Genomic DNA, 72,089 nt, shown 5'->3' with positions numbered 1-72,089 from the left:
GAGAGACTGTGACAGTGTCCATAAACATCTCCTCCTCGCGGGGAAAGAGAGAGTAGTTATAGAGTAGGATCATTTACTGTCACTGCAGAGGATTTACGGTCTCTCTCTGAACTCACTTCGTACATTGTGGTCGAGTTCACGGTTGTATAACGGTGGAAGAAGTACTTTTCACTTCACACCTTTTTTGTTCTACTTAAATACTCGTAAGTAAAAGGCCTGCATTCAAAAGTTCACTTGAGTAAAAGTACCATAGCACTGGCATCAAATTATAGGCTACTTCAGCACCAAAGTAAAAGTACTTAGTAACTTGTAACGAAAGCTTTTGTAAGTAAAAAGTACAATATTTGCTTCTGAGATGTAGTGGAGTCGAAGTATTGACAAATGAAAACAATCAAGTAAAGTAAAAGTACCTCAAAATCGTACTTATGTACAGTACTTGAGTGAATGTACTTAGTTAATTTCCTCCAGTGCCATTGTGTGTTTGTTAAACCGGTCCTGTGTGGGTCAGTGGGTATAAAGTTAGGTGTCAGGTCTAATTCCCACTGTGGGAAATACTTGTGTTATAAGTATTAAGTACACAACCATTACTGTGTGTACATCACAACTAGAAGGCACCACAGTGGCTCACCCTAAAGAGCGTCGCAGTCCCGCCCCCTACCAGGGCCCAGGAAATGATTTTTTTTTCATTTTCCTCATAGACATTTCAAAAAGTATTTATTTAAAGACGATTACACTGCGGACAAAGCCAACTCTTGTCGTGACAAATCATGACAACAAACACAATTCTTTGTGCCGAACAAATAATTAGAAAGATGAAAAAAACACATTTTTTGTTTGGTCCAAAATATTGTGTTTGTTGTCATGAGTTGTCACGACTCGAGTTGGCTTTGTACACGGTGTAACCGTCTTTAAATAAATACCTTTTGAAATGTCTATGGGAAAAATGCATTGGGAATCATTTCCTGGGCCTGGCGTCGTCATGAAAGGGGGTTGGACTGCGACGCTCTATAGCACTCACACTACAGAAATAAGGCTAATGTATTAGTCCAAGGGTTTCTCACACAGTTTTTATGCCAAGGACCCACAAATTGATGTATATTTGTCCACAGGTCCCGTTTAGAAAAAAACTATAGATCTGTGAATTTTTGAATAGCCGAAAAATTCAATAGGGCATAAGTGTTAAAACTGTTCCTCATGTTGCTGGAGACGCCATGGAATACCCCAGAAGGTCCATGTTGCTGGAGACCCCATGGAATACCCCAGAAGGTCCATGTTGCTGGAGACCCCATGGAATACCCCAGAAGGTCCCCGGACCCCACTTTGAGAACCAGTCCTTCTCGAAACAGGCCCGGGTATCTGACCCCAATGTTCTTTGCTGCAGGTCATGATCGTCCCCTATCTCCCTGCAGCCTTCTCTGACTCTCTCTCTGTGTGTCACAACCAGAAATAAAGCAGAAATGCTATAAAGAAAGAACAACAAGAAAATAACTGAGACATTAAAAAGAAAAATCGAGACATTGGACAGATTTGTGATTGCTTAATTTAACATGGCCAGTATGTCTATAGTTTATAACCAATTGGACCCAAGGCGATCAAACACTCTGGTTTTATTTTACGGCATATTGACTACTATGTGACAAGCCCAAGTGTTTCTGGAACTAAACAGATCCGCCGCTGTGGAAAGGAAAATATGCTACAGCTGCTGCACTATACTGGGAACTTTACAAACAAAAGGGTCATGATATAATCTTGTGCAACTTTCTCTGTTGTAACGTTTGTCCACAGAGGGCCGCCCTTTCTGTTTAACCGAGAGTAGCCTCCTGTCCATGAAGCCTTCGCAAATAAAAAAAAAAGCCTGGGAAAAAAGCAGTGTGTGTGTCTGTGTGAATGACGTTAGGAGTGGACCTTGATCCCCCCCCCCCCCCCCCCCCCCAAGCCCGTCAACAGAGGCAGGGACCATCTCTAGCTAAAGTTGCGCCACACTTCCATGCATGCCTGTCGTAATCAGCAACAGATGTTAGGAGTGTTTCTGACTTGTGTGCTCCGCCGTACGATGGCACCGCACGGCAAAAAGAGCAGATCTGCAAGCTCACGGCGTGTCTCGTCTGCCACATGCCTTGAGCTTGCAGATCTGTAGTTTTTGGCAGATGCTTAGTACGACGAAGTCTATGCGGCACAGTCTTAAGGCCCCACCGTGGGTAATGATGACTAAAAGGGTTAGAGTTCATCAGTCACAGCTATTCCAAACCCCGGGCTGGCACATTGCAACTAAACCAATAGGAGGAGAGGGAGAGTGAGTGAGTGAGTGAGTGAGTGAGTGAGTGAGTGAGTGAGTGAGTGAGTGAGTGAGTGAGTGAGTGAGTGAGTGAGTGAGTGAGTGAGTGAGTGAGTGAGTGAGTGAGTGAGTGAGTGAGTGAGTGAGTGAGTGAGTGAGAGAGAGACAGAGACAGAGACAGACAGACAGACAGACAGACAGACAGACAGACAGACAGACAGACAGACAGACAGACAGACAGACAGACAGACAGACAGACAGACAGACAGACAGACAGACAGACAGACAGACAGATTGATAGAGGGAAAGCAGGAGGGAGAGAGGAGAGAGAAAGAACGGGACTACTGTAAAAGAAACACTGAAAGAAAGAGCGAGAAAGAGAGGAGGGAGTGGAGAGAGAAAGAGAGAGGAAGAGAGAAACAATGAGGGAGAGACAGAGGGAATGAGGGAGAGAGCAGAGAGAGAGAGAGGCCATTGGGAGTGACTATATTACCCAAGATGAATGGCCAATCTGTGTTGTGTTAGTTTTACTGGGAGTCTGCGCTACAAGGCTGCTACACTGAAATATGTGATTCATAATGCCTGGCTATGATGTGTACCATAATAACATGGTTATGAACACGCTTGTGTTGCCGCCGCCATGAAATATGTGCGAGTTCACTGTAATAAAAAACATATCCCCAACCTTCCATCGTGACGAATGATGATGCACAATCTGTAAACAAACACTCTTAACTGCTGGAGAGAAGATGCCTGTATTTAGAAATACCCCTCATGACAGGATCCAATCTGATAAGATTCGACATTTTCTACATGTTTACACTTGTTTTACGTTTCCTACTTTGGCTGTGTTTGTACAAACTGTGATGCAACGTGCATGGCTAATGAGTAATAATAATAATGACCGATTATCCATAGCCTTTAAAAACATAACCATGCAGCTTTTCAGTGATGACTATTATGCAGAGGTAGCATTCAATACCAACCCTACACTTAACATGCACTGCCTTACTTACAGGGTGTGACTGTCTCTAATAACCTATTCTAGGCATGTCATAATAGGTGAACATTCTGTGAATAGGTGAACATTTGCCAAAAGTATAGTCCATCTACAGACACACATAACATCAAGTTTGTAGATTTTTGGCGACGCAAAAAAGGAGGGGACCAAGTATACACCATGATGAGACCCTGTTAAATAAAGTATAATGGTTTAAGACAGGGGTCTTTCACACCAAGGAGCCCTTAGCTGAGAGAGAGAGAGATGAAGCAGGGACCCCCCCCCCCCCCCCACTACATATTGTACACAATTGTGTTGCATATTAAACCTTTTCATCGATTTTATTCACAGACTTGTTTGACAGTACTACTACCATCAGTGTTGTGTAAATTAATGTTTTTTGTTTGTTTGTTTGCTTGTTTGTTCCATTCCACATGATCTACAAGCTGTATTTTCCTGCGAAGGTTCCCTCCAGAGTCCAGAATAGGGATACTAGGTGTCCCGGACCCCCTGTTGAAGACCCATGGTTTAGTTCACTGTCTCTCTGTCTTATCTTAGCCTGCACTGCATTAAGGGAATGAGGGATGTGTAACTGTGTCAGTGTCTAGGCTTACGTTGCAGCATCGCCACTCAAACTCTCACAACTCCCACTAAAAGCAGGACGGATTATATTCACCTCTGTGTCTGAGCACAAAGCTCTCGGAGAGAGCTAAAACTGTCCAAAGATTTGATTTCCAAAAAACAAAAACAAAGTCTTTGTGTCAGTAAATATGAGCAGTAGACTGGAATGCACCGGAATGTAAAGAGACAAAAGAATACGGTACTCACATTCAATTATAATTCTATCTGTTTGGAGTCCACTGTCGTTCCTCCTGTAAAAAATAAACATACAAATGGGACTATAAACAGTCTGAAGAATATGCACATGAACCTAAGCAGGGATGTTTTAAGAACATATCATCGCTGTTGGGCAGAAACCAGCTAACTCAATTATTATTATTATCATTCATAAATTCATGCTATTGAACACCCTTTACGTCTGTGTCTTGGTTTAAAAAATATCGAACCAATATAGTGACACTTTAGTCAGTTTAGTGTCATAAAAAGTGTGACATAAAAAAAGTTTTTGTAACTTTTTGCACCCAAAAAACCTGAACTTTTAACATTCAGTAGATTTTCTGTGGTCTGGGGTTTTCTGGCTCAAACAAGTGCTCTGATTTCCCTGTGGACTGTGATGTAAGAGCCAGCAAATCCCATATATGATATAACAATTTGCCAGCAGATGTCACTGTTTTCACTGTTTTGCCCGTTTTCATTGCAGCTCAAAAGGCTTCCCAGACCACAGAAAATCCACTGAATGTTCAAAGTTCAGGTTGTTTGGGTGTAATTGGGGTCACAAAACCTAAAAAAAAAAAAAAAAAAAAAAAAATTAATGTCATGAAACGTTTAAATTAATTATTATTATTATTTAATTAGTAATTCAGTTTCAACCAAAACAATTCTTACCCAACCGTTAACTAGCTTTACAACTATCTGATAAAAGAGACAATAGGCCATATTCTAGGTCCCAATAGGGCCAGTTGAAGCACCATCAATATGTCTAACACTCACAGTATACAGTACTTGACATTAGTGCTAATCATCATGGTTTGTTTGATTTTCAAGCCATTTTATCCAGTTCATTTCAGTATGAAAATCTAAGTTCAGAGACCTGAAACTTGCCCAATATATAGGTAATCTAACCTAACACACTTAATAATGTTGTGGTTTAAAGATGTTATTGTTTTGTTTTAATGCTCTTGTAAAAGCGCAAATTGATTTGAAAAGTAAAGTTCCCGGAAGAAAGATTGATTTCCAAACTAAATTCAAACATGATGCAGGATGTAATAACCGTATCCAATACTGATTGGATTATTCCGGTAGGTCTGTCAGTGTTTGAATGCCAGCAATACAAATGCAAAAAGAAAAAGAAAAATCTGAAAGTAAAGCCATGAATGGGAACATAATCTACGTAGTATAGGCCTATGTCTAAGGCTGTGAATGAACGTTGGTGAAGGCTGGTATGGACCTCACTACAATATCCTATAGCATGTATTAATCTGGCTGGCCTCACATGGGCCTCAGACACTCACTTTGCTCATATAGACTGCCTGCAGCAAATAGTGCAACAGTGACATCTGCTGGATGAACAGTGAACACAAAGCCTTACTTTCACTGCTAATATAAAAGAAGTTGCATTTGAGAGGCAGCTTTCCTTGCCTGTTTTCAGTGGTGTGTTCCACGTTATACACTATATATGTAGTATTTGTTAAGTGTATAGTGTGTAGTGTGACGTATAGGTACACCATCTGGTATCATTTCATTCATTGACCACACTATAGCAAAAGGCTGATGCACACCTCAAAAGGCTGGTGACAGGTGCGTATGGGCAATAGAGCATATAATGAACAGGGTATCTTTGAAAGACAAAGAAGAGACTTTGTCAGACACTTGCCAAAAAAAGTTTGCTCTTCATTAGGTTGACGTTTGGGTCGCTTAGACCTTCATCGGGACAGACAATGATTGATTGTCTGTCCTGATGAAGGTCTCTAAGGGACAGAAACGTCGACCTAATAAAGAGCAATTTGTTTTTGGCAAGTGTCTGACAGTGTGCTGGACCTCGTCTTTGTCTTTCAAAGATACCCTTTTCATCCATTGGCCACGTGCCTTGCGAGTGTATAGCCTATACGTGCGCATGTTGCACAGGGAATAATTACGGTATACAGTCTGAAAAAAAAAAAACCTAGGCTGCTTTTCACACATCTGAATTATGTCCTCAATAGTCTGATAGTTGGACACCTACCATCTTTGTTCATCCACTGGTCCAATTCTTCCATCTCCAACTCCAACACGGAGGGAACGTCCTCTTCAAACATGGGCCTGGAGGACATGACCTTAATGTTAGTGTGAGGGTCAACAAATGCTACATGACTCATTGTCACACATTATCTGTTGCTTCTTTGTAAACGTAGCAGTAGTCCCAAAATAACAGAGATGGTAGTGATGATGATGATGATGATGATGATGATGATGATTATTGATGCTGAGATGATGGTGTGATTTTTACACATTTAGCCACTTTTTTGTGTTAAACAGCTGTATATGGTATTCCGATTCTTGTAATCATTGCTATAATCATTGCTATTGTTTATTCAGAAGATATCTGTGAAATTTCCAGGGTGAAAAATTGCTATTTTAGCATTGTGTATCGTTTGAAACATGCATGTCAGTTTTGCGTGATTGCGTGATTGCACGCACGCACACACACACACACACACACACACACACACACACACACACACACACACACACACACACACACACGCCACCCGACCACCCCCACTCACACGTTTTAAACAAGAAAGATCACTAGCATCACTTTAGTCAACCTGCTACTGCATATTGATAAGAGGCATAGGAGTGCATTGAAAGGCAGATGTTTAAGAATCAATGACCGTAGAAGAATCAATGAGCTCACATTCTCACAACTTACATTGGCACCTTCTCTGTGTTGTTGTCATCCAGATAAGGATCCTCCTTCTCATGATCTAAGAAAAGAACAAATACCTACTTGCTTCATAACATCATTTTGATAGCACAGTTTTTAGTAAAAAAAAAGCCAATAAGTCTAGCCCGGGATTCAATTTGTGAAAAATCCCCTAAACAGCAGGGGCGGTCATGTTCTTAACTAGTTAAGCAAAAACTAGCTGATCTACAAGCTCAATATGAGTTGCATCACGTTGTGAGCTAGCTTGTAGCTCTGCTATTTTTTTGCTATTTCTCAATTAATAAATAATAATATTGGAATAAAGGTACACAGCAGGAACGTTTATTTCGTGCAATTAATTCACATTATCTTAAACAGCTGTTTGTGTGATGAGTATGCACACAGAGCATTATAATGAAGCCTTTGGTTCTCAAAGTGGGGTCAGAGGTCCTCAGCAAAAGTACTTAATATAGCAACACAATCATTGTAAAACACACTAACCCGTCCCTAACCCAAAAACAGATCATTCTGGGGGTCCTTGGCATGAAAAAAATTGAGAACCACTGAAAACGATAATGATTTAGAAGAATCTGGTCTGAGGTCTCAATGGGTTCAACTTAACCCATTCTGGGCGAGAACCCCTTTTGGTGTTTTAAGCATTATGTTATACTTTAGCTATTGAAAAATAGCAGATCTACATGCTCATAGTGCAGCACCGAGTGCCGCGCTATGAGCTTGTAGGTCTGCTATTTTTTGAAAAATCATGTAAATTTGGAATATATATTCTTTCAGAGCAAACATTTTTAACTCAAATCTTAGCTTCTGGGGGGGCTCCCTGGAACAACATATTTTCAGATTGGGGTCGGAGGCCAAATACAACTTTTGGGGTCCTTGACATGAAATAGTTTGAGCACCACTGATATAGAAACATAGGTTTTTCAGATAACTGTGTTTTAGAAGATATTTGTAGAATTGTGTTAGGTGTTAAGTGATGTACCTGTTTTGTAACTCTTGTTGCGGTTCCACCTGCGGTTGATGACGATGCCGGCCACCACCATGCCGATGATGACCACCACCAGCACCACGGGGATCAGGATGATGACCGGGCTGGTGTCCGGAGGGGTCTCCGTCGGGTCACCTTCGAGGAGAGGAGCAGCTGTCAACATTCAACAACGTACATACAAATACAAAGGGAAGACATCATTGCACATAAAGTAACAACCACGCCAAGGGGTCTAATGAAGTTGTCATAAACACATGAAAAACTGGAATAAATACAAAAATCACAGCATTCTGTGCTGTGATTTTAAGTAATGTACTTTTTTTTTTTTTTTAAACATCTGTTTATTATGATTTTTGGCTTAAAAGCATTTCAGTAATGATTTACCAGAAAATTACAGATCGGACAAAAAATTGCAAAAAACATACAAACAAGAGACTTACAATAGAAAGAGACAAAACATAACTCAAAGAAAAAGACAAAAACAATAAAATAACTAGAAAAAGTGCCCTTCCGGGCACAGGTCTCCACCAGGTTATCCACAGATCCGTGCAGTTAGAGGTAAAAACACTTTTCGGCCAGTTATAGCGCCACCTTGAGGCTGAGTTGAAATTGTTCATGTGGCATTTCGTCCTCGGCCTAGTGGGAATGTGCGTGCACAATTTCACGGAAATCACGCGATGTGTTCATGATTTGCAGCATTTTGTTTGAAACTGAGCACTCCTGTGAACTTTGGAAGCCAATCTTAACCAATCAGGATGGAGTCTGATAAATCTGAAAGACCCGTTTCGTTGAATGGCTCTAGAGAGACTGTGTACCAATTTGCGTGATGTTTGGACAAAATCTGTAGGTGTACTGTGCAAAAACTTGTTTTGCACAAAGCGGCCTCCTGGTGGCGCTATAACAGGCCGTTCTGGAAAGTTTGGGGCAGAGGTTCATGGTTGGCATCCAGGGAGTGTGTGTGCAAAATATGGCATCGACCGGGTTAACGGTGGCCGAGATTAGCTGTTCACGGACGGACACACGGACACACGGACACACGGACACACGGACACACGGACGGACGGAGTGCAAAACATACTCTCCCCACATGCCTTCGGCCTGGTGGAGACAATAACTGACAAGGCTGATGACTACACGGCACTCCGAGGACAGAAACAACATCACAATCAAGTCTAAAAAACATTTCTGATATGGAAAATAAGACAAATGCATACTTGTGTACCCTCATAGACAATATAAACATACATACAGTATACACATATCAAACATTCATAGGCACATTAATTAGATGACATTACGGGGCAGAACAACATTGAATTCCAACACACCAACGTAACAAGCATCTCAATAATGGGCGACCAGATTTTTAGATAAAGGTGTTCCCTTTTCGACAAGGTAAATCTAATTTTCTCCAAATTCAGCACTCCTCCCAGCTCCCTTAGCAAATAAATGTACTTAGTTACTTTCCACCACTGATTTCTGGTTACTCTCATTGTAGTAGCAATAAATGTATCATCGTTGTCTGGTTGAAACCATGTCCAAAACTGATACTTTTCAGGAAATGGAAAAATATATAAACTGTGTTCCAAAAGCTTTTAGATGGTCTACTTTCACTAGTGTTTTCATCAGTATGGGCGTCAATTATTTTAGCGGTGCTTAGTACACCTTTATTGACACCTTTCAACAGAACATGGTCTGTTAAGAATTATTTAAATTTACAATCTGCTTTTATGCCCGAATCGAAACCCAGGTTCTGGGAGTCCCCTGTCCTGTACGAGCGCTGAATTATCTACTGCTGAGCTAATACAGAAGCCTGTTTGCGATTCGGATGTTATATTGCACTTTGAGCCTCATGCAAACTCTTTTCAACCAGTAGTGGTCCTACCCGACCACAGGATCTACAACAGAAAAGAAGGTAGACTAAACAACCACCACTACTAAAATTATGTTTTATTCACAAAGTTGGATTATGGATTGCCGCAATAAACGACTAAACAAACAAACAAACAAACAAACAAACAAACAAATAAATAAATAAATACATTCATTCAATGTTGGTAATGATACCTTCCATTCCAGAGCCACTAGAGTCATCTAGAGTCGCTATCCCATCTCCTTCTAAAAACAAACAGCAATACAACATATGGTTAGGTTATGTTGAGAATACTAGATTGTCTATATACTGGTACATACATTCATGAATCCACTTACTTGTTGACCGGCTGTCAGCATTGAGCAATATTTTATAGGGGTTTATATACCATACCATTAACATCCTATATTAGGCAAACATTACAAAATGTCAGCATGCTTTAATTAGCATGTGATGTGTCAAACTAGAGGGTTTTCATGATTCTGAATCCATTTCAAGCATTAGTTTTGCTCAGAAAAGCCAAGCCATCATCACAAATGTGATGAGGTCAGCACATTTTGGGCACATTTGGGCAAGTTTTTTTGTGCAAAACTAATACTTGGAAAAGATTCAGAATCATGAAAACCCCCTAGTTTGACATGTCACACACCACATAAAGCATAAGCATATCTTGCCTTATATAGGTCACATATCCCCCTATAAAATAATTGCTCAATGCTGACAGCCGGTCAGCAAGTGGATTCATGAATGCATGTATATACAATATATACAATATTTTAGGCCAATAAAAAAAAACTATATACCAAAGTTCCCACTTTAAACAAGAAACCTGTTGGCTGCCAGCATAGCAAGGACACATCACTGTATAAAAAACCTTAACATTGAACAAATAAATAGATGGTGACAGCTCTGTAGTTTGACCAGTAGAGTTCAAGAAACAATCAGTCACCAATATGATTGAATAATTGTATCTCTACAGTTAGTTTAGTTACTCTAAGCCACATCATGAGATATACTGTATATTCATTCAAAACAAACTCTCTCATAAAACACTGTCCTGTCAGTGAAACTGTAGCCTCGGAAACCCAGGCGTTTTTATTTAGTGAAACTGAATTGCATACAATCATTTACCCTCCATGAGTGTTATTTTAATGGGAGTGGGGTGTATTTTTTATGTTATCTTATTAGTTTTTTGTAAATAGTGTGTAAACACTGCCAAGATTAAACGTATTTAGCCAATAATGATGATGATTCCAATTTCTTATCTTTGATTCCTGTTTTCTGGCTCTGATACTCTGAGTTCATTGAACACTACAGTGAACTCACCTGGTAACTCATCTGGAGCTGCAGTGGCATCAGGGTCTACGGACCCACAAAAGCAGCATACGGTCATTATGGTAACAAAACAACCACAAGAGTTAGATAGATAGATAGTGAAAAATCACTTGCTAGACTACTTATTTATAATATTCTTCTTCACGTATTAACCATTCTTTAGGGTGTGTTTTTTTATGACAGAGAGAGTGAAGGAGAGAGAGAGATAGAGAGAGAGATATAGGTGTGGGGGGGCGGGGGGGGGGGGTTGACATGTGTGATACAAGAGAAAAGAATCGAGGGGCGAGATGGTTTAGGGGCGACCGTACCTGATACCATACAGGACATAGTAGTAACTTACACTATTAGACTATGTTTTTTTCCCCCAATGGAAATATCCTTTAAAAAAACAGGGTTGTATTATAATCGGGGACTAGATTATTTGACATTCACTGTTCTTTTTCCACAAATGAGTCTTGAATAATGGGGGTCGTCTTATAATCAGTCATCCTAAAACAGATAATCCCAGACACAGGTCGGTTCGGTCTGTGTCTGCGTACGCACACACTGACCTGCGTAGACACTTTCAACCAGTGGCAGCCCCCGAAAATAGCAGATCTGCAGGCTCACAATGCGCCGCAAAGCAACACGTTGTGAGCTTGCGGATCTGCTATTATCGCTTAGCGACACCATCGCACGAGGTAGTATAAAACAAGGCATTAGTAGTCACATCCTTCCCCACCAGGATGGAGGACTAGAGAAGATAAGATCAAGATCTGACCTGGGATGGCATCCTGGTCCTGGTTATCTCCATTATCTTCATCTGCTGGCGGGTCAGTGCCTTCAGCCACCTCCTCTGTCCCCTCGTCAGGTGGAGCCTCTGCATCTACGTCTGCAGCTACGTCTGCATCTACGTCTCCTGCTACATCTTCTGCTACGTCTTCAGTTCCGTCTTCTGCTACGTCTGCAGGTGTTTCTTCAGTTGTGTCTTCCCCGTCTCCATCCAGATCTTCATCCTGGGACACCACTGAAAGTCAGGACTCAGCATTACATTTACATACAGACTGCAGTGGAACCTATAACTTTAAGTACATTTACTCCAATAATGCACTTAAGTTGGCAGAAACCTCTTTTCTCCATATTCTAACTTTTTGTGTTTTTGTTTTTTTTCTTCAAAAATGAATGCCCCACTTGATCATACTACAGCGTCACACAAAAGCCCCAAAAGTAGCAGATCTGCAAGCTCACCACATGGCACGAAGCAACACGTTTCGAGCTTCTAGATCTGCTCATTTCGCTATTTTTTCATTTGAATCTTGAAAATGAACAGTTTTGAACTTCCACCCAACAGAGACTAAGTTTGAGGTGACTTTACATTGCTTGAGCATTTTAAGTTAGTATTTAATTAGCAGATTTAGATTATTTACAGTATAAACAACATACATTAACATGATTCATGATAAATGATGATGTATTATAGGTTAAGCAACTAATGTTGCAGCTCCCAGCTGCAACATTAGTGTGATGAACTCATGAATGCATTAATTACAATCCTATAAGATTATTGTGAAATGGACCTTTCTGCATGAGTACTCTTTCTTTACATAATTTGTAGTTTTACTCTAGTAAAATGTTGAGTGCAGGACCTTTACTTGTAAACAGAGTGGCATAGCCAAAAGTAATAATACTACATTATTTCTAGGTCATCAAAGTTGCTTCACAGAACAAAACATAAAAAATACTTTATTATTCATGAAAATAACTACTAAAAGGGAATGAAGAATGAAGCAAAACAAAAAAGGGGGGTTGAATTAGGAGGGGAAAGTGAGTATGAAGAGTTGGGTTTTGAGGGTGGTTTGAGGGAGCGGGAGGGGGTGTGGCAGGGCCGGAGATCAGAGAGGTGAGCATTATTCTGTGTTTGACTGATGGGAGCCAGTGAAAGTCATGGAGGACTGGTGGGATAGTCTCTGGATTATACTTCGGTAAAGTATATCTTCCACCTATGAATACAGATAAATGTGTGTCACACACACAGTGATGTATGATACAGCATTTTCTCACTGAAGTGGGTGGACATTCCAAACTAATGAGTTTCTGTATTCCCATTAGTTTCATATCAGCTGTCATCCATATGAATACAACTGTAGTTCCACAGTTAATGGCATTTAAGCCTTAAAGCCACTTTATGAGAGATTTACAATTACAGTAAACAAACAGATCTTATCACAGACTGAAACAAGTAGTTATCCATAATGGAATTGGATTACAACTACTGTATGTATATGTAGGAAAGGGAGTTTTATAATTCTGTTTCTAAAATGATAAAAAGTATGCTTTCTTTAGAAGAGGGTAGAACAAGGAAATGTCACACAACACACTTAAAATCACGCAGTCGGCATGATATAAAAAAATGATACCAGTATGTCTATTGACATCTTTTGTGGTTGTTTGACCTAGAAACATGAGGGAAACGTTCCATTCTAAGCTACTTCCACCTTCAATGAACGTAACCAAGACATTCTCCATCACAGAATTGTCAAACCAATGAAACAGGTAAGCATTCCAGAGCAGCCAAATACTACAGTAGAAGACAATGACAGTTAAATTGTTATTGTGACACCATGCAGGGCCTTGTGACTTCCGAAGTTCTGTGTACATTTTAGTGTCGAAACAGTCAAAACAGTTGCAAAAATGAGCTATTACACAGGCAGTACTTAGTTTATACGCCACAGGGACGTTGGAGTGCCTTGTGAAACATCTTTACTGTCAGGTATTTGTCATGATGATGACTAAGATTAAATGTTTTGTTGGGAAAAAAACGTTTTTTGTTTTTTTACCACTTAAACAATACTGACCGGGGTCCCCCAGGGCTCTACACTAGATCTGCTAGTATTTCCCTCTACACCAAATCTCGACAGATCTACAAGCTCACAAGCTCACAACGCCGACTGTTCGCCCCCAGAATAGGGAAGCTAGGGTCCATGTGATTAAGAAAGCTGAGCTAACTTAAACAGAAGAAAGAGAAACATTGCACTCATTTTACGAGTGAAGGGTTTTATGGCTTGGATACTTGTTGTAACAAGAGAAGTGTCCCCATCCAAAAGCTGAGCACCACAGGGCTATGAAGTATAACAGAAGTTACCATTACAGAATCTGTTATTAGAATTAGAAAAGAGGTTCACGAACTTCACGTGGCATTGCAGTGTAGAGAGATTTTCATTCTAAATTATACTACCGGTACACAGTATTTGACAAAACTGAAGGCATGTGTGGCATACAGGAAGCCATGCAGTCCTCAAGTGCCCGTGTAACTCAGACTATCACCACATCAACAGAAATATAATAACCCTGTTCTACACTAGGCTCCCACACTCGCACACAAAGAAATAAGTATTATGTGACTTGTCTCGTAGGGCTCACACAAAGCCAGGTAAAGACAGGTGCTGTAGGAGGAGATAAGGACAGCAGACAGAGAAAGCGGTGCAAATGTTAGTTGTAAGATGGTGAGAATAGAAAATAGCAAAAGAATAGTTATTCTGTCTTACCTGTACCAGTCAGACTGGAGAGCAGCACCAGCAGTAGTACCAGTAGGCTCATATCCCAAGGGCCTCTTCGCCTCACGTTACCAGACTTAAAGGCAGACATTGTGCCATTATGAGCCCAAGTCTTCCTTTAAGACAGCATCATACTTCCTGATAGAAACAGAGAGAGAACTCAGATACACGCCCATATGCACTCAGTCAGATAACTCTCTCTCTCTCTCTCTCTCTCTCTCTCTCTCTCTCTCTCTCTCAGTCTCTATCTCTCTCTCTCGGATGTGATGCAATCGACTGTGTGTACTTGTAGCCACAAGTCTGGCAGCTCCTCAGCTGCTGAAGAATCACATTCCTCCTGCATAGGTATGCAGGAGTCAGTGTACCTACCAGAGGCTATGCAGGAGTCAGTGTACCTACCAGAGGCAAGGGGGAAGCTCAGCAAGACAAAACATTTACCATGGACTCAGAGGAGCAGCTGGTGGGGTATCTCCCCTGAAAATGTGTAGCTATGTTGATCATTGATTTTTCTTTTAGATAAACCATGGCTATAAAGGGGTCGTCTATAGATACAAAACTCGTCACTTTAATGTGATTATTACTCAGTATTTCAACTAGTCAGGCTAGCAAATCAACAATTAGAGGAAAGGGCTACTTTCCCTGCTGTGATGATCACTTTCCACAGACAGATGAGTTGATGGGATGAGTGTTCTGCTTGTAAAAGGCGTTTTATCTGGTCTCACTCTCCTCCAACCACAAGCACAGGCCGGGGTGGTAGCAGGTTTCAACATGATGTCGCCAGTGGTGAAGGCTTTCCTCCTTGAGGTGTGAAGCAAGGAGGCTAAAGTAATCGGAAACAAATTAGCACACAACACATGATTCAATAGTGGAATAGAGGCTTATAGTTCTATGTGTGATCAATCATCATAGGTGAGCCATAGCCTCCTACAGTTTGAGGTTAGGCTGCAACACTAAAGGAAACATAGATGTGTTGCAATGCAACTATTCTGAATTTCTGCTGTTTTAAAATGTGCTTTGATTAAAATGTCTTTCATGTCTCCTTCCAGCTTCTACCTATATCTCAACAACATTTAGTAGACACCCTGATAATTAACAATAATTAATAAGAATTATTAGATAGCATTTCTGTTGGATTATATAGCATTTGATACAGACTTATAGCATGTTATGTAGACAGCACTGTAATTGTATTGTATGTAGTCATAGCACGCCATAGTACACATATATAGCATAGTAGTAAAGATGTATAGTTTATATGTATAGTGTATGTATAGTTTCACTATATAAATATTCCACTGTTACTTTCTTAGCTTACGCATGTTTCATGATAAATGCTTTTTATGTGATGTATTCCCATGCTTTGTTCTTGCTTAAATGTAAGTCGCTCTGGATTAAGAGCGTCTGCTAAATGCCTAAATTGTAAATTGTAAATTGTAAAGAAAGAAAGAAAGAAAGAAAGAAAGAAAGAAAGAAAGAAAGAAAGAAAGAAAGAAAGAAAGAAAGAAAGAAAGAAAGAAAGAAAGAAAGAAAGAAGGTTCTTTACTTTTTCACAGTTCCATCTCGTTTATTGTCTCCACCAGGCCGAAGGCATGTGGGGAGAGTATGTTTTGCACTCCGTCCGTCCGCGTGTCCGTCCGTGTGTCCGTCCGTCCGTCCGTGTGTCCGTGAGCAGCTAATCTCGGCCACCGTTAACCCGGTCGATGCCACATTTTGCACACACACTCCCTGGATGCCAACGATGAACCTCTGCCCCAAACTTTCCAGAACGGCCTGTTATAGCGCCACCAGGAGGCCGCTTTGTGCAAAACAAGTTTTTGCACAGTACACCTACAGATTTTCTCCAAACATCACGCAAATTGGTACACAGTCTCTCTAGAGCCATTCAACGAAACGGCTCTTTCAGATTTCTCACACTCCATCCTGATTGGTTAAGATTGGCTTCCAAAGTTCACAGGAGTGCTCAGTTTCAAACAAAATGCTGCAAATCATGAACACATCGCGTGATTTCCGTGAAATTGTGCACCCACATTCCCACTAGGGGACAAAATGCCACATGAACAATTTCAACTCAGCCTCAAGGTGGCGCTATAACTGGCCGAAAAGTGTTTTTATTTACTTTTGTTGCCCTTTTATCCAACCACCAGATGAAGGCAAGCTGCAATGTCCTACATTCCTATCCTGGTGGAGACCTGTGCCCAGAAGGGCACTTTTTCTAGTTAAAATGTCTTTCATGTCTCCTTCCAGCTTCTACCTATATCTCAACAACATTTACACCCTGATAATTAACAATAATTAATAAGAAAGAAAGAAAGAAAGAAAGAAAGAAAGAAAGAAAGAAAGAAAGAAAGAAAGAAAGAAAGAAAGAAAGAAGGAAAGAAGGAAAGAAAGACGGTTCTTTACTTTTTCACAGTTCCATCTCGTTTATTTAAAACTAAGATCCATCCTCGTGCTGCGCAGAGTCGTGCTAAATAAAAACGGGACGCGCAGATAAATCTGCCCTTGCTACTAACACGGTGTACGGAACATAGACCGTACGGAACCTTAATAATTCGTCTAAAACACACCCGGAACTATTTGAAGGGCGTACCGTTCAACTTCCGCCGCAAGTGTCAACAACAGAAACACGTGTGTTTTTTTTCCTCAACTTGTCTTTCAACTCGATCAGCATCATGGTAACAAATATCATTTGATTTGACATATCTGCTCTTTTAGCTGTAGAATGTTGCTGTCAGACTGTGATGATGACAACAGATTGTGTGTTTCAGCCCAAGGCCCGGAAGGAGAAGAAGAAGGCTCCGGAGAAGGTTATTCATCCATACAGCAGGAAAGCTGCTTATCTGGCCGGAGAGGAGATACGTCTAGAAAAGAAAGAGAGGTGAAGGACAAGCTCTAGAGTTCTATAATTCACTCATTCTTGAGATGAGGGACAAAAGTGGAAAAAACATGTCCCACACATAAGAGTCTTATTATTGTTAAAAATTAATTAATTTAATAAAAATAAAAGCACTTGCAAAGTTAAATGTAATACAGTTGTGTATTATTATGCCATTAATTTCATTATAATTGTTTTCATATGCCATCTGAATTAGTTAAAAGCAGGCACTGTACCCAAAAACGCCTGTATTTAGCCTGTCCCCAGCAAGTGGTCATAATTTCAAACTGCTAAAAAAGTGTCTAATACTGTCACAATCAAATAAATATACATACTAAATTAAAGTAGATTGTCAACAACATAGCAAACAATATACACAATAATTTTAATTTATATTTTCCATTAGATATCTCATATCAAATGTGTGTCCCACGTCTCCCGTCAACTCCGTCAGGTTTTTTAAAAGTCTTAAATTAATCAGAAAATATTGTCGACAGATTTAGCCTGAAGACTCCTTTTCCAAGACCCGTTTGTATTTGTTGCAACAGTGGAGCACCTGGTCTGACAAGCAGTCAATTGTTTGATATTTTAAACAAACAATGTTGATATCAGGGTGGTCACAGCTTTTACATGTCAACTCCGTCAGGACATTATTATGATCTTTGTTAAGAATTCCAAAATAATGTTTATTATAAAAGTTTAGGGTTAGGTTTAGCTAACAAATGAAGCAAAAACAAAATGGCTACATTGTACTACAGAGGGTTAAGATGAAAACAAATGACATTTTGTCAACTCCGTCAGACGTCAACTCCGTCAGGTTTTGTGTCTGACGGAGTTGACATGTATCTGACGGAGTTGACAAAAGTGTTCCTAAAACAATAAAATTATAGTTTTTGAATAATGGGACGTATTCTAATTTGGCACACAGTTAGAGCATGCCTTAAGGAACATTTTTGGCTATAGGGCCATCACAGATTTGTCTCGTGGTGACCATGGCAGCCATTTTCCAAAATTGCAGCCACCTGATGTTATTTTACAATAACTCAAGTTCTAGACCACCTAGGATCTTGATTCTGGTGACTAAGACTACATTTTCAAGGATGAGGGATACAGTGGTACAATTTAGATTTTCCCTGTGACCATGGCAGCCATATTTCAAAATGGCCGCCACCTGCTGTTATTTTACAATAACTCAAGTTCTACACCATCTAGGATCTTGATTCTGGTGACTAATCATACATTTTCAAGGATGTGGGATACATTGGTACTATTTAGATTTGTCCTGTGACTATGGCAGCCATTGTTTTTCAAAATGGCCACCACCTGCTGTTATTTTACAATAACTCAAGTTTTAGACCACCTAGGATGTTGATTCTGGCGACTAATAATACATTTTAAAAGATGAGGAATACAGTGGTACTATTTAGATTTGTCCTGTGACCATGGCAGCAATTGTTTTTCAAAATGACCACCAACCTGCTGTTATTTTACCAATAACTCAAGTTTTAGACCACCAAGGATCTTGATTCTGGTGACTAATCATTACATTTTCAAGGATGAACTTTCTCTGGGAGGGGTCAGGGCTTATTTCAGGTGCAGGTTGAGTTGCTACTGACAGGACATTAAAAGGAGGTGGGCTTTCTGGCCTTTGACTTGTCCCTTTCAGGTACAGATGCACAGTTTGACTTCACTGGCCACTGCAGTGTGGCGTTGATCGTGGTGGCCTCCTGCCAGTGTTTCTCCATCCTTCTCATGACCTCTGTGTTCTGGGGCTCTGTTATAGTCAACTTACATTGTCTTGGCTGGAGATTGCTTTCCTGCAGGGTCCAGCCCAGTCTTGTGCAGATGGCTGCTGGCCCACCTGGAGGCCCCAACCTCACTTGTTCGGTTGGTGTGATTAGGTGGGGTGGTCTTCCCCAATCAGGATGAAGGGTTTAACCCTTTCAAACGGCAGTCTGGCCAAGTGTCTGTATTTAGTTGTGAGGCTAGATACAGGATACGATTTCTCACCCAGCCCCAGATGACTTGAGGTGAAGGCTCCTTTGATTTGGTAACATTGCTTTGGTTGACATGCTGGGGACACAGAACGACACTGATGCCTTCAGTGTCTGCACATCCTGCCTGATAGTCCTGAAGGCAGATCTTCTGTCTTCAGTCTTTCGCTCACTGTTCACTGCTCACTGTTCACCTCAAGCAGGTCTTCAAGGTGTTTGCCTTTGCACAGGCTATATGGCTAGGACTCGTGCTTCAACCACTCAGAGAACTCCAACATGGTGTTGGTTGCTCCTGGGCCGCAGAGCATTGTGCGGCAGAATTCAGCTCTCATCTCTGGTGGCAGCTTGTTGAGGAGTCGTGCAACATGTGAGCTGCATCTAAGTTCTGTGTCTCCCTCTGGGCCTAGGGTAGACACTTGCTATTTTCCGTAACACTAATTGGTGGGGCTGTCCAAACTTGTTGTTTAGTTGTCAATCGGGTCTCTGTTGGTGAAGTCGGGTCTTGGTGGTCTAGAAGATGAGTTAGTCAGGGGATATTAATACAATCTGGTAATACATTCCTTATCAAGAATTTTCTTCACCAATGTGTTTGGAAGGGTGTCTACTAACATATCCCACATTGCTTTATATTCAACCACCCTAGGGGAACTTTTGACAGCTGCTGAAAGTTGGGGTACCATCAACAACCTATATAAGGCAAAATGTTCATTATGCTTTAAGTAGCATGTGACATGTCAAACTAGGGAGTTTTCATGATTCTGAATGCATTCCAAGCATTAGCTATGCACGAAGAACACTCCTTGGGCTGAAAACGGCCATAGCCGTCATCACAAAATGAGGTCAGCACATTTGGGCAAGTGGATATATGGCCGAATTTAGCCCAAGGGATTTGACCCCTAGTTTGGCCATATAGACTCCCTAGTTTGGCCATAGCCACTTGGTATGGTACCCAACTTTCAGCAGCTGTCAAAAATGTTCAATAGAAACCAATGTGGGATATGTTAGTAGACACGTTTACAAACACATTGGTGAAAAAATTCTTGGTAAGAAATGTATTCACAGATTTAACATTATTCTGATCATATTCCCTGACTAAATTGGTAAAATAATAGCAGGTCCACCATTTTTGAAAATGGCTGCCATTGTCACAGGATAAATCTAAATAGTACAACTGTATTCCTCCTCCTTGAAAATGTAGGATTAGTCACCAGAATCAAGATCCTAGGTGGTGTAGAACTTGAGTTATTGGGAAATAACAGAAAGTTGGTGGCCATTTTGAAAAATGTCTACCATGGTCACAGGACAAATCTAAATAGTACCAATGTATCCCACATCCTTGAAAATGTATGATTAGTCACCAGAATCAAGATCCTAGGTGGTGTAGAACTTGAGTTATTGTAAAATAACAGCAGGTGGCGGCCATTTTGAAAATGGCTGCCATGGTCACAGGGCCAATATAAATAGTACCACTGTATTCCTCATCCTTGAAAATGTGGGATTAGTCACCAGAATCAAGATCCTAGGTGGTCTAGAACCTAAATCAGTTAAACTTGTCAACTCCGTCAGATGTTCGTCAACTCCGTCAGACGTTCGTCCCGTGATGTTCTTGTTAATTTCCAAAGAAATAGAAAATTCGATGTTAAATCTTTTGTGCTTATGTATTGAAACACCAACTGAAATGATACGTAATGATGTTTTTTTTTTTTTTTTACATGGTTTTCATGTTATAATATTGAAAATAAAGGTTGAAATGACGGATTTTAGAAATTGGATATTTCATAATAGTGTGATATTGGAACAAAACAATATTAAAAGAATTGTATTACTTAACTTGATTACTGAAAGCCATTATAAGATAACTGAGGACTTTATATTATTGTTGAAATTATCAAATTCAATTAAAAGGGATTTTAGTGTGTCTGACGGAGTTGACAAGAATCAGGTATTAAGTGCATAAATGTCCCATTTTAGAAAGAAATGCTATGCGAAAAACCTGTTCCTTCTCAAGATTGGTAGTTGAGACCTGTGTCTACAAATACATCTATTTGATTTGAATGTATCTTAAAAAAAAAAAAAATCTAGTTTGAAAAAAGTTTTGTCCCTTATCTCAAGAATGGGTGAATTATTAAATTATAGTTAAAGGCAAGCAAAGCAAGGCAAGTTTATTTGTATAGGAATTTCAACAACAAAGCAGTGAGTGTGCTTCACACAAAACATCAGTAGTAAATAATAATAATGATAACAATAGTTTACAGTCTACTGTCTACCACCTCCGCAACTGACAGGATGCCCAGACTTATTTTGTTATAATTTTGGAACACAGTTCAAATACCGGTATGTGATAAAAGTGATAAAAATACGAGACGTTAAAATTACCACCGCTGAAGTGCCCTTGAGCAAGGCATTGAACCCCTAACATGAAATGTTCTATGAGCAGGGCCTGGCTGTAAACAAGTTCTTGAGCTTAGTCAAGTTACCCTGGGTAAACATAGTAACTTTGCTTTGCTTTGCTTACAATGTAATGATTGATAGCTAATGTTTCCTAATCCTAATGCTTCATCTAATGGTTTGTCTGATATTGCAGGCAGAAGCGTGAAAAAAACGTACGCCTGAACAGCACTGGTGAGTCTGTGTCTCTGTGATGATGACTTCATCAATACATGTGTATTACTGACTTAGCCTGGTTAATAAACCAGACCGAATCAGCCGTTGGCAAAAATAAATTGCCTGCCGGCGGATTACGGTCTGGAGAGGCTCAATTGTACGCCCCTTTCCTACACCAGAGAAATGGGGCGGCCAATCGGGACACGGTATGCAATATGGGCGGGCTTTGGTACAGTGACTTTCAATGCTTGAGACCTTTGACTGACAGTAGCTCTGACCAATTGCGTCAAAGAGAACATTTTTCAACCCGCCCCCCTGGAAATGAAATCCAAGCTGAGCCTCCCCAGACTAATATCCCGCGGTCCGTGCGATATTAGTCTGGTTTATTAACCAGGCTATTACTGACTGACACTGGGTGCTATGAGATTATTGCTGAGGGCGAGGTCGCTCCTCGCTCTCAGGCGTCTTATTGGTATCTACTATTAATGTGTGTGCTTTTTATGTGACAGGTGACCGGCTGTTATGGTTTCAAAGCCAGCTGGATCCTACAAAGACCACATACACCAAGAAAGAGGTCTGTGAGGTCATTGAAAGGTAAACTCAAAACAAACGATTACCATTTATTTGGTAGACGTACTCATTTAAACGTTTGTATTTTATTTGTATCGTTGAGGATTCCATTTGTACACTCTCAGAGATACAGACTTGTAAGGTTCCATTTGTGTCTATGCGTCTAAAATTATTGAACTGCTTATGTACTAATTTATTGTGTGTGTGTGTGTGTGTGTGTGTGTGTGTGTGTGTGTGTGTGTGTGTGTGTGTGTGTGTGTGTGTGTGTGTGTGTGTGTGTGTGTGTGTGTGTGTGTGTGTGTGTGTGTGTGTGTGTGTGTGTTAGATACCTCCACAGGTTTGACTCTGAGCTGGACCAGATAGAGTTGGTCAACGGGATCAAAGGTCGCCAGGGTCAGCGCCATGGGGCCAGGGAGACTGTGATCACGCAGACCATAGAGCGAGAACGAGCGCAGTATGAGACGAATGGGATTGGTGAGGGTCTCTTTGAAAGTCATCATCGATGATGATTGATCCATTCATTACAAAGGAACTCCAGTTTGATATGCATTTGGCCCCGGACAGACCCCCCCATTTAAAACTAACTGTGGGATGCCAGTGTATACTACTATACTGTAAAATCCTCAGCTTTAATGTAACTCGTGAGAGTGTACAAATGGACCCTTAACGGGTCCATTTGCTTCCATTTGTACACTCACAAGTTACTGACCCGTAACGGTCCGTTTGGACCCCGGGTGGCCGCCAGTTTATGAATCCCACCAACGTTCTGGGTTAGACCCGCCTTACCATGTGTCTGATTGGCTGGCATAGTTTTACTGAGGTTAGGGGATTAAAAAAAGAGGAGGGTTAAGGTTAGGTTTACGTATAGTTTTACTGAGGTTAGGTTTAGGGTTAGGCATAGTTTTACTGAGGTACTGTTGTAAAGCACATTGAGCAGCTGTATTTCTATGTTTGAATAGCACTAAACATACAAAACTAACTTAAGGTATTATTGTTATTACTTTTCAGAGATCCCAGATATCATCAATACAAAGAATCTGAAGACATTCAGGTGAGTTCAAAGTCTCTTCCCTGTGAGTAAAATGACACTAATCTTGAGCTAAACATTCTGCAAAAAACCCCTCAAAAGACAGTTAGGGCTGTCACAATAACTGCAATATTTGCAATACTGTGCCACAACCACGTTGTTCTGTTTTTCATGAAGCTTGGCATTTCTAGTTCACACTTCAATGTTGTGCCATTTCTTCCATCCAAATATAGAGGGTATGCGCGTGACATCATCAAACCAGGAAGTTATGCAGGAAAGCCTACTGAGTGGCAAAAAACTACTTTCTGGCCTTGACAGCCCATACATCCACACAGAAAAGTCCTATCTGATTGCATTAAATTACTTTGCATGTTGCTTTGCCACTCGATGTGCCATTCACTTTAAGCATGCGCATACCCTCTATTGAATGTCATTTGATGTAAAAAAAAAAAAATCACACACGTGTGAACTGAGTGGTGCAATCCCCCCCCCCCCCTCTCTCTCTCTCTCTCTCTCTCTCACTCTCTCATTAGAGTCACTACCCCTCTCACTGTTTCTGGCGCCCCCTACTGCTATTATTAAGTCACATACTCATGCTTACACAGACACACACACACAAACAAACAAACAAACAAACACGTACGAGGACATTGCAAGCTGGTTGTAGGAGTGGTTGCACCACTCAAAAATAGCTGTTAACTTAACTCTTATCTGTGTGTGTGTGTGTGTGTGTGTGTGTGTGTGTGTGTGTGTGTGTGTGTGTGTGTGTGTGTGTGTGTGTGTGTGTGTGTGTGTGTGTGTGTGTGTGTGTGTGTGTGTGTGTGTGTGTGTGTGTGTGTGTGTGTGTGTGTGTGCGCTCTGATGGACATTGACAGAGAGTGGAGCGGTGCCCTAAAGAAACTCCCAAACATCAAAATGAAGAAGATTTCGAGCAAAGACAAGGACACGACGACAACAGAAGAAGAGAAACAGATGGCAGGAGAGGAGGAAGCTGGTGATGACTGTGATGATGATGATGATGAGCTGGGAGATGAGGAAGGGGATGAGTTGTTGGAGGACATGGAGAAAATGACGGACTCAAATTGAGCTGGCACAGAATACTGGACTACTCGCCCCGGTGCTTGCCCGTTTTTCCTCCCGGAATTTTCCCCAGTGAGGGGGATAACTTTGTAATTTGTAATTTCTTTTTGGAAAAATATAAAAAGATACTCCTGTGGAAAGGCTATATTATTTGACTTATATTGAACCTATAAACAATGTAGTATTATTTAGTATATGTAAGGTTTTGCCCCCTCAAATGGTACCTCGTCAGATAATCCCCACATATCCTACAACAACTTCTGTGAACAGACTTCACTGTAGTAGCTTTTCATAAATTATATTTGTACTTAGGCTGTTCTGCTGTCATGAAAGTTTATAGTTAGAGAAATTCAAAGTCCAGCCGTCTGCTGTCCAGCCTCTCCCACCCCTCACTGGGGAAAATTCTGGGAGGAAAACAGAAACGGGGCGAGTAGTCTTGATACCCTGGCACAATACGAGCAGCTATGGTCAACCGTCAACACCGTCCACAGGCTGTGTAACATTTTGTCCACAGAGCTATTTAAATTGTTCTTTAGACCACCTTCAAACTTGGCATCCCGATTGTGGGCATGAATATCCAATCTAGTGAATCTACAAGCTCACAATGTGAGTAATGAGCTTGTTGATCTGCTATTTTAACTATAGTTGGTACGATGACATTAGTTAACATCTCCCACCATTTTAGGAATTGATTAGTTTGTCAGTTACCCTGAGTGACTTACAGTGAGGGGGTGAGTTCTGTATTCTGTTCAAACTCACTTTGACAAGAAAACCATGATCGTTTAATTGGGTCAGTCACTCAAATTCAGATGCTTGGGATGCAGTCATTGCTGCTGATGAAAAGTGTGACGCAATGTTGATTAATTTATATTATTGTCAGTAGGGCTGTTAACTACTGTCATTTTTAGTCAACTAATAGTCATTGGAATGGGTTGACTCATTTAATTAACAAAATGTGTAAAATTGTTTGCATTTAATCATGCACATTCAGCCTTTTTAGGCTTTAATAGTGAACATTATATATGTTGATTTCACAATGGCTACTGGCTAGTGGAAGTTATAGACTGGCATAATTAAAGGGTTATTATATCTCTATCAAGGAGAAACAAAACGAATCAGCTAACAAAGTCTTGGTTGACTAAAACCAAAACGATTGACTAATCAATGAATTGGCTATGAGCAGACGAGCCCTACTGGTCAGTGAGTGGACCAGTGCTTCAAACATGCTAGGCTCTGTGATTACAGCCTATACAGGAACATGCAACCTAACGGAGCATCCATGTTCTTTGAAAAGAAGCAAACAGATACAAGTGCTGCTTGAAAAGGTTCTGAGTGGATGTACCATCTAAGAGCTGTATTTGTAAGAGACTTGGTTTAAACTTTAAATATTTGTTTTGTATGAGTAAGCAGTAGGCATGCACATGTATTGTCTTACCTGGAAGCACTACATGCTGCTTTTCCAACACTGTCCAGAAGATGGCAGCAAAACATCTTGATTTAACGTTCTGAAAATAAAAGCATCAGTTGTCCTGGGTGGTTCGTCTACATTCATTGTTTATTGCACAAACACATTTGCATCATAATCATGTATGAAGACCATGGTTTCATACTCGGTGACAAAGATAATCCTCTAATAAACAGCATATTGTTTTAAAATTATGCCTATAGAATTCAGGATAAATCTAAACAGTTAACATTGACAGATGTCAAGGTCAACCACATTCACAGTGTGTCAGTGAGGGGGGAAAAAAATCTAACTTAACCACATGCATGCTAGTGCCCCTATTATGACCATTTCATAATAGGCGAACAAGCTTGTTGTAGATTGTCAAGTTGTGCTGATTATATTTGGTATAGAGGGGAGGGGGGGGGCAGGTACAAATCCCTGAGGGACCGTGGTCGTCAAAGTATTTAGGGTTCAAGTGATTACATCTGACGTACAAACAGTGACACTAAACAACTTGGTAAATATAGATAAGTGCAGAAATCTAGAAGTGCAGATATCTTGTATAAAGCAAGATTTGATGCTGCATAATGTTTGATAATATTTGGATAAGTAACACTGTTCCTATGGCTTTATTAAATTCATATTTCACTTGAATGGGAATGGGAATGCACTTGACAGTGAGATGATTCAGATTCAACCTGCTATGACGTATTCTGCCTTTTGGGTGCAATTATGTTCACATATTGCTACAGTAAATCTTGCTGTGTCAACTATGATTCCGTTGTTCTGATCTTTAACTATGATAGTGTGCAGTCAAGTGCAATGGCTTAGCTAGACTGGCTGCACTCAGTGCACTGCAGAAATGGCTTATATTAATCAGACCAGTGTGTGTCCAGTGGAAAACTCGTATGAATCTGATCTCAGGTCAGAATGGGTCAACCAGTGGGTTGTGACCCACAAGCTGCAGGCCCAAAGACAATCCGGATCAAAAACGTATCATGAATGGCGTTGTACTTGGAAATTGGAAAGTAGTGTCACTGTCACCTGCTGAGTTTATCCCATTCTGACCTGAGATCAGATTCATACGAGGTTTCCGCCGGACACACGCTGTTCTGACGAACCCATTCTGACCTGAGATCAGATTCCAAAAATGTCAGTCGTTCTTCGATTTTTCAAAAATAGCAGACCTACAAGCTCGTATCGCGCCACTCGGTGGCGCGATATGAGCTTGTAGATCTGCTATTTTTCAATAGCTAAAGCATAACATGATGCCAACACCAAAATGGGTGCCCGTTCAGAATGGGTTATATTGTCTTGTCGTAACTTACTAGAGAAGGTAAACATTTGGGCATCGGATTAAAAAAAAACATGGTCGATAACCACTGCCTTAAATAGTTTGATTGGCTATGTCTGACTCTTTGGTGTTCTGAAGCCATGATAGTCCACTATAGAGTGCTTGCAGCTTTTAGTCTCAGTGCAAGATAATTATACAAGTAGCCACAGTCTCATCACCAGGTGTCATTAGATGTGGTTCTCAAATGGTTCTCAAATGGTTTAATTTCAAGGACCCCCTGAGAGTGTACGAATGGAACCCAGAGAGTCCCTAGAGGTCTGCACCCTAAACCACTGCATTCGATAGATCCTCGCTGTCTTTTGTCCTACTATTAGTAAGTCCTACTGTTTGTCTCTGTCACATACATTGCTGTATGCTACATTTGTTCTCCACATTTGGCCCATCTCTTGGAGTGGTGAGCCGCAGCCATGCCACGCTCAGGAATCATTTGTAGTTGCTCTAACCCCCCACCAATCCAACCAAGCAGGGAGGCATTGGGTCCCATTTTTACAGGCTTTGGTAAGACCCGGCTCGAACCCTGACCTCCCAGTTTCAGGGCAGACACTCTAACCACAAGGCCACTGAGCTGGTGGTCTTGTTCTTATCATCGTCATTGAAGTTAAGCACTCAGGGGTCTTCAGGGACTGTTAGGATTGCTTTCATTAACAATCAAGTGTCTCAAATCACAAGCATAATGACTGATATACAATGATATTATTTCTTAAATAATGATTTGAACCACAACAGTTCCTGGTTTGTTCCTTCTGTCTACATCCACGTCCCACCACTGTTTGAATCCCCTTCACCACCACAGATGAACCCGTCACACCAGAGTATAGTTCCTTTAGTACAGTGGTTCTCAAACTTTTCTACAAGCTCGTAGATCTGCTACTTTTGAATAGCCAACGTGTAAATGTATAAAGTGGTTAAAATGATTGTATTAACTAATTCCGCGGGGTGGGGACCCATTGTGACACAATGTTCCAGGGACCCCGGCCCACGGACCCCTCTTTGAGAACCACTGCTCTAGTACAGGGTCCTCCTGACCTGTGGGGTCAGGACGACAGCAATCTGAGAACCCATCGTCAAAAAGAATGAAGGAAAAACAGCGCCCTCTTTTCCTTTGAATTTGATGTTAGTCAACAGTCTGTCTCGAGAGACTAGGAAGACAGTGACGCTCCCCCAGACATGGGTGGGATGGAGGGACAAAGCCTCGCTCTCACACAGGGGTCTGTGCGGGCGCCAAGGCAGCCTCCACCGAATACTCCGAGTCTGTTGTGTGTGTGTCCGGGGCGGGGGCGAGCGGAACCTCCACGGCTGCTTCGTGGTGCTTGCCGTTGGCCAGCGTGGCGGCGGCCAGCGTGGAGACGCGCGGCGGGCAGTTCTGCACGGTGATGATGCGGTTGAAGGCCTTGAGGCGGCGCCACAGCTGCAGGTAGACCTTACACTGGATGTACATGAAGATGAGGCCGCTGGTGAAGCCGATGGCCACCACGATGAGCTTGGTCCAGAACGGCCAGTCCAGCACGCCTGCATAAGGGGAATGCCGTGGAGACACGCGAGCATGTGCACACACACACGCACACACACACACACACACACACACACACACACACACACAAGGGCCGCGCACGCACGCATGCACACACGCACACACACACACACACACACACACACACACACACACACACACACACACACACACACACACAGAGTCATTATACTTAGAATTGAAAGCACTTTTTCTGACCTTTTTAATATTATTTCTGACAAAATAATACCCCATATTACAATAAATAAAAAATAAAAAACTACAGAAAATGAAATAAAAAACTATACACACGCAAATCCACCTTAGAAACTAATTAAAACTAAACTGAATTGGAACAGATCAACGTCGAAATGCAATGCAAATGAAAAACTAAAATAGCCAATACACACACACAGTCAGATGCGTGCGCACAAAGTGGACAATCACATACACACACACACACACACACACACACACACACAGAAAACATGATGATTTGTGTTGTGCTGTACAGTACATCTCTGTCGGGTAGAAACCTTGTATGTCCAAAGCCTTAACTTTTCACGAAATGGAAAAAAGGAGTGGGTCCAATGTGGGTATTGTTAATTGGTTAAATATTTATAAAAAACAACAGACGGATTAAACCACTGTCACCTGGCCTTCCGGGGAGGCCTGTAATGCCGTGCCACAGTCATATATTATAGGCGGAAAATGTTCTTTTTAAAATGAGTAAAATGATGTGAGCTTGTAGATCGCCTATCTCTTGCGCGTCACTGCAATACGACGAGGGCATTCATTTATGGAAACAAACATAACGTCTCTGGTGGGTGGAAACAGGATTCAAATTCAAAAACAGCAAAGGTAGCAGATCTAGTGCTTTTGATGCTCTTGTGTGACGCTGTAGTATGATCTAGTAGGGCAAAAAGAGAGTGAGATAAAGAGATGGAACGTGGAGGCCCAAGGTTTCCGTCCGACAGTGACCAATAGCAGTAGCTGTGCTGTGCTTACCCTTCTCGTGATACTTGTAGTTGGCCAGAGAGATTCTCATCAAATCCTCTGAAATCAACATAAGTGTAATATCTCTTTATTCCTTTACGCTCTCTGGAGAAACATATTCTACGTTATGTACAGTATGTGTATGACGACCGTCGTACAACAACTATTTTTATGTTCCTAAAACCAACTAAATATATAATATTCATAGTCTATTATTTAGTCTCTATCCACAGCACAGCACGTCACACCAAACAACTATTTTGTACGAACAAATTCATATGTTTCAAAATATAAAAATTACAAAAATATATGTTTTGCATACTCACGTATGTTTTTTAGAGACAATATTGTGAGAAAATAGATTTCCAGTATAGATGTATGTACTGTATGTATGTGTTTACATACATAGTCACATACAATTGGTTTATTTTGAAACATATTGGTGAAATATTTATGTAATTTTTCTGTGTAGGACAACAGGACACCACAGCACAGCACACCACAGCACAGTACAGCACAATGACAAGTCACAAGGAAAAATAATAGATGACAGACATGGAACAGTGAAAGACTGACACACTGAAATAAGTGATGCCTAGAATGTAATTTCATAAATACTGTATTTTCACTGATCTTAGAAGGGCACAATGTGACCCTCTAAGATCCCTTTTTATAATGAATACAATGAAAATGTATTCTTAAAATTGGGGTTATTGTATTTTGTATTCCTTATCTTCTATTGAGACAATTAGTCTTTGTGTCAAAGACACGAATTTTGGCTCTGTTAGCTCAATGGTACAAATTTCAGCACTTTCAGTGCAGGAAACCGGGTTGAAAGTGCATAAAAGAGGAAAATTACACTTTAATCTTTCAACATGCTGATATAAGCTCAGCAACACGTTGCAGATCTACAAGCTCACAGCTCGTCACTTCATACCAGGATGCAAGCTTGTACATCTGCTATTTTGGAAAAGTTTAATCACTTTGAATCTTTTAACACGTGGAACAGATCATTTTCTAATGTGGGTCCGTGACCAAATATCAATTTTGGGGACACAGTGAGCACTGATGCAAAAGGTTGAATGTTGGGAAATGTACAATCTTTACAGTCACTATTAGGTTTTAATGAATAAAAAGTAATACAAAATAATAATAATAATAATAATAATTTTGTGGTAAACTTTTAAAATCATTAAAAAAAAAAAGTAGGAAACGAAAAAAGGGATATTTATTTTCATAAAATGGGTCCGCGACCCAGGCGTGGGTCCCGACCAGAGTACTGGTGACGTACTGACCATTCCTGCCCACGCGGATCTCGTCTGTGGTCCTCTTGACCAGAACGTAGATGGACCACAGCACACAGCCAATGGCTATCAGGTGGAACAGCACCGAACAGTAGATCTTTCTCCTCTCACTGGTGGACATCTGGAGCTTCTCCCACTGTAGCAGGAGGAACAGAGACATGAGCAGTGATGGACCCGGGATGTTAAAGTATCAATACCCCCATGTAGAAATAAGAAGTAAGTCAAAGTCCGGTATTCAAACTTTACCTTAGTTAAAAGTACCCACGACGGGTTACAAAATATACTTAAAGTCCCCAATAGTAAAAGTAGCCTACTCATTATTCAGAATGTCCTATTTCACAAGAAAATAGCAGATCTACAACCTCTCACTCTTCGCAGTTATATCGGTATATTGCTCTCGGGCAAAAACCTCTCCATATTTTAAAATTTGTGGACATTTTAAGTGTTTTTTAAGTGACCAAGTGTTTGACTGTACCGTTTACATTTCAGCCAATAAAGTATTCAATCAATCAATCAAAGTGTTTTTTTATTTTTATAAATGAATGATCATACTACAGCGTCACACAAAAGCAGATCCAATAGCTTTGTAGCCTGGCATGGCCAGACTAATATCACTGCATACATAATAGTCTGGAACTTCGGTGTTCCAGATTTATTTCCAAGGGGTGGACTGGTTACCAATAGATTTATTTCCAAGGGGTGGACTGGTTACCAATAGATTCCAGATTTATTTCCAAGGGGTGGACTGGTTACCAATAGATTTATTTCCAAGGGGTGGACTGGTTACCAATAGATTCCAGATATATTTCCAAGGGGTGGACTGGTTACCAATAGATTCCAGATTTATTTCCAAGGGGTGGACTGGTTACCAATAGATTTATTTCCAAGGGGTGGACTGGTTACCAATAGATTCCAGATTTATTTCCAAGGGGTGGACTGGTTACCAATAGATTCCAGATTTATTTCCAAGGGGTGGACTGGTTACCAATAGATTCCAGATTTATTTCCAAGGGGTGGACTGGTTACCAATAGATTCCAGATTTATTTCCAAGGGGTGGACTGGTTACCAATAGATTCCAGATTTATTTCCAAGGGGTGGACTGGTTACCAATAGATTCCAACATTACAGCTAAAAAGTCTCACTTTGAATAGTGGTCTCTGATTGCCATTGGTCACCCACAACTCTGGGGTGAGCGAAATGTAATACCAGACCAATCTCCCCAGAGATAATGTTTTTCCTGTGGAAGATTTGTCTGGTTTCCAGGCTACAAGCTTTGAGCTTGTGGATCTTTTAGTTTTTGTTCACTTTGAGAACCAGCTCTTTTTAGAGAGTCCAAAATATTTGGTGCAAGAGGGTCCAGTAATGTGGCCTGTGTGTGCCTTGCGTAGTACCTTGCGTAGCGGCGCGCGTGTGTGTGTGTGTGCGTGTACAGTACCTTGCGTAGCGGCGTGTGTGTGCGTGTACAGTACCTTGCGTAGTGGCTTGAGCTGCGTCTCCATGATGAAGTCGTACTTGCAGAGCTCACAGCAGCGCGTGTCTGACGACTTGATCCACTGGTTGAGACAGTCCTGGTGGACGAAGCGCAGGCTCCCGGTGCAGTGGCACGGAGTGATCAGAGGATAGTCCTCTTCTCCCTCACAGTGGCAGATCCTGCACACGCACACACACACACACACACACACAGGCGCACACACACACAGGCGTGTGCGCACGCAAGCACACACAGACGCACGCACGCACACACAGACGCACGCATGCACACACACACACACACACACACACACACACACACACACACACACACACACACATATATTCAGGCATCATGAAAGGTGAAAGATATTGTTTTGTGCGAAGAAAACCATACAATGATGATCCCTAAACTTCTTTGACTTTTTTCGACACGTTGTGACTAAGCTTGTATAGATCGGCTATTTTAACTATTCAAAAATGTTTTTCAAAATCATTAAAAAAAAGGCCAATCCACAACGTATCGTTGTAGATTGGCTAGTGTAACTATTTAAAAAAGTTTATCAAAATAGTAAAAAATGGCTAGGACTATAGGACTAGGGGTAAGGGGTAAAGGGCCCTCTTGTCTTTCCAGGTCTACATGGGTTAAGTGTGCAGCCATTGGTGCACAATTTAATGATTGCATACACAGAGGGGTGCGTCTCTCTCTCTCTCTCTCTCTCTCCCTCGCTCACACACACACATACTTGCAGACCTCCACCTCGGAGTCGTCAGAGCAGGGGAACGTGGTGCCGCCGTTCTCCCCAAAGTGCACGTGGTCGTCGTTGTTCTGCGGCGCGGGCACAGACATGTCTCCGCCCCCGGCGCCCGTCTCCTGGTAGCGCTTGGTGATAAGCTCCTCCCCATCCTCTGCGGGCGGCGCCGGCGATGACGAGCTGCTTCCCTCGACCTTCTGCTCCCTCTCTCCATCATCGCCATGGTCTCTCTCTCCATCAGTGCCATCTTCTCTCTCTCCATCAGCACCATGGTCTCTCTCTCCATCAGTGCCATCTTCTCTCTCTCCATCAGCACCATGGTCTCTCTCTCCATCAGTGCCATCTTCTCTCTCTCCATCATCGCCATGGTCTCTCTCCCCATCAGCGCCATGCTCCATCTCTCCATGCGACGACTCCCTCTGTCATCAGAGCATGCCTTTTTACACCCGTTTTCAACTTAGCTTCTTCATATAATTGGTCCTCACTAATCGTAAAATCAGAAACCTCTTATCTTTAACTTTCTGTGTTTTTCTTGGGTTCTTTTTTTCCCCCCGTAAATAATCGCCCTACTTTATCATACCGTCATTTGGGTGTGAATGTCCCCGCACTATTGGAGAATGACTATTTATACATTTTTCCCGACCGGCGTCGGTGGTCGCTCTAGCACCGTTCCCATTTTGTTGCGCAATCGTCCTTGTGTATTGGCTGCCTCTGCATGCTTGCTTCTCTCTGCAATGACCATTCTGGCTATAGCCTAGTAAGTAAATAGTAAGTACATTTTATTTATAAAGCACCTTTCGAAACCAAGTTACAAGGTGCTGAACAATTGACACGCCTACCTACCCTATAGGTGCAGTAAATGCAGTTGCTCCCTATAGTCTCATCGATCTTGAATATTGTCCCCCCACTTTTTACGTCCCGGCGGCACCACTGCGCACAGTGTCACACAAAAGTAGCAAAAGTAGCAGATCTGCAAGCTCGAACTGCGTGTTTCAAGCTTGTAGACCTGCTACTTTAGCTGTTGTGAATGTAAATCCTGAAAAGTTAAGTTTTGGACATACTGTATGAGGTTTCTGCTCTTCAGAGACGATACGGTATTAAAATTAATCTCGGTCTAACCCACGTACCAGTGACATTGTTGAATCCGAGCTAATAGAAACGGCATGAATACAGGCTTATATTTTTGAAAAGGCTTAGACAAATTTGGAAAATGTATTTATTTTGGTAGTAAAATATATCTTATATGCTGATACCTTTGTACTTTTACGCAAGTGATGGGGTTCCAGGAAAAAGTTGTTAAAATGGCATCACAATCATTTTATCCATTTAAATGTTGGCTATCCAAAAATAGCAGATATACATTACAAGCTCAGTGTCACTTCATGCCACGCTGCGAGCTTGTACATCTGCTATTTTTGGAAAATATTAGAAAGAATATTGAAAACATTTTGAAGATTTTTTCTTGAAAGGAATTGTACTTGCAACAGTATTTTGTCTTGTGGTATTGCTACTTTTACTTTAAAGGGATATTTCACTTTCAAAAATGGTAATTTTATCATGTACTCAGTCTTATGTGAACACCCCAGACAGGTTTTAAGTTGATTGATTCCTTTTTTTATTTTATAAATTTTATTCTGGAAAGGCTCCTCCCTCCTCCAGTCCACGCAGGAGGAAGAATTATTAAAAATAAATGAAAACAGAATGAAAAACCACGGCCCCTCACGTATTAGAAGGGCAATATCTGTCACCAGAAAAATGAATGTGTTTTCAATGAATGTAGATGATAAAATGACCAAAAGTTTAGTAAAAAAAATAAGAAAAAAAAAGAATGTGAGTTACCTCCTCCGCCACTGCCCTCTGCGCGCCTCCTCCTCTCTTCCCTGAAGCAGAAGAAGACCCCCCACTGCTGCTGGCACTGCCACGCTGCTTCAGCCCCCCTTCCCCCTCCGCTTGCCCGTTCTCCGGCGGGGCCTGGTTCTCCTTCTCCTCCTCCTCTTCGCTCCCTTCCTGGGAGCAGACGGACTGCAGCTCCATGACCTGATCCATGGTGACCTCATCCATAGCCTCATCCTTGACCTCATCCCTGACCTCATCCTTCACCTCATCCATGACCTCATCCATGACCTCATCCCTGACCTCATCCCTGACCTGATTCGTGGCCCTCTCGTCGCCACCCGTCTCGCTGCGGAGCCGGCCTCCTCTCCGGGCCTTCTCCTTGCTCCAGCTGCGCGCCTCAGTCCACGCCTCCCCGCCGTCATCCTCGGTCGACGAGTCCTCCCAGTCTTGGGCGCGCGTGGGCAACTGGCGCTCCCGGCGCACCCCCCCCGGCGTCCGCACCACCCTCTTCTTCTCCACCTTCTTCTCGGGGCTGGGGTCGGAGCCCACGCCGGGAGGAGGGGGGCTCTGTTTGGCGGCGTCCGCCGAGGCGCTGCTACTCGTCTTGCGGTGGTGACGGCGTTTCACCTGCTTCTTCTGGGGCGTCCCGGGGGTCGACGGGCCCACCTTCACCGAGGCGGCCTCCTGCTTCTTCTGGGGCGTCTGCACCTTCACCGAGGTGTCCTCCTGCTTCTTCTGGGGCGTCTGCACCTTCACCGAGGTGTCCTCCTGCTTCCTCTGGGGCGTCTGCACCTTCACTGCGGCGGCCTCCTGCTTCCTCTGGGGCGCCTGCACCTTCACCGACGTGTCCTTCTCCACGGGGCTGAGCGCACACACGCACACACACACAATTGTTCAAATATGAAACAGACAACAGAAACCAAACATAAAAAAAACTGCTTGACATAAACTACAACAATACAGCATTTTTTCAAATTAAGAGTAAGGCAAGGCTGGAAAGAGCTGGAGACATGATATCTACACAGTAGATATACAGTATACCCATATTTGTCGCAGGCCCGGCCTGCATCCAGCCCTAGCTCGCACCCTGTGGAGACAGAAGCTCCGGAGACCCCCAGCGCGCCACCAAGTGACTGGCCAGAGGCCCCCGGACCCCCCGCCCCCCAGCTCACGACGGGCTACAAACCGGGCTACTTTTGCTACTTTTGAATTTGAATCCTAAAAAGTCAGAGTTTTTGGACATAATAAAGGAGGCGTTCTGCTCAGTGGTTACCAGGTGGAGAGACAGGTGTCTTACCTGCATATGTCCTGCGTTGAGGGAGCGGCCGGCGTTTGAGAAGCCTTTTTTGCAGAGTTACTGGCCTGCAATGAACCAACAACACAACAACCTCTTAAGTCTTGTTAACACCGATTCAATGTCATCACCACGTCTTAACGTGAAATAAGCAGTAATATGATTCTATAATCAAATATAAATCAATGTTATTTTAATGCAGTGTTACGCTATATACTGTGTGTAGTATGTCGTTGTATACCGTCTACTAACCATTGAATTCGGTGACTGTATATACTGTATACGTGTGCATGTTGTGCGTGTGCAGTGAATAATTATGGTTTACCCTCCGAAAAAAAGCCTAGAACACACCACTGTATTAAAACAGTTTGACTGTTTTACACGCTTAACCCGCATTTTAATCAACCCCCCTTCACTGCCGAGATTGTTGTATTACCTTTAGAGCATACGCTGAATTATTTGGGCTTTTAATCCGCGAAAATCCAGCGAAAAAAGCTCCCGTGGTATGTTGTGATCCGAGCGTATCATCCACCATCTTGGTGCACCCGGAAGACGCACACAAGACTCGTCTCAATGAGGCGTTGTACCCCATGCATTTCCATTGGCCTCAATTTCCCAGAAGCCCTAGCAGCCCACAGCATGTGAGGATTTCCGGTTTCGTCATCAAAACGAAACCATCTATTCTCTATCTCCGCGACGAAGACGGATTTTCTTTTTATTTATTACAATACAGCGGATTAAACACATAAAACAAAAGGCGGATATAGCGGGGTTGGCAGCGACAGTAACCTGGAGTAATCCATTCCCGGCACGGAAACTGTTTTAATGGTAAATAAGCCATTAGGTGGTCTACTGTGAAAACCTGTATCTGTAGTATGATCAAGCATACTAAAAAGTTTAAATATGAAGTTTCTGTCCGACAGCGACTGTGGAGGTACTCATGACAAAACGACGACGTTGAAATGAATATTGCAAATTCATCGCAGTACAGAAAAACAAAGTACGTACATAATTATTACAAACTACTGTAAGAACATGCTGTTCTCATTCTAACATGATGAATGGGCAGTCACCTACCCCTTATCTTATATAGTTGTTCTCATTCTAACATGATGAATGGGCAGTCACCTACCCCTTATCTTATATAGTTGTTCTCATTCTAACATGATGAATGGGCAGTCACCTACCCCTTATCTTATATAGTTGCTGTCGGGCAGAAACCTCTTGTCTCCATGCCGTATTTTAACTTTTTGTGTTTTTGTGGTAAATGAACGTCCTACTTGATCATACTACAGCGTCACACAAAGGCATCACATGTAGCAGATCCACAGGCTCAAAGTGACACGTTTTGAGCTTGTAGATCTGCTACTTTTGAATGTGAACAGTTTTGGACATATGAGGTTTCCGGCCGACAGAGACGATATACCGCTCCATCTCACTACATTTTCTCTGTGTCTCTCTGTACCCTTCCGTGCTCTCTCTCCCTTCTCTTTTTGGTTACGTTCCTATACAGTAGCTCTCCATCACTGTCTGTCTGTCTGTCTGTGTGGCGTCACCTCTCCAGCTATAGCTCATAAGACTCCATCACTGTCTGTCTGTCTGTCTGTGTGGCGTCACCTCTCCAGCTATAGCTCATAAGACTCCATCACTGTCTGTCTGTCTGTCTGTCTGTGTGGTGCTACCTCTACCTCTCTCTATATAGCTCATAAGTAGGGATGTGTAAATGTGTCCAAAATGAAAATCGATTTGTATCATTCAATATTAACGATTAATCGATTAATCGAATTTGGGGGGGGGGGGGGGGTCTTTTTTTTTTTTTTTTTTTATAATTCTTTTTTTTTTTTTTTTAATGAACCCTACAAATAAAAAAAAATCTTCCCCCCAAGGGGTACCTAAGTCAAAAAAGTTTGGGAACCCCTGATGTAGTTGATTAATAATAATTGTAACTCTTGAGAGTTAATAAGGGTCCATTTGGTTACTAACTTCATCTTTTAAATGAGGACCACTGGTGGTCCCTGGACCACTGTTGATCCAATTGATCACCATAGCAACCCCAGCCTAGGCCTTATTAGGTAAATTCCCAACACCTGCTAAATCCTCCAAACCTGTATCTTGATTGGAATCAATCTCCACTCACACTCCTCTCTCAGTCATGCAGCTACACAGACACATCCCAGGCACACTTTGGTAGGCCTATAGCCCTGATCTGTTTGGATGACAATATTGCCTTTCCAACAGATTTTCATTAAAAAAAAAAAACGATTATCGATTATTAATTTTCATAATCGATTTCGGGTCCTATCAACGATAATCGATTAATCGATTAATCGGACCCATCCCTACTCATAAGACTCTCTGACGTTCAGTCGTTACCTTGGAGACGTTGCTGGATCGACTCCCTGACTTCCCAGGGGCTTTCCCCCCCTGCAGAGAGAGAGAGAGAGAGAGAGAAACAGCTGATGAGAATCTTCGGTTATATTTTTTTCCCGGTCAATGTTGGCCTATTAATTATGACATTCCCAGAATAAGGCCCCTTTTACACGAGAACGCTGTCCATAGACAACGTTTGTGGGGGTCCGTTTAGACAAGAGCGGCGTCTTCGGGGGTCGTGAACGGAGTTGCACCACTCAGTTCACACGGGTGTGATTTTCCCTCCTAACATTGGAATCAGTATCAGCTGAACAAGTTGAGTTCCAGTTGTCAGCAGCAGAACTTGTTTGGCTGTGTGTGTGTGTGTGTGTGTGTGTGTGTGTGTGTGTGTGTGTGTGTGTGTTACCTCACTCTGACCTCAGGTAAAGCCAACCAATCCTCTTACTGCTCTGCAATGTGCCTACTATTTACAGCAACATTGACCACGGAAACCCCATATTGTTGAACCGGAGTTCTATGCTAGAGTCTTTTCTGTTATGGTGTGGGGAAAAAGCTTCAGCTGAAAATAACCGATCGATATATAAGCGCTCGTCCATCTGCTATTTTCCTGCGAACGTCTTCCCCACAGGATGCCGAGGTTTAAGTGGTTTAACCATGAAGAGCTTACAATAACATAACATACTTGAAAAAGACCAGAAACATCGAAAAGACAGAAACGTCATATCTGCTGCTGCGTAAATATACACATTTGGAGCATTCAAAAGTGAGACGCGAGCCCCTGCTTCATGTGTTTCATGATTCTGTTTTTACGGTCAGCACCAAGAAACGGAAGAATGATGAGCTTTGAGGCCATCACACTGACCGCATTAGGTGAGGCAGTCGGGAAAGTAACGAACACACTGCTCAGTAGCCTATGAACTCTCGGTAGTCTGAACTGCAACCTCTGTGCTTAGACTGTCTAACATGCTTATTATTCATATAAATGAAAAAAAAAAAACATTTATTGCAATGAAATGTCATCACATATTTGGCTTTGAAGCTCCACAACAACCTGCGCAACCTCCCCTATAGAGCGGCGCAGTCCCTCCCCCTTTCAGAACAACCAACGGCCCAGGAAATGAAAACACAATGCATTTCCCCATAGGCAGTTTTTATTTAATTTATTTAAAGACCTTTTAAGCGTCGAACGAAGCCAACACTTGTCGTGACAAATCATGACAACACACACAATATTTTGGACCAAACAAAGAAGAAAAACAAAAAATTAGTTTGGCCCGAAATATTGTGTGTGTTGTCATGATTTGTCACGACAAGAGTTGGCTTCGTACGACGCTTAAAAGGTCTTTAAATAAATTAAAGGTATATTCAGTGATTTCACTTAATTCAAATATCACTTATTTTTTTGTTTTGTTGTGATAATCCTCCCTACTATAGAGTGTGCTGGCCATATAAGGAGTTCCTCCCTGTCCCCAGTTAACCCCTGGGGGTCAAAAAACCTTAGGTTTCGTTTTTGACTCTCTATCCTGATTGGACGAAAGGCTGGGTCCCACAGCCAAAAACGAAACCTAAGGTTTTTTGAGTGAAATCACTGAATATACCTTTAAATAAGAACTGCCTATGGGGAAATGCACTGCGTTTTCATTTCCTGGGCCGTTCGTTGTTCTGAAAGGGGGAGGGACTGTGCCGCTCTATAGCAGAGGGATGAGAACAGACATAAGAGTGTGTGCTAGCCTAGTACGTACGACTGTGGAGGTGGAGGGAGCATTGTAGTAATGCGAGGCAATGTGAGCTTGTAGATCTGCTATTTTCTGGGCCATATGACTTCAAATGGATAGCACCATTATTTCAAATCTTTGTCTCGATGACATTGTGTGTGTGTGTGTGTGTGTGTGTGTGTGCGCGTGTCCATCCGTCTGTTACCAGCTAATCTCCGGCACCGTTAACCCGATCGGTGCCAAATTTTGTACGCACACTACCTGGATGCCAACGATGAACCTCTATCCCAAATTTTCCAGAACGGCTTGTTATAGGCGGACTTTTGAAAAACACATTCTTTGATATTTCTCTAACAGATTCTGTCCAAAAATCCCGGGAATCGTTACACTCTATAGTCATGTGTTCAAGACGGATCTGTCCGATATTTCATCCATCCTAATTGTCTAACATTGGCTTTCAAAGTTTGCAGGATTGGCCCGTTTTTAACAAAAAGCCTCAAATCATGAACGCAGCGTGCAATTTACGTGAAATCTTTCAATGACTAGGCTGAGGAATATATTATATATCCCACCCTTTTCACATTGGCCTGTTAGTATAGTGCCACCAACAAAATGCCTCAAATCATCCAATTGTCAACCAAGGCGTAAGAAGAAATGGCACCCTTTTCACATTTGCCTATTATAGCGCCACCAGGAGGCCACAACCCGACCTGCCCTGGTGGAGACCTGTGCCTCGAGGGGCACAAAAATAGTTTTCACTATTTTTGTACGTCACCATTTGATTGTACAATGAAGTACAATACAGGGTCACGTGGTTAATACGTTTAATACATTTAGTTGATTATAAAGATCTATTTGAATGTTTTCGTGTCGATCTATTGAAATACATATTATTTTTGTATCTACTTCTTGATTCATGGATTGATCTACACAAGCAAGATTACGTTGGTATTACAGTACGTTGGTTCTTGGTTCTAAATATTGGTTCAAATTCCAAATTAATCCGATATATTTTGGGTTAACTGCCCAGCCTTAGGGGGGAGTTTGGCCACTGACAAGCTGTTATTAAGGTAGCAGTGAGAGTTGAGCATGTAACAGTGAATGTCGGTCTGATTGAACCACTGGACCACTGGTTGTATGTGATTGGAAGGTGTATGTTTGTGTACAGGACTGGCTTGGCCTCTGGTCTATTATGGAGCATCTACCAATGCTCCATAATATTTTGACTATTATTTATTATCATACGATATATGGTTCTATTCACTTTATAGATTTTTTAAAAGAAGAATTTCATTGTAGAACGACCATATTATATATACTGTGTATATATATATATACAGTATATACAAGTAAGACGCGCAAACGCGGGAAGCGAACGCAGCTCGTGTGTGTGTGTGTGTTACAGCTGTGCCCTGTGTGTGTGTGTGTGTGTGTGTGTGTGTGTGTGTGTGTGTGTGTGTGTGTGCTACAGCTCCGCCCTCTGGTGGCGGGCGGGTGGTGTCACAGCGGGACAGACAGACAGACAGACACACACACAGACAGACAGACATGATCTGCAGGGTCTCATAGTTAGTGCTCACTGCGTTCGCAAAAAGCATTCGGGTGGTGCAAAGTGCCTGCCCACCACCGCGGAAGTCGTGGATTCAAATCTACTGCTGTACATCTGGATTTGTTGTGCATCTACACGAACACAATTGGCATGTGGTTGGGGGGGATAAGTGTCGCTGCATGTATTGTATTCCTGTACGGACTGGGTCAGCGGTGCCAAGTGTCACTGCATGTATTCCTATACGGGCTGTCTGTCAGTAGGGAGTGTCGGGCGGGGAGGGGGGAGTATGAGGACGAAGGCTCTTCTACGTCATCTTGGTGGGGGCTCCTCGCTGGTAGGTAAGTCAGTGGCAGTGACAACAAAATGTGTGGGGGGGAATAAATAATGGCTGTATGTGAGGCATATAGTGAGGAGTACTTAGAGTGAAGATACTTCTACTCTAAGTACAGTGTAGAGCAAAGGTTCCCAAACTGCGACCCCACAAAATAATCATGTTTGAGCTGGCGATCTCCCATCCTGACAATCACTTTGAATTGTAGGCATTACGTTTAACTCGGTTCCACAGTTAAATATTGTGGGGAAAATTGTGAGCTTGTAGATCTGCTATTTTCACCGTATGTGCCTCTTCCTTATGTAATACTTTGACTTTAAAAAGGACTTAAAGGTCATTAATTGCAACTGTAGAAATGTGAAAAAAGCCTGTACACACTTTCTGTTGGTTTGTTTAGTGTTGAGTGAGAAAACAATTCATTCATGTACATTAGGCTGATCATCTGCCAAAAATAATCAGAGTCAATGTTCAAAGTATGATTGGCTGTTATTCCGCACATTCTGGGGAGGAAGCAATGGAGTGGAGTCGGCTATTACTGAAGGTGAATGTCGTGGGGTTAAGAATTGAAAGCTAAAGTAAATGTTAGGTGGGGGGTCCTTGGGTTAGTTCCCACTTTGAGAACCAATAGTCCCACAACCAATAGTCAGACAACCAATAGTCAGACAACCACTGTTTCATATATGTTTTTTGACACAAATGTAAGCGGATCCCAGTGAATACAACGATAGATGGGGAGCGAGTGGCGCCTGGATCAACATGTCTGCTCCGGGTCTGCTCATGAGGAGCGCGGGATGCGCAGCATGAATCTCACCACAATCCAGGTCTAGTCGCCCGTGGAACGAAACAAGCACATGCGCGACAATTTCACGGGATCACGCCCGGGAAAACACGCTTGTGTTATCGCTCCCTCTCCTTCTTTTCTCCATCCAAAATAAACGCACGCCTCGCATTGAAAATGAATTACTAGACGCGTCAGTCGAAAAGGCTTTGAGGCCTAGTGAAGAAACGTAACCTGATCATTTTTAATCAGATGATAGAGTCTTTGTTAACGGAATTCTGTATGTATTTTTGTCAGGTGAAACCTGACTAATGAAAGCTCATGCACAGCAGGAAAGCCACAAGAAAACACAGTCACTGAACCATGCACAGATACGTCGGAAAACGAACGCAAACAACGGCCGCGGGACAACGGACACAGCGCCTGTTTCACCGGACACATTGTGACTATGTCATCATTCCTTGTTTATATAAAACATTGGCTGTCGGACTACTGTACTGTACTGTACTGTACTGTACTGTACTGTACTGTACTGTACTGTACTGTACTGTACTGTACTGTACTGTACTGTACTGTACTGTACTGTACTGTACTCCCTCTCATCATGTACTCTCATCATGTACTCCCTGTCGTCATGCTACACCATAGTCTGCACTGCACTATGCTCTGTGCTGGTGTTACACTAACACTACTCACATGCGTAAGCCCGGACCATCAAAATTGAGGTCCGGGGCTAGGCTAGGCTAGGCTAGGCTAGGCTAGGCTAGGCTAGGCTAAACTTCCGCTCGCTCGAGCGATTGAGTTATACTTCCGGCAGTCTTCCGGGTGCTTCAAAACGTAACTTCCACTGAAATGAATAGCGGGGGGCGGGGCTAACGCTCCGGTTCGGTCTCTATCCTTTTATTACTCTATGGTTGGTACCCTAAACAGACAGACAGACAGACAATACTGTAGGCTGTAGGGACACACATTGCTGTTCATTGGAGTGGCTGCAGCTGCTGCACCACTCAAAAACTATAGGGAAGTGGAAAAGCAACAGTTAGTTTATGTGTGCATGCATGTGCAACTGTGCATATTAGCTATTCGACCATCGATGCTGGGGTTGAAGTGGTTAAAAATACTCAGTATAGAAGGATCCCCCGAGGGATGGAGCAGTGCTAAAAGGCTTGTGTAACAATACAGTAGGAACGCCATCTAAAGTGCTTCAAGTGTGAGTGTGTGTGTGTGTGTGTGTGTGTGTGTGTGTGTGTGTGTGTGTGTGTGTGTGTGTGTGTGTGTGTGTGTGTGTGTGTGTGTGTGTGTGTGTGTGTGTGTGTGTGTGACTGATCATGTGTGTAAAAGACAGACAGACAGTCCCTCCCAACGTGACACACTGATACACAAAGTGACAAACTGAACAGTAAAAGTGTATCAAGCCTGTGTGGACACTGGAAAATGAAATTCGTTGAAAGTCGTTAAACTGGCAAAATAATCATGGATTGAAAATGTATTTTCCTTTTCTTTTATTAATTTATGTTTTCCCATTTTCCCTCTCCCGTCCAATTAGCCTCCCTGGTGACGCCCCCTGGGGTCCTCCACTTTGAAAAGCCATGTTTTAGATCAGTGATTCTCAAAGTGGGGTCCGTGGACCCTTGGGGGTCCTTGAGGGGGTTCAAGGGAGTCCCCAGAAAAATGTGTTATAGATTGGTTCTTTTCAAAAGAATCTAGAAAGAAACCTGAAAAATGTAGAATATGTTTGAAACATTATAACAGTAATCTTGTACACGTATGGGGGGTCCCTGCATGGCACGAAATATTTCCAGAAGTGGGCCACGGGCCAAATACATAATTCATGTAAATCTGGGGTTCTTTCTTTGACATGAAAAGGTTTGAGAAGCACTGTTTTCCTCATTACCTCCTTCTTGTCTAGTTTGTAGCGAAGGACCCAGCTCATTCTGGTCTAGTTTGTAGCAAAGGACCCAGCTCATTCTGGTCTAGTTTGTAGCGAAGGACCCAGCTCATTCTGGTCTAGTTTGTAGCGAAGGACCCAGCTCATTCTGGTCTAGTTTGTAGCGAAGGACCCAGCTCATTCTGGTCTAGTTTGTAGCGAAGGACCCAGCTCATTCTGGTCTAGTTTGTAGCGAAGGACCCAGCTCATTCTGGTCTAGTTTGTAGCGAAGGACCCAGCTCATTCTGGTCTAGTTTGTAGCGAAGGACCCAGCTCATTCTGGTCTAGTTTGTAGCGAAGGACCCAGCTCATTCTGGTCTAGTTTGTAGCGAAGGACCCAGCTCATTCTGGTCTAGTTTGTAGCGAAGGACCCAGCTCATTCTGGTCTAGTTTGTAGCGAAGGACCCAGCTCATTCTGGTCTAGTTTGTAGCGAAGGACCCAGCTCATTCTGGTCTAGTTTGTAGCGAAGGACCCAGCTCATTCTGGTCTAGTTTGCCAACAAGGTCAACTAGTGGAATGAATAGTCGACTAGTTGAATAGTCGACTAGTTGCTTAAAGCCCTAGTTTGGAGCGAGGGGGAATCACTCTCCTCATTCTTGTCTAGTTTGGAGCGAGGGGGAATCACTCTCCTCATTCTTGTCTAGTTTGGAGCGAGGGGGAATCACTCACCTCATTCTTGTCTAGTTTGGAGCGAGGGGGAATCACTCACCTCATTCTTGTCTAGTTTGGAGCGAGGGGGAATCACTCACCTCATTCTTGTCTAGTTTGTAGCGAGGGGGAATCACTCACCTCATTCTTGTCTAGTTTGTAGCGAGGGGGAATCACTCACCTCATTCTTGTCTAGTTTGGAGCGAGTGGGAATCACTCACCTCATTCTTGTCTAGTTTGTAGCGAGGGGGAATCACTCACCTCATTCTTGTCTAGTTTGGAGCGAGGGGCACTCTTGCTGGATGTCTCGCGTCCCGTCGCCGCCACAGAGATCTGCTGTACAGGCATGCTGCTGCTGCTCCCAGTCCCTCCTTGCTCTTATTCCCAGCACAGCATTCCCAGTCAGCCGTCACCGCCACCACAACAACCCACTGCACACCACGTCCAGGAGCGCTGTCCCATCCGTGAGCGCCGTCCGATCGGTCGATGGACGGACGGACGGACGGACGGACGTACGTACGTTCAGAGACAGATGGACAGAAAAAGAGATCCAAAGGCACTTCTCTCCTCCCCAACGCCGGGATGAGAAGAGAGGAGAGGAGATGATGGAACGGGTCACCGTGGTAACAGGCAGGCGGCGCGTGAGATGGGGGGCGTGCGAGCGGTTGTCATGCCGACAGGGAGACCCACACAACAGCCTTCACCTTTACGTCCTTCCTGCTGAGGGGGGGGGGGGGGGGGGGCCAAGAGGAAGAGAGAGAGAGACTTCAGCATAGGGCTGCAACAGTTAAAGTCATCAATAATTCTAATTCAATACAAAATATTGATGACTAAAACAAAATACATCGCATGGATGCACCTGGGACGTATCCTCAGTGATGTTTCCTGAGCCCAACAGGGTTTCGGTTCTACCAACATCATACCCCTCACTCAGGCGACCCAGCCGAGGTTGATCAAATCCCGACTTACGTCCCAGTAGCTACCCTCGATCAGTCCATCAGGGAATGAGCAAGGCCACACAATACGTTGCTCCGGAACTACTCTGCCGGGACTGGGAGAACCAAATTCTGGCGCGTGGAAGGACTAGGCTCTGTGGGTTGACTCCTGTCCGGGCCCCTCCTACGTCTCACTCCTGCTCTCACCAGGCCCAGGACCTGTGCATTGCACCAGACTCCCAGCACCAGGCGCTCCATTCAGGAGTGGTGGATTATAATGGCCCTCCTAAAGGCCTCACCAAGGTTTGTTGGGCTTCCTCCTCACGGAGAACACAGGCTGGGGCGCTGACCCATACTGCTCACCCGGATGCCGTCTACATTCCGGCTGTCACCCGTCTCTCCGGTGGTCACCAGACTATACCCGGTTGTCACATAGTCTATTCCTATGAGTCACTATAAATAGAATAACTATAACAGATTTTTCCTGAGGTCAACGGGGTTTCGGGTCTACCAAGATCATACCCCAAACTCAGGCGATCAAATCCCGTCTTACGTCCCAGTAGCTACCCTCGATCAGTCCATCAGGGAATGAGCAATGCCACACAATCCGTTGCTCCGGAACTACTCTGCCGGGACTGGATGAAAAAAACGTCTTCTCTATTTTGGGCATGTTATTAGAGGAGAACATGTTCAAAAGCAACAAATAGGTTAAAAGAATAATAGCATCTAAATATAATCTACAAGCTCACACCACATTGCGCAAATCGCTTCTCGGTTATTCAATTAATGGAAAAAGTAATCTGATAGAATAATGGCTAATAAAAGCATACCTGGGCCTCAGTCGGAGCAGAGAACAGGTGCATGTACAGTACAACTCCAGTGTGACGATGTGAGCGTGTAGCTTGGAAGGCTGCGGCCGCTGTGCATGCTGGGTAATAAATGAGACGCATACGTCCCATGAGGCTTAGGGATTTAACTAACCCCAATCCCCTCTAGTTGCTAGCGGTTGTGTTAATGAGCTTATTAGGTTGTGTACTGTGCATGCATCTCTCTCTCTCTCTCTCTCTCTCTCTCTCACACACACACACACACACACACACACACACACACACACACACACACACTCACACTCACACTCACACTCACACTCACACTCACACACACACGCACGCGCGCACAAACAGTTGTGTTAACAGTTACATGACAGAAGATTATGAGAAATCACCTTTAGGGCCGCAACTATTGATTATTTTATTAGCGATTATTCTATTAATTATTGTTATGTTTCTAATTTAAAAAGTGTAATAAACGCCTCCTGGTTTATTGTTCATTCAATGTCATTGTGAGCTTGTACTTCCGCTATTTTCAAAAAAGAAATGAAGAAAATGTTTACATTTTAGGGAAAAAAATAAGGATTGATTTTCACTGAATTATTTAATTAAACGATTGATATTTTTGATAATTTGATAAGCAAATAACATAGATTTGTTTGATTAACTGATGCAACCCTAATCACCTTGGTCATACTGTGAAGCTTAAGTTCTCTCCATCGCACGACTTGCAGTGGCTTGTAAGCAAGCGACACTGTGGACTGTGGAGTACACATGAGGTTTAACACACATTTACTATCTGACTGCATGGCCACAGGTTTCTCATCAAACTCAGACATTAATAGCAGGTCTTGCTATATTTTAAAAACAAGGTTAAAGGTGGTTGCACACTGGGTGCGTTTTTCGGAAAACCGACGGAAAATCGCTGAAAACGCACACGTCCAGTGTGCAGGGACCTTAAGTGTGTGTGTGCTTGAGGGTCAACACGCACGTGTGTGCGTGTGTGTGTGTGTGTGGGGGGGGGGGGCTCACAGGAGAATAAAGATGATTTCCAGGTTAACTACAGGGGTATAGGAATAGGCATTGTACCACAAATACTTCCGACCAAGCAATGTGATTGGTTGAAATAAGCTCTCTACATGTGCTCAAAAAGGCATGACAGCACACCTGGCCGTTCTCAAATGAAACTAATCAAAATCAGACAGAGACTCGGCAGAGTCTAAGTGGCTAGGCTAGCCGTTTGCATGGGACGTTTGCAGGCATAGTAGCTAAATCTAGCATTATTGTTTTTTATTTGAAAACATCCTCAGAAGTAATTCCAACGTGTATGTGTGCGCATGTGCGTATGCGTGCATGTGCATGCGTGTGTGCATGTGTGTGTGTGAGTGTGGTGGGGGGTGCATGTGTGACAGTGGGCATAGCACATGTGTGTAATGTGTGTTGTGTAATCCTAATTCAGATTGGCTCAGCTCACTGGGATTATGATGGAACAGAACTGTTGAACTCACACACACACACACACACACACACACACACACACACACACACACACACACACACGCGCGCGCGCGCGCGCGCGGTATAGATTGCAGGTTAAACCCCCATTCTGTAGTAATAATTTGATAGTTCTAATAGGAATGACACATTCTCAACCAGGTAAGTTGTGGACCCAATAATGCTGGGAGAGACGGAGACCCAAGGGAAGTTCACAGGAGCTTTACTTAAACGTAATTTAGGATAAAACAAGGTACACGCCACACAGGGCGGCAAATGTCCTCAAATCAATCAAAGGAGTCCCAAACACAGCACAGTGGGGGGGAAGGGAAACAACACAGAGCAACTAGGGGGAAACATAAGGAAGGCGACCCAGGCACGGCACACTCAGGCACAGAGTGTGACAAGGAATAATGCTTATAATAGGGTCTAGCTGCAACATGCACAGGAGCCTGGCAGGGGGCGCTATCACTCCTGGTCTTTGTGTACTGATTAACCAAGTAACTGTTGTCTTGTCTGTCGGTTCTTTTTTTTTTTTCTGGAAGGAGCTGTCCAAACCCAAAGCGGTGGTGGCAGCCCTTCCTGTTTCCGGGTAGATAACAATAATTATTCTGCCTCCATAGAATGAAAATAAACAAACTGACTGGAGTGGTGTGGTGGTGTTTATACCTGCAGAAACACACTGCCCTCTCACTGGGTTTAGGTGTGTTCACTGTTTGTTTTGGTAGACGGGGACGTCCAGGGGAGAGGGACATGTGAGTCTGCACTGCATGTGAGGAACATCACACTACTACAGTGGTTGATGACGACTGGTATAGAGGGAAATGATGGGTAAAGAATGTATTTAATAGTTTTGTGTGTGTAAACACAAGGCAAAGTACATACTTTAGAGAGAGTAGAACTGGCGCATCTAAGGGATGGCAGGTGCAGGACCAAACAGTGGATATTATAAGGCAATATAAAAAGGTCTGCACACTGTAACTTTGTAAAGTTCCCAGTCAAGGCTTTATTTAAGCAATATTACACAAGAGGGTGTTTTATTATCGTCGTTAATGCATGCCTGCGATGCTACAGGAACTCGCACGCTAGGGCGACTTCCGAAAGGCAGCGCAGATCCTTGCTGATCCCTGAAGTGGTTGCACCACTTAAACAACACAGTGACACGGTGCTGTTATTCAGCCTCAGTGTGGTTGCTGATGGCTTTGACCTAAAGCACTGGTGAAGTGACACAGTGCTGTTATTCAGCCTCAGTGTGGTTGATGATGGCTTTGACCTAAAGCACTAGTGAAGCCACCGCTCTACCAGTACTAACACGCTGCTGAATCACAGCATCACCACTTATTATTTAATATACATTATACGCTGGAAATCAAACCACGCCTGAGTCTCAACAGACACTACAGAGTACAGGCAGCTGGCTACACGTTTACATACAGTGTCATTTTAGATTTGAGCTAAAAAGCATTGGTTTATACTTTGGCTATCCAAAAATAGCAGATATACAAGATCTATTTTTGGAAGATCTTGGCAATTTTTGCAAATCTTTGAGTATATTATTTAATTTACTTTAAATCTTTGCTTCTGGGGGTCCCTGGAACTACATGTTTTCAAATGGGGGTCCGCAGCCTAATACATATAATTTTGGGGGTCCTTGACAGGAAAAGGTTTCAGCACCACTGATATAGCAACAAGTTTTTGGCATTTTTTTAATTTGCCTCTGCAGGTAAAACACCAGATTCTTGCCTCAGGTTAAACACCGGAGGCGCCAGGCCTGTCAAATAAACAACTACAAATCTATTCACATTGCGTCATTCATACAGTTTGATATGCCTTTATTCATGGTGAGAAATCAGCCTATTGTTCCGTATACAAATGTTTCAAAACTATGGAAGTGAATACATTCATACAATACATACAATACAAAACGGTTACTCTTTAGGAAGAAAAAGAAGAAAAACAAAAAAGAATGTGCGTTTGAATGGATACAATAGTCACACATAGGCCTACTTATATTTTTCATTGCTTCGATATTTATAAAATCCAAAGACAGACTCGACCACTTTCACTGTAAAATAGCAAATAATTGCAAATCTACAACTCACAGCACGTCGCAATGCAACACGCTGTGAGCTTGTAGTCTATTTTTGCTACTTTTGTGTGACATTGTAATATGCTCTTTTTGGAGCCAGGACAAGCCTTCATGTCAAGCCCTGTAGTTCATTGACAAACTGAATGTGTTCTACAAGTTGTTGTTAGACTTAATGTCACAAAAGCGGAAGATGAAGATGAATATGCTTTGAAAGAATAGTGAAGTATTATTTCCTGTCACTCTTGCAAACTTCCCATGAAGTAAATGCGAGCAACTGTCCGATAAATGGGACAGTGATAGCAGATGTATGAGCTTATTCTCAGGCGCTCTGGTCAGTAATGTGAACTGAAGACTGTATTGTATTGTCACACTTGACAGCTAGACTTTTTTGTCTCAGCCAGGCCAGATGGACTCATATACCGCAAATAATGTGCAAATAATTGCAGAATTATACAAATCACAGCAACGCGTTATGGGCTTGTAGATCAGCTTTTTTCTGCTATACTTTTGTGTAGTAAGTAAGTAAGGCATTCATTTTCTGAGAAAAAAAAAAGTGAAAAGAATATGGAGATTTCTGCCCATGATATGCAGTGATAGATTTGTTCTGTGGTTATGTTTCAGGGACCTGCAACATGACCAATAAAGATGAAACGTCCACAGATCAATTTTTCATGAGCTAAATGAAGCAAGAAGCACCTCCTCCAACACAATCACGTAAAGACGTCGCCCTATTCACACCTTCTAGGCTGTGGCGTCACTGTAGCTAAAACAACAACATGGTCTGATTTATATAGACTATATTTTTAATACAAAAATACAAGTTCACAATGCGCTGAATGCAGTCGCGACATGTTGGCAACATGTTGTGAACTTCTACATCAGCTATTTACACACACACGTGAATGATGGAAACACTGACGAAGCTTTTCTCACCTGGTGTGCATGTTATGTGTTCAGTGACATCTGTGATCTTCTTATCAGGCCTTCAGCGTCATGTTATGTTTGCTCAGATACACCACTGACCTAAATAAAGAAATGTATGCACACGCACGCACGCACGCACACACACACACACACACACACACACACACACACACACACACACAGTCATTAATAATTAGGGTTAACCTGAGCACACCTAAAGAGGAGAAGAGAACGTGTGAAGAGGTGAGAAGTGTCTGTGTCTGTCTGTCTGTCTGTGTGTCTGTCTGTGTGTGTGTGTGTGTGTGTGTGTGTGTGTGTGTGTGTGTGTGTGTGTGTGTGTGTGTGTGTGTGTGTGTGTGTGTGTGTGTGTGTGTGTGTGTGTACATGCGTGCTACACAGACTAGACCTGAGAGAGAGAAGGACGCTGGATGCTCTTACAGACCACATCAACAAACACACACACACACACACACACACACACACACACACACACACACACACACACACACACACACACACACACACACACACACACACACACACACACACACACACACACACACACACACACACACACACACACACACACACACACACACACACACACACACACACAGCGGTTTGCTTCTCCACCTCCCCTTCCTGTACTTTGAAGCCAGAGTGCTCCCGTGTCCATTCATTCCTCCATGGACTCCACTGGCACACACACACACACACACACACACACACACACACACACACACACACACACACACACACACACACACACACACACACACACAGACCCTGGGGTAAGTGATGCACTCACACACCTGCGGTTTAATCAGAGCAACGACGTTATTTGACAGTAAAGGACAGCCATACTCACACATACATACCGTCAAATAGCCATGCTTCAATACATGCATGCATTGTGCTGGCAAACTATATTTAATAAGGACTAAGCAAGGCAGTGTGTCTGTGTTGTGTGTTGTGTGAATCAAGACAGATGAACTGAACCATGATAGATTATTGCACTGGTTCTAGCTAGAATATAAAGTACTTATTAGGATTGTATTGTAGGATATATGTAGTATTATTGTAGGATGTGTGTTCTTTCTGTCTTTTTAAATGCTGACCCTGGGATGCTGAGCTCCAAGAGTTCCTATGCATTTGTGCAAATGGCAAATCAAATCTGCTCAGTTGCTCATGCAGACTTTCATGTAACTTGATAGGAATGATCAACAGGCAGTACCCCAAAAATATGTTTTTTTCCCCGTAAATTAACGCCCGGCTTCATCACACCGCAGTGTCACACAAATAAAAGTAACAAAAACTGTTCTACAAGTTCAAAACGCGCCATGATGCGATGCGTTTTGAGCTTGTAGATCTGCCTTTTTTTTTAATGTTTTTGAAATTGAAATCTGAAAGGTAACAGTTGTGGCCTTATGAGGTTTCCAGCCGACAGCAACAATAGGGACCTCAGAAAACACGCCTCACATGACATGCAGACATAACGTCTGTCTGGGGGAATGTTTTCAGCACCGTAGTAAGCCGTCGGACACTAAACCAAACATGACTTCATGGTTCAGACAGAGAAACCAAACCAGAGCTCTTTGGCAGTGCAAGGTTAGTGCTTTGTTAAACCCTATATATTTCAGCATAGCCTATACCTAAGAGTTGAATAGATCTACTATAGATGTGCTATTTTCGAGATTGTGTGAGATTCTTCTTTCTTTTTTTTAAATTAAAATAGGAAGGTAATGATGTTCTGGGTCCCTTACGGCTGTGTCGGATAACTGTCACGTTGCAGCGGGTTCGTGTGAGCTTGCATATCGGCTATTTTTCACCATTTCAATGGTTTAAATAACTGGCACAGTATAAAGGCTACAAAGGAATGTAAGGAATGCACAACAACAGACCAGCAACAGGAAGCTGTCGGAGATCAGGCTGAAACATCTGATAAGGATGCGTGAGGAGTGAGTGAAAAGTCAGGCCTGCTAGTGGAGGGCTGAGGGCCTGTCCTCTGGGTAGCCTGCTAGAGGACTATACCAGGAAAGGAAAGGAAAGGTACTATGTTTACCCAGGGTAACTGGACTAAGCTCAAGAACTTGTTTACAGCCAGGCCCTGCTCATAGAACATTTCATGGTAGGGGTTCAATGCCAGTAAGACGCCCTGAGGGCGCTGAAACAACGAAGCTTCTTAATACGGCACAATGGAGAAGCAGGAGTTAAAATATTAATCTGGTGTCCGTCAGGTCAGATGTAGAGCGCCAGCCGGCTCCATATATGCAGATTTAGGTGATGATCCAGTCCTCTCCACGTATGGCTATCCCAGGGTTTGATGAGGTCAGTGTCGTGATCTTCATATATGGATTTCCAGGTGATGATAGTCAGCTCCACATATGGAGATCCATGTGTTGTACCAACTTGGTTGGTTCTTGTACCAACTTGTTTGGTACAACACAAGTCAGAACATGAGTTCTTAGCAATAAGCAATCTTGAGTGTCCTGAGTAAACAGAGTTTGATGAGGTCGGCCATATATGGAGCGTGTCACGAGGAATGACTGACTGACAGACTGACTGACAGGTTTTAGCGTGACTGACTGACAAGTATTGCAGGTTTTCATAGTAAACTGCGGCCTACGGTCGCAATTATAAAAAAAAAATGAAACTCTGGCCAAATTGTCAATGTTGATTGATTGATTGAAATTTCTATTTCACAGTATGTGTACATTTCAAACAAAAGCCAATACAAAGCACAAGACTTGTTTACATCAGGGTCCACTATTTTCAATTCATCATAACAATAAAGACGTACACTTCTATGAAAAACAGGAAATCATCATATAAAGTAAAAAAGGGAAAAACATTTATCGGTGTAGTCAAACGACGTGGCTTGTCAGGGTGAGTTCAAGTTATTATTTTTATTTTTTATTTTTAGTTTGAGAACCACTGGACTACAAGACCTACGTCAAGACCTATATCTGTTTCCATAACATTTCAGATGCGGTTCTCAGAATCACATTCTTGGGCCCTGCTCAGTAGTACTACTAACCATGACTTCTGGTTAGCCCAATCTACAAGCTCACAATGAGTCACATTGCTACGTGTTGTGAGCTTGTAGATCGGCTATTTTCGGTGAAGAGATTTGGTGTAGAGGGAAATACTAGCGGACCTACAGTAATATAGATCAGGGGTCTGCAACCTTTTTTAAATGAAGTGCCATGTTTTTATTTTCTAGATCGTCAGTGTGCCATATCAACATTAATTAATTTTAATGACACCACAGGAAAAATTCCAACTTATTTTGATTGTCAAACATAAAGTTTTTCCTTCTTTTTAAATATTTTCTTTCACGTTGTTATAATGATCATTAGACTCAGGGCAGAGTTCAGTTTTAATGAATGTAGAATGCAGGATGTAATTTACACACTAATGTGAGGGACTGCATTTTAAAAAAAAGTTTATTTAAAACCAAAAATACTCTCTCACACACTTGCCAGTGTGCCAGTGATCACCCTCCTTTGTGCCAATGTTGGCACTGGTGCCTAAGGTTGCCTACCCCTGATATAGATCACTGGGGGACCACAAAAAAATATGCAAAGGAAATATCCGCACATCCACACATCCGTTCAGATACTGGATAGTGACAACAACAGAAACTGAAGCAATCATGACAAACCGCACACTGCTCTTGCTCAACTCTCTTGCTCTCACCTGACGTTTCGGTTCCTCTTCATGAAGGTCCAGAGGGACCCAAACATCTGCCACTTTGAATACAAACTGATGCTGCTGAGCAAGAGCGGGAGATCTGGTTCATGATTGCTGCATTCATCATTCATTATTCATCATCATGACAAATACCTGACCTACACTTTGTGATTTGCAAAGAAGTGTGTTACAAATAACATTTATAATGATAGTAAAGGCACTTCGACGTCCCAGTATACTCTTCCTGTGTAATAGCTCATTTTTGCAACAGTTTGGACATTTCTTTTTTTATGACGTAAATTCCCCTTCAGCCGCGGTCCTGTTTATAACGTAGACGTAAACAAAATATATATATCATAGAACTTCACAGGTTCTGGCAGGGACGCCACTATTATGGCAGAGCCGCGGAGATTCTTTTTATTATGAGGGTCGGCTTGGCACTTTTTGGCACATTTTGTTGCCCTACTCGGTGTGCGTATTGCGTGTAGCGACAGCTAGGAGTTCTGGAAAGTTTCAGGTGCTGGAAGGTTCTGGTTTTATGCATTGTGTTCTGTTGGTTTATGCATTGTGCCAGTAAAGAATGGCTACCCTTGTTTGCATAATTTATTTCTTTGTGAGTTGTATGCACTTTGCATGACCTTTTTTATGAAACAACCTACAAGGAAACATTATGCTTTTATCCTTTAACCTCACGTTTGAAACCTTACATTTTAGCCGTGACCAGCTCAAGCTGCACTTAATCCCTGCAACCACCAGTGCATCATTTTCTCCTAAATCACTCGTTCGGAGGGTAACCAGAGGAAAAGCATTCTTTTTAGGTTAGCTCACATTATAGTTAGTTCACACAGAAGAGACACCGCACACAACAATGGTGACCGTTTCTGACTGAGGCTAAGTCATAGAATTGTTTTAGTTTTAGTTTTTTCATGTCATGTGAAAGCAGGGAATCATAGCTTCAAACTGACATATTGGTTGTTTGACCCAGCAGTTTTTGAGATATGGCTTATAGAGTAATGTCTTGCAGAAAACGGCGAGTTGAGAAAACAGGCTTGAAAGGTTCACTTCTGTGGACTCTAACATTACACCTCGCTACATGTTTAAGCATTTATTTCATATTTACATGTCGATTTCAGCTCTGACATTTATTCCAGACATGCTCTAGTATGTGAAGAGTCTGCATCTGCCTGTGCTATTAACTCATTTTGGATAAAAGATTTAGTTAGTTAGTCTTGCCGCCATGACTGTCTCTGTATCAAAAAGAGTCACAGTTAAGCTGGTTCACGTTTCTTTGTTACTCTGAGTGACACTCACTAAGTGTAGGCTATACAGTATACACTAGTGCCAAGCTGGTTGGAAATACTACTAAAGGCATTTTTAGTAGGCAAGTTAGAAATAGAAATAAGTGAGTAAAACCAGGAAGAGACAGATAACACTATAGCACTCCTGTGGCAGTTGTAAAGTGCCTGCCAACTGTGAAGGTTGATATGTACCGTACAGACTCACCTACCAGTGAGGAGCACCCAACGGGAGGACATAGAGCCTTCGTCCTACTCCGCCTAACACTCCCCGCTGACAGGTAGGAGTATGTGCAATGACCAATCACCCTCCCAGTCCCCACCCAGCTCCCCTCCCCCGAACACAGGCCAATTGTGTTCTCATATAGACGCCTGACGTAGCCGGATGCACCACGGTGAATTCGAACCCACAACCTCCGTGTTGGTGGGTTCTGGGAGTGAGGCCAAGTAGTAGCCTGACCAAGCGAGGTGTTTTTATTGACCAGTGAGGAGGTCCTGTTCAGTCTTTGGTTGACTTTTTTGGTTAACTTTTTACATTGGTGGCCATTTTTACGTGTGATAATATTGTCACCCAATCTAACTGAGAAGCCGTCTCCCTTGCTGAGATCCAGGTGTAAAGATAGTTTGATGTTGATGTTATCAGCTAGCCAGGTGCAGATTCTACCGAGTTCAGAGCTGAGGGCATTTTCAACCTAGTAGTTTGTTCCTGTCTGAGACCAGCAGTGCCGAGTCATCCGTGAACAGGAACAAGTTGCGGTCACAAACTGTCATGTCATGTTGTTGCTCACTGGGAGGGGGTGGAGGGGGACAGGGGTTCTGTTCATCTCCACTATCTGTTCTCTCTGTAGGATTGCATCCAGCTCACTGATGTGCTATCAACCAATTGCTTTTAGCTTATTAACACTCTGGCCGGCCAAAACGGAGGTCTCCGTCTTATTAAAAAATTACGCCCAACTCCCAGGACGGAGATTAATCAAAAGACGGAACATTACCCGTTTCATAACAGAGTGCACCAGTCTACAGCCTGGGAGTGTCTATTGAGCAACTTTCAATGTCATTTCCGGTTGGGACGTCATTTTAAAGTGTTTAATGGATGGGATCAAACGTCTTAAAACGTGAGTAACTCTTAATCTAAATCAATGATTCCAATTCTAACCAAAGATTGTGTTTTTGACGGCCCATCGTGGTCCCGTCGCTAGTCATGTTAGAAGTAATCATACCTCCGTTGGTTGTCGATCCCCTCGGGGGAGGATAAAAATATAGGGCCTACAGTATATTTTTGTGGCTGTGCAGGTAGATCACATGGCATGCCCCTAAGAAATATTTAATTTAAATATATTAAAAAGGGGCATTTGCCAGACTGCCACTTGAATTAAGGTGACTTTGATTGACATCAAAAGGGCCTGTCAGCTCAAACATACAACCAGAGCCGGACTAACAATGGAACTAGGTGGAGCTTAAGCGCCAGGGCCCGAAGCTTGCAGGGCCTGGTACGAGACTATAGGTACAGCTGTTGCTTCTTTCGAAAAATATAACGCAACATAGGAACCCCCGCTAGTGTTTTTGGTCTTCTCGTCTGACAGTTTCTGTAGCAGTTTTCGGGAGGGGGGGGGGAGCAGTCTGTTTGGGGGGGTTCCCCACGGCTGCGTGTCGCTTCCTCCTCTGACAGAGGGGAGGCGAGTAAGCGACGCCGTCAGAAGCCCCCTTGCTCAGGAAGGCCCCCTCGCTCAGACCGACCAACGTGTGTTGTTGCGACAATAACATACAGCCTATGTAAAGAGGAATATAAACAAGACATTGGCGAAAAACTTCATATTTACCCTGCTCTAATACAACAAAAGTGTGTTCTTACATCCTCCATTTCACAATTCCAGCACTCGTGAGTAAATTAATTTAATTGCTATTATGAAAGTTTTCAGTGACGTTGCACCCACAGGTTGCATTGTCGTCAATAATTAATCTGTTTTTAAAACGTTATAATATTAATATAGCATATTGGCATTGTCTGTTGGTGCACACATGTTATATGGACCATGTAACAACATGGTCAATTAACAGCACTGTTTGCAAATGTAGCTACATTTGTTGGCCACAAAGACAATTTAGACAAAACCTGCTGCTGCCTGCTAATGGAGCTTGTAGATATAGGCTAATTATTTTTCGGGAAAATTGCAGTTTAGCAGAGACTGAAGTTGGAAAGGCTGTGCCCAGTGCGGCAGTTCCTACTGTGTCTTGTGTCAGCGGGCAGCGCAGGCAGTAGTGGATATGCGCTAAACGCATGCATGTTAATTAATTAATTCATTGACTGAATCTGTATAGGGCCTTTTGATTTGGTGAAGCGCCAGGGCCTTGAGAGGGGTTAATCCGTCACTGGCTAGTCGTGTTAGAAGTAATCATACCTCCGTTGGTTGTCGATCCCCTCGGGGGAGGATAAAAATATACTGTAGGCCCTGAATATATTAAAAAGGGGCATTTGCCAGACTGCCACTTGAATTAAGGTGACTTGATTGATTGACATCAAAAGGGCCTGTCAGCTCAAACATACAACGCAAAATGTTGTTTTCAAGAGTCTTGCTGTGCACAAAAACATGTAGCATTTTAAATGAAATACATTCCATTCCAAGTGCATAAGTTTGTCTTATATGTAACACCAGCTCCGCTATTCCAAAGCCCTCTCACTCAGGTACATATTGAAACTATTTTCAGCAATGCTATAATACTTTTTTCAGTGGGTAGATCATGTTGAGCTGGTCATTTTGAAAGTAGTTTTCAAGTCAAAAACGTGTGGGCACCCCTGCTGTAGGACCTACTGTAAGTAGTGAAGAAAACCCTGATTTCATCATCATGTAGCCACATTGTTCTTTATTAACGAAGACAATGGTGAATGTTAGAATGTTAACAGGAGTGAACATGGCAGACAGTGATGTCATGCCAAAACAAACTGACAGTTTGGGGCGGTACAAAGGGGAGGAGCTGCATGGGGTCTACTACTCACTTATAAGGGGTTTACTACAGAGCAGTTAATGTTTGACTCTGTTACGTGTGTGCGTGTCTGTGTGTGTGTGTGTGTGTGTGTGTGTGTGTGTGTGTTTGTGTGTGTGTGTGTGTGTGTGTGTGTGTGTGTGTGTGTGTGTGTGTGTGTGTGTGTGTGTGTGTGTGTGTGTGTGTGTGTGTGTGTGTGTGTGTGTGTGTGTGTGTGTTTGTGTGTGTGTGTGTGTAGTAGATGGCATCTCCATTCACTGAGCTGGAGGGTCTAGTTATACTGTTGTCTCTCCTGGTCTTCGCTCTGGTCACACTCAACGGGATGATCAACGAGGGATGTGATCGCTCACATGGTGAGGCTATTCACGTACACACACACACACACACACACACACACACACACACACACACACACACACACACACACACACACACACACACACAGCACGAGCGCTCACGCTGTTACGTCGATTTGCCCTACTATACTGCTCTTTTACATTTTATCTACACTTTAGTTTACAGCTTCATATTTAGTCTGTTTGTCTGTATTTATATTACGATGACATCAGTTTCTTGTTTCATATGATTATATGGAAATTATTATTATTACGATCTTATTTTTTAAAGATTACCCTACAGCAGTGGTGGAAAGTAAATAAGTACGTTTACTTGAAGTACAAAAACATTTAGGTATTTGTACATATTTACTTCTATTCCACTCCATCTCAGAGTCAAATATTGTATTTTTACTCCACTACATTTATTTGGAAACTTTTGTTACTATTTACCTTGTACATTTTGATGATTGTTACAAAACATAAATATACACTTCAGCACTGTATACATTTCGGCCATTTGAAAATAGCTGATCTACAAGTTCACAGTCACAATGTGTCGCAGTGAGACCGACGCATTGTGAGCTTGTAGATCTGCTACTTTCAAAAGATGTGTAAACATTTGAAAACTTAAAACGGGACATTCTGCATAATGAGTAGTTTCTACTTTTGGTACTTTTAAAGGGGAATACCACTCATTTCTAACATTTTACTATGTCATTAATATACCCCATTCTGTGTTGCCTAGAACTGGAGGTCTGAAAAAAAATCATTAACATTATGAAGTACATCTTTGTGATGTCACTGAGATTTAGCCATCCTCCGTGCCACTCCCTTAATTACTAGTCCCCTATCTCTCTCACCCACTCATCCGCTGTAAATATGAATGAATGGGGAGAACACAACTTTTGATAAATTTGGACCGGAAATGTATTACCTGCTTCGACCTGAGAACACAGAACATGCGTTTGATATGTGAGTATGAGGCCTCAGGTCCCTACATACAGGCTGCATATCGGTCCGGACGGAGTATATCGTCTCTGCCCGAGATCTAGCAGAATGCAAATGTTGTCCAGCAGGGGGAGTGGTTTTACCAGGCTATTGTTCTGCCATTAAACACAGACAAGACACCAAACAGACACCAGACACATGTTTGATGTGTGTGAATGCAGCCTCTCTGTGTACCATGACAGATGTGACTGTCTGAAATATAAAAACACATATTTCTGGATTCCTCCTTCTAGAGACCAACACAGAAATGCCGACCACAGCACTCATCGTCTGAGCCTTAGCTTAGAGTATATATTAATAGAGACATTGGACATAGTGGCCGAATTTGGTATTGCAGCTCGAGCCAGCGCTGGTCCGTTGACTATTATTGCGCACGTTCGCGTTATGGGGCAATGACACGTGAACGCTGTTTCATACGTGAACGCGTGCAATGATAGTCAATGGCCAGCGTGTTCACGATTTGGCCCAATCCATCCCAGAATGCACTCTTTTCCTACCCGGAAGGAGGAGTGAAATTGCCTCATGCGCTTTTGAGCAACTTAATGCAAGAGGATGGGAGGAGAAATCTGGTGCCGTCTCTATTAATATACTCTAAGGTCTGAGCCCAGACAACGAGCAGTCGCAGCCTGATGATGTCACAAAGAAGAAAGGACTACAAACACCAGACTCCTGCTTGGACCAAGCGTCCAGGGCCCGGGGAGATTTCTGAGGCAAGGATTTCCAACTGGCCAGATCTGGTACTGCATGTTTGGGCCGGTTTGGGCCCAAAACATAAAGGAGGAAAAAGGTCACGACCTCTGTAATGGGCTCCACTCACGGACTTGCGCATGGAGGTAGTTTGGGACATAGGCACATAAACTACACTACTGTACAATGCTAATGGACCCATGATGTCGTCAAACCAGAGGGCCAATACTCGGACGTAGGCTGCCCCTAGCTGCCCCTAATGTGTGCTGGGTGAGCAACGGATGAATGGCCGTGCAGCAAATTACTTTACTTGAGTATTTCAATTGTTTTGATACATTACTACTTCACTAGCCTATACTTTGAAACGTATAAAGTGAGTACTTTTAATTCGGTTCTGTAAGTATGTAGTGCTGCCAATACTTTTGTACTTTTACTCAAGCAAAGGGTGACGCCCCTTGCATCCTCAGAGAATTCTGTAACCTCACTCTCGGGAGCGTGGTGACATGTGGGCACCTGTTTGTTTTACGGGAACATACCCCGGCCTATGCCCTCGAGTTCACCGCTCTGCGTTGCACTCGAGGGCAACCTGACCTGCGGTGAGGTCAGCTGCTGGCATCATAGGAGGTGAGCTTCCCTCCCTCCAGGAAATACGTCAGAGACAATCTGCCAGTACCAACAGCCATAACAAGAGACCGTTTTATTTATTAGTTTTATTACGTACAATGTTCAACATATACGACTGCTGAACAAAACCTAAGACTGTCGCCTGTTGCCTTTATCGACTTGCACTATACTAAATGCACTTACGTAAGATTTAGGACTTCTTTTAATCTACATGATACAGTATACAGATTTTTAATATACTGCTATTTTCAGGCTTTTTAATGCTTATTGTATTCCCCCTGTTTTGTTCACTTGTGTCTGGGTAGCGCAGTCAGTGGACGACACGATCATAGGTTTGATCCCATGCATCGCTAACTCGGCACGTGAGTATTATGGCTTGGTCGCGGCAAGTCGTGCTGGGAGCTGATGGGAGGTGTTGCGCTCCACCTCAGCAATCCATCTTACTGGGGTCTATAGCCGCATTAAAACGGGATAGACCGACAATAAGCCTCTCCGACTTACTTTTACGTGCCTCTTTTTATTTTACTCATTTAAACTGCAAAAGTAAATAAGAATTTCACCTCTCTTTTACTATAATTGTGTTATGACAATAAAGTTTGATTGATTGATTGATTTATTGATTGATTGATTGCCTGAAACACTGACGGCGGAGTAAACCATGCAAGGCACCAACCTGCTCATCAGGAGCTGATGTTCAAGTCAAGTAAAGAAGAAGAAAAAGCAAGTATGTTAAAATAAAGGTTGACACAGATCGAGTCACCACAGCTGAATACCATATGTATTCCAGTGGGACTACCTGACTCCAGACTCTTATCAGCGGCAGCACAAAGTCTGAATCGTGACCTCTGGACATTTTGCTATGTCTGCTTCCATACGTCAGTATATGTGTGTGCGTTTGTGAGTGAGATGGCTGCTTGAAAGTTTGCCAGCGTGTGCTCCTGTGTGCGAGTGCCTCTGTGTACTGTATTTGTCACGTGCGTGCGTGCGTGTGTGCGTGCGTGTGTGTGTGTGTGTGTGTGTGTGTGCGTCAGGATCAGGATACAGTAGTATTCACTACCAGGATGGGGTGGCGAGGCGTGGCCAGGACAGTACACACTGCCCAGCAGTAGAACTTGGTAAAACAAACACCTGCTTCAACAAACTCCCTACTATAGTCTCTTATCTGTCTTCCACCGTGGCGGTGTGTTCAGTACGGGAGCATGAATCCATGCGTGGACAGACACTGAACACACCATGTTCTGACCCCCCGGACCCCAGGATGAGTCCATCCCCAACGGGTGAGTCTTAAACATCTAGCATCCTAAACCCCCCCAAATATTTGCAAAACTTTTTATGATTTAAAACAAATAAATAAATAGCAGATCTACAAGGTCATAGCACAGCACAAAGTGACACACTATGACGGCTATATCTGCTATTTTTTGAAGAATTATTGACACACGGGGGGTGGGGGAGGGGCACACGTTGGTCCGACATACGTGTCCGGTTGAGACTCAACGTGGCTTCCGCGTGCGGTTATATGGTTAGGTTAGGTTTCTGAGTTTCTCATTCCAGTTTTGGTTTTGAGGAGTTAACATGTGTTGTTATATATTTTTTTTATATATATAATATATAACAATATATTGTAGACTTTTCTTCAAAGTCTGAGGTATGAGCCGGTTAGGTTTCTGGGTTGGTATATAGCTAAAATCTAAAATGACACAGATGCTTTCCCGGTTTTAATTTAACTTTTTCTTCAGTTAATTTATTATGTATTGCTCTTCACACAGCTACTGTCTGTTTTGCATCTCTTTTTTGTTGCTTTAGGGAGTGGAAGTTATATTTTTTAATAGGTTTAAATAGTTCTATATTCTCACAGCAATCATTGCTATAAAGTGTTCAGTAGCAAGGGTCTTTCTTCCCAGCTCGTTAGTAAACAGAACGTACATTTTCAGTCGCGATGGGTCATTCGCGAGCAATTCATTCAAAGTGGTGATTCTGTCTTTTATGTGAACGGGAACTAATCTGGTCACTTCCTCAGACGTTGTCATTCTTAGAGTCTTTCTCAGTTTCCTCCGTGGGGAGAGACTAGTGACGCAAGGTTCAGTCGGTCAGTGGTACAATGCAACATTCTGACCGGCTGAAGAGAGACCTTCCTCATTTAGACTGAACAACACGAGGGGGGCGGAACCCCAAGTGAACGAATTATTGGAACTAATCCTGTAGTGAACAGGAGGAACCAAATGACTCAAGTCACTGAAATTAATCATAATTCTAATCAAAAAAATGTCATAGAGAACTCATACTGGTTACGGGATGAACAGGTGAAACTGGAAGGGATGAGACAAAGAAGTGAGCAGGCAAAATTGGAACTGAAATGGTATAAAATTGAAGCTGATAAATGTGATCTTCGTGCGGTCCTGATTGGATACAATATTGGTATCCTTCCTGACTTGTTTACTGAAGAGCTGAATGGAGAACCCCATTACTGAACAAAAACAAAACAAAAAGTCTATAGCGTGGGTCTTCAACAGAGGGTCCAGGACCCCTAGGGGGTTCTCAGAGTTACTACAGGTGAGGGGTCTTCAACAGAGGGTCCAAGACCCCTAGGGGGTTCTCAGAGTTACTACAGGTGAGGGGTCTTCAACAGAGGGTCCAAGACCCCTAGGGGGTTCTCAGAGTTACTACAGGTGAGGGGTCTTCAACAGAGGGTCCAGGACCCCTAGGGGGTTCTCAGAGTTACTACAGGTGAGGGGTCTTCAACAGAGGGTCCAGGACCCCTAGGGGGTTCTCAGAGTTACTACAGGTGAGGGGTCTTCAACAGAGGGTCCAAGACCCCTAGGGGGTTCTCAGAGTTACTACAGGTGAGGGGTCTTCAACAGAGGGTCCAAGACCCCTAGGGGGTTCTCAGAGTTACTACAGGTGAGGGGTCTTCAACAGAGGGTCCAAGACCCCTAGGGGGTTCTCAGAGTTACTACAGGTGAGGGGTCTTCAACAGAGGGTCCAGGACCCCTAGGGGGTTCTCAGAGTTACTACAGGTGAGGGGTCTTCAACAGATGGTCCAGGACCCCTAGGGGGTTCTCAGAGTTACTACAGGTGCAGGGGCCGCCAAATGTTTGTGTGATCTGATGAGTCTGACCCTGTGTGACCCTAGCATCCCTACTTCAACTTCCTATCAATTGCTCACCTTGTAAAACTTAATTACTTGTATAACTGAATACATGCAGAATGTTTGTTTTATTCCATTCCGAATCCAAAGAAGAGAAGACAGTAGAATATAGGGAAAAAGACAGGTAATTTGATTAACAACAGCAAAAATTATATCAAAAATCTGTTTCTAAATTCCAACACAGCTCTCAGAATATTTAATCTGAATGTGTTGTATCCAGTCATATACTCATTACTTTGAAAACACCACTTTGAAACAGACATTTTTACTTTTGAAATGCATGAGCGAGGTACAGTATGCGCCTGGGCATGCCTGGGGGCTTGAACCTATATGGGTTCACACACACACACAACCTGGGTTCACACTCACACAGGCACATGTGTTTTTAAGCCATGAGGATACCACTGGATACAAAACACGTGGGATTATACTCTGAGGAGCTGTGTTGGAGATTATACCACTGGATACAAAACACCTGGGATTATACTCTGAGGATTTTTTTTTTTTTTTTTTAGTTTTGCTGTTGTTCACCAATGGACCCCTACTATTATTATTTTTGTATTCATCAATGTCTACTTTTTTCTCTCGTCTTTGGATTACTCATTCACCATAAAGGAATTGGACAAAAAGTAATAATTCTTCAAAAAGTCTCCATGTATTGGAGGCTTCACAGGGTGAGTAATTGATGGGGAAAGGTCATTTTGGGGGTGAAAGTGATTATTTGGGACCAGAGGAACGTTGTGTGGACTCTGTGTGGCTGCCCTGCGGGGCCTTAACCAGTGATTTATTATCAACTACCTGTCATTGTTGTAGAGAATTATTGGTATACACGGCATTGAACTACCAAGGGTTTACCACAACACGGTTAAAAGAGTATTAATTTAAACTCTGACTTTTTTTTTTTTTTACATTTTATTTCACCGAGCAAAACTGTTATTTACGTTTTGTTATGGCAACATTTAATTAATACTTAATTGTTCAGATTCGCTCTCTACACCAAATCGCTTTGCCGAAGCTTGGCTGTGCTTGTATTTTGGTTATTTTCACCAGATGTTTATCCCTATTTTTAACTAACACTGAGGGGTTTAATGTGTGGAAAGATGCCACAGTGGAGCTTAGTTGTTTTCCTTGGGGAACGAGACAAAATGAGTGAAGCATTTAGAGTATCAAAGGTGATTATTACCAATACTGTAAATGGCTAGATCGGGCAGAAGTTTCACAACCATATGTACTGGAATCTATTGCAAAAGGTTGTGATGTCATGGGTTGCCTCATAACGTTCACATAAACGATCCACTGGTTGAGAAACCACTTGACATAGTTGACATTGACCCCATTGTCTTGTCAAGTTGACATGACAATGGGGTCAATGTCAACTCAAAGCACTATGTAAATGTTCCGAGACATCAAAGCACACATACTACAAATTCCCACGGATTACAAACACACCAATCTGAGAACCCATCGGCAAACAATGGAAAAACTGGACCCTCTTTTCCTTTGAATAGAGACTTGAGAGACTACAAACACACTAATAACAAAAACTCCCATATGAAGAACAACAATGTATGTGCAAACGCAGCAGTGAGATTTCTTAGCTCTTGCTAAAGAGCTATCCAAAAGCATATGCAATGGAATACAACCACCATAAAGCCTGTAAATCCTATAACCATCTGTACCATGCTGATTTCAGTACTGTATAGAAACAGAGCAGTAACCTTTAAATACATTCCGTTATCCTTATATTAATGTGTGCCTAATATATTTGTTTACAGCAAGAGCAGACGTCTTTCTTTATGATTTCAAACTTAATATTGCAATGTGACAAATCTGTTCACTCATATCCCTATTCTACTATTTGTATTGTACAAACATTTCTTAGTTTTGATAAACTCACACTTGCTTTGGAAATGTAAACATAGGTGTCCCACTCCCATGCCAATGAATTGAATTGTAGTGTAATCTATGTTGCCCTCTAGTGGACAGCATTGCGCCACTACACATGACAGACAATGTTGGGTCCAGTTCAGCAACTGAGACCCATTGACAGCCCATTCAGATTCCAAACAGAAAATTCCTAACTGATTGTATTAAACAAACTCACCAACATTGCAGCTGTACGAAAAGCTTGAATTATCCTCTTTCTAACTGCAAAGTGTTTGTTTCATAAAAATCCAATCCTATGTTATGAGCTACTTCCTGTTAAGAAATTTCCTTGTAAGTGTTGGAGTTTGGAAGCGCTCGTTTTCAGTAAAGCAACCTCCTGCATAATGTGCACATTCAAAACAGGTGGTACGCAGGGCCGTTGACAACGAGCACTACCAAACTCCAACACTTGCTTCCCTGCTTTGATCCAACAAGGTCAGCAAAGAGGACACATGCATGATGAGGTGGTGTCTGATGTGCGGCCGTTAACACCTCTCCACTATTACCATGTGTTCGTGGTACTGTGTTGTGCTTTCTAGTTGTTTAGATGGAACTGCCTTTCAACGGCTTTGAGCTGACCTTCATCATCATTGCCTTCATCGTCTTCTCCATGTTCAGTGTGGCCTCAGTCTGCGTCAAGCCACGGTCACCAGACACAGCATCACAGACAGGTATCACCCTGCCACAGCTGTAGAAACACACACATGCACGTACAAATTTAATCACATACTGTACTGCTTTATTGGCATTGCCAAACCAAGTGTAAAATAAAAAATCGGCACTGATCAGTGCGGCCGGTCGGTCAGTCAGACAGACAGACAGACAGACACTCTTCTAGAAGGTTCGCCTCTGAGGAGCCACGCCATAGAATAGAAAAAGAAAAGTACTATGCAATGTGCAATAAAAGATCTAGCCCTGCTAGCCTACCAGAACAGCACTAGTGAACCACAGAAATAGTACGTCAGAAACATGGGAAGACAGACCACCACTCACACACACACACACACACACACACACACACACACACACACACACACATTACGCCATGATGGATGATCATGGATTAAAGCCACTGAAATGTGTTGTTCAAATATGTGACTAATGGTGACTGAGAGCTTTACATGTGGACACGTGTGTTCTGTTTCAGACAAATATGATGGTGACTGAGAGCTTTACATGTGGACACGTGTGTTCTGTTTCAGACAAATATGCCTATTTTACATGTGGACACGTGTGTTCTGTTTCAGACAAATATGACTGAGAGCTTTACATGTGGACACGTGTGTTCTGTTTCAGACAAATATGCCTATGGAGCAAAGAGGCGGCGACAGAAGAGCTGTGACAAAAAACAGAGAGTGATCGTCGCACAAGCCAAGCACATGCCATGAAGTAACAGCAACCTGTCAGACTCAGTGGCGTGCACAGACATTTAGAGGGGCAGGTGCTCAAGTGAAAAAAAGGGCACCGCGTGCAGCGCATTTTCGGGCGGGAACCCATTTTGGTGCTTTAGCTATTGAAAAATAGCAGATCTACAAGCTCATAGCGCGCCACCAAGTGGCGCGCTACGAGCTTGTAGGTCTGCTATTTTTCTTTAATCGAAGAAACACTGACATAGAAACATAGCTTTAGATTGTGGGGGCCTAAATAATATAGTAGAAGCGTTTTTTTATCAAGATTTGATCAATGTCACCATGTTCCACACTACAATTTTTTTTTAAAGAGCAAAATTGCCAAAAGGGCACCCCCTAGTGTATATCTGTGCACGCCACTGGTCAGACTAGAGTTGTATCAGGTACTCGGGCCAATACCACCCTCAAGTACTCGTACTACTCTGTACACGGAACCGGCCCAGATACTCTGACCAGAGTACCAACACATCCAATTGACACTAGGCTGAACGCATGCAACAGGAGCAAGTCTGACCCAACACTGCAGCAAATCGCCCAAAACAAGCCGATCTACAAGCATAAATGACAACTGACAAGTGTAGACCTGAGATCCATCTGCATCTATGAGAAAAAGGGGGTAATATAAGTGGTTACAAAAAAAAATATATATATATATATATATATATATATATATATATGTACAGTATACTCGTATCGGTACTCTGTATCGGCGAGTACTAAAAATTAAGTACTTTATTAATTAAGTACTCGTACTCAGTCTGAAAAAATCGGGACAACTCTATGCCAGGCTGCTATACCTGTCATTTGTGATATTATTACAGTAAAAAAAAAATATTAGGATTTATAATACTTCATAACCAGAACCAACTGCATGCATCCATGCTGGTGTTGTGTTGAATCCAGACTGAAGAAGCCTTTTAAAAAGTGTCTGCGTCACAAGAGACACGGTCTGTCTATAGGCCCCTCGTCTCCGTTTTAATGAGCCGAACAATGCATGACAATGGGCTATGGATGGGTTGCCCACTCCACTTTAGTCTCTATTTTAATGTGTGGACATTTGGCTGTTTACTTTTTAGAATGTTTTGTATTTTAAGAATACAACTTTATGTAACTTTTGTAACTTTGTTTAAAAAAGTGCTATATAAATAAAGTTGTATTATTATTATTATTATTATGTCTGCAGTCTGAAAGGCAAAAATCGGTTTTCTTCTTTGATGCTCCAGTTTCATGGAACAATCTGAATCTACAACTTGCCGCTCACGCTAAAATGACCTGCTGTCGTCAAATCTACCTACCTCACAATGTAACTGTTTTTTAACTTAACATTAACTTTGGCTTAATTTGGTTGTTTCTGTATTGTATGTGTCGTAATTGTTGAGTGTGTGTGTGTGTGTGTGTGTGTGTGTGTGTGTGTGTGTGTGCGCGCTCGAATGTTGTGTGTAATCTCAACAGCATCGCAAATGATAGCAAACCTAAATGCTATTTTCAAGAATGAATAAAGGCTCTTAATCAATCTATTTATGCATAATCCATTGCATCTTGGGAACACATTACTACGAAAGCAATCTGAATTTGAGGAGCTCTGAATCTTCTCCAGAGAAATCAACTAATTGTAAACATTTAATTATCTTTTTGTCTTTTACTAGAGCACATTAGACATGTCCTCAACAATAGGTTGTATAAATAAGGCTTTTCTCTGTGTCGGCCGAAGCACTATACAGACTTACATCTATTCTGTATGGAACTCACCAGTTACCGTAAAGAGAGAATCCTGGGGTGAACTGAAAATAGCAACTTCCTGGATAACTACTTCCAAGTTCCAATTTTCTTTTCCAATATGTTTCATTAACCTCCTTCAACCTGGTGTGTGGTCCTGTATTCAATAACTTTCTGCTACAAACACAGCAAAATTAACTAAGCATAACTAAGCTTGTAGATCCGCTATTTCCACTATTTCCCCCCCATTGCAGCCGTATGAATACGTATATATATATATAACAGGGCTTAAGTTTAACTGAAAAATGTAAAAAGCATGGCAGTAGAAACAGACTAGAGATAAATAACTAAAGCAACCACAAGAAGAATAGTGTGCATAGTGTGTATGCATGTGTGTGTGTGTGTGTGTGTGTGTGTGTGTATGTGTGTGTGTGTGTGTGTGTGTGTGTGTGTGTGTGTGTGTGTGTGTGTGTGTGTGTGTGTGTGTGCGTGTGCGTGTGTGTTGTGTTCGTGTGTGTGTGTGTGTGTCCGGGATGGTACGGATTTGCGCTAAACGCTGTGACTTTTGCCCCCTAAAGCCCTTTCAGGGTGACATCCGGGGGGTTAGGGTCACCCCAGCTATTCAGCCTGCCCCCCCGACCTCTCAGCCGTCCGTCACTCTGCCGCAGCCAGCCGTCTAGAAGCCCCGTCGGCACAAAACACAGCAGCCCTATGCCACCACCTCAGACCTAAAGGCCAAAACATGGAGACAGATGCTATCTGTGAGTCTGTCTCTCAGGGAGAACGACCCGATGCAAAGCGGCCTATTCCACCTGGTGTGGGGTATGTTGGGTGTGAGTGTGTATTACGTGTGCGAGTGTGTTTATGTGCATATGAGTCCATTGGAGTGTGTATGGGCCCAGTTGTAGATAAAGGGTCTTAAGAGTCATTAGGGGCCCGGCGGTCTGTGGCCCCCCTCATTATCACTGATGGCCCACTTGGCCCGCACAACAGGGGCATCATTACACTGACCA

General features: G+C 42.6%; 4 protein-coding genes and 1 long non-coding RNA gene across 5 annotated transcripts in view; 2 read left to right on the top strand and 3 right to left on the bottom strand.

The window, feature by feature from the left end:
• tmem154 (transmembrane protein 154) overlaps positions 1-7,967 on the bottom strand; it is a gene marked incomplete at its 5' end in the record, with an annotated part of 8,782 nt that extends 815 nt beyond the window's left edge. Inside the window, 4 exons of the mRNA XM_083766095.1 lie at positions 4,104-4,147; positions 6,118-6,194; positions 6,808-6,862; positions 7,799-7,967. Coding sequence (XP_083622221.1) covers positions 4,110-4,147; positions 6,118-6,194; positions 6,808-6,862; positions 7,799-7,967 — 339 coding nt within the window. The 3' untranslated portion in view covers positions 4,104-4,109. The remainder of the gene's footprint in view (positions 1-4,103; positions 4,148-6,117; positions 6,195-6,807; positions 6,863-7,798) is intronic.
• Positions 7,968-9,848: 1,881 nt separating this feature from the next.
• On the bottom strand, positions 9,849-14,852 carry LOC310859230 (uncharacterized protein; the record flags this gene model as incomplete). Its single annotated transcript, XM_083765632.1, has 4 exons — positions 14,537-14,852; positions 11,773-12,018; positions 11,004-11,039; positions 9,849-9,922 (listed from the first exon to the last, which is right to left on the bottom strand). Exons 1-4 carry the CDS (start codon positions 14,634-14,636, stop codon positions 9,849-9,851), a joined length of 456 nt encoding a protein of 151 aa, XP_083621758.1. The 5' UTR covers positions 14,637-14,852.
• A 2,266-nt stretch (positions 14,853-17,118) lies between these two features.
• Positions 17,119-26,221, top strand: tma16 (translation machinery associated 16 homolog). Its single transcript, XM_083765222.1, has 7 exons — positions 17,119-17,217; positions 17,311-17,420; positions 21,996-22,033; positions 22,525-22,609; positions 22,911-23,059; positions 23,594-23,636; positions 24,488-26,221. The coding sequence occupies exons 1-7, from the start codon at positions 17,215-17,217 to the stop codon at positions 24,696-24,698; spliced, it is 639 nt and encodes a 212-aa protein (XP_083621348.1). The 5' UTR covers positions 17,119-17,214; the 3' UTR covers positions 24,699-26,221.
• A 2,470-nt stretch (positions 26,222-28,691) lies between these two features.
• On the bottom strand, positions 28,692-46,326 carry marchf1 (membrane-associated ring finger (C3HC4) 1; the record flags this gene model as incomplete). The annotated part of the gene is made up of 6 exons (XM_083765631.1): positions 28,692-29,002; positions 31,295-31,439; positions 32,774-32,954; positions 36,663-36,727; positions 39,033-39,083; positions 46,240-46,326. 6 exons carry the CDS (start codon positions 46,324-46,326, stop codon positions 28,692-28,694), a joined length of 840 nt encoding a protein of 279 aa, XP_083621757.1.
• Positions 46,327-60,426: 14,100 nt separating this feature from the next.
• LOC310858796 lies at positions 60,427-63,489 on the top strand. Its single transcript, XR_014569228.1, has 3 exons — positions 60,427-60,573; positions 61,800-61,834; positions 62,163-63,489. It is a non-coding gene; the product is annotated as an uncharacterized lncRNA (long non-coding RNA).
• The last annotated feature ends 8,600 nt before the right edge of the window (positions 63,490-72,089 follow it).

Source organism: Protomyctophum parallelum (genome assembly GCF_964188405.1).
Source record: "Protomyctophum parallelum genome assembly, chromosome: 5".
NCBI classification, from domain to species: domain Eukaryota; kingdom Metazoa; phylum Chordata; class Actinopteri; order Myctophiformes; family Myctophidae; genus Protomyctophum; species Protomyctophum parallelum.
This window is presented reverse-complemented; position numbering and strand designations above follow the sequence as displayed.

Bases quoted from the DNA above. Each gene is read 5' to 3' on its own strand.
- tma16 (XM_083765222.1), top strand. The intron at 17,421-21,995 runs GTGAAGGACAAG...CTGATATTGCAG, and splicing joins CGTCTAGAAAAGAAAGAGAG to GCAGAAGCGTGAAAAAAACG. The intron at 23,060-23,593 runs GTGAGGGTCTCT...ATTACTTTTCAG, and splicing joins GTATGAGACGAATGGGATTG to AGATCCCAGATATCATCAAT.